The following is a 72,089-nucleotide window of genomic DNA, read 5'->3' as shown; positions in this document are numbered from 1 at the left end:
CAGAGTGGGGAGAGGTCAGGCTTGTCTTCATATGTGAATGTATCTTTTAAACCATGTGAAGGGATGATTGAGGGGGAACCAATTATCTCTTGGCTCCACAATGTCTGTGTGCTAGTCACTCCCTACTTTTCCCATTTGGGGGAAGAGTATGGCAGTGTCTGGAACCATTGTATGTCCCCTCTGATGTTGCCCTTATCTTGACCTAGAGGCTCACTCTCCTCTCCGTGAGCTTGTCCAGGAGGGGTTGTATTTGAGATGGGGGTATCTAGAATTGACAATTGATATATGCCATTGGATGAGGTAATGAGATAAGAACTTCGTTTAGGAGACCAAACTGACCGATAATTTATAGCTAATGCTGTCTGGCTATGAGATACTCCTCTCTCAAGTAAAAGTCTTCCTTTGTGCAGTTTTCCTAAGACCTGTGCTTCGTCATTGTGAGTTGGGAGGGGTGGATCTTTGCTATAAAAGATCTCAGTTGCCATTATGTTGACACTCTCAGAATTAATTTATAGACACCGAATTGATCTGAGAATCAAAGGGCTATGGTAATGCTCATATTATTAAAATATGAAGTTTGAAGTATAACTGACTTGTATGTGGTTGGTAATCTCTCCTTTCACTTAGTAACACAGGAAATTACCATGACACTTCTGAAGGTAATTTATTGCACAAAATCTTATTTAGGGGCTTCATAGCGAAGGGGGTGAATACATATGCACACACCACCTTTCCGTTTTGTTTTTAAAATGTATTTCGAAGTAATTTTTTTCATTTCACTTCACCAATTTGGCCTATTATGTGTTTGTCCATTACATGAAATCCAAATAAAAATCCATTTAAATTACAGGTTGTAATGCAATAAAATAGGAAAAATGCCAAGGTGGTATGAATACTTTTGCAAGGCACTGAAGCTAGCTTGCTATTGCTGTTGCTAGTTTCTAATGATCTCTCCTTCAGTAGTAGTCTTCTTCTTCACTTCAAGGTGCATTACCACCATGAACTGGACTGGAGTGTGGACCTCAATTCATCTTTCAATCAACCAGGTGGATATATGCTCCTAAAAACCAATGAGGAGATGGGAGAGGCGGGAGTGTCAAGCATCAATAACAGAACCAAGTTCTATTTTAGCGCCTGGCTACGCAGACACTCACAAGCAGTTTAGATTAAATGATTGACTAACATGTAGGTGTAGATTTATTTTTCAGAGAGAGCGGTGTGGTGTGGTCAGCATGTAAGCATCAATGTTCTTTAGTTTTTAGTTTAGAAGGTTATTAATAAGGTCAGTGCTCAGGTATTTGCATTGCAATCATCACTCTGTTTATTCTTGAATTAAAACCCTGTGTACCTGTGGCTACAACATAATTATGGTGCAGTCATAACAGGGAATGAATAAATGAAATGCTTATTTGGAAATGTTAGAGTGCATATATTATGTACGTGTAGGAATTCATAGACTGTCTCTCTTATACACCTTTGTCATTCACCTGAGTCAGTGTAATAACACTTCAATGACAGGAAATATAGCCTACAGCAGTGCTTCCAAACATTCTCGGGGGTCACCAGGTGTTTCACATATTTGTTGTAGCCCTTAACTGGCACACTTGATTCAATTAGTCAGCGATCACCAAGCCCTTGACTAGTCTGGAGTCCCCAGTTGCAAAAGATTTGTCACGTTCTGACCTTAGTTCTTTTGTTATGTCTTTGTTTTAGTATGGTCAGGACATGAGTTGGGTGGGTTGTCTATGTTAGTTTTTCAATGATTTGCTATTTCTGTGTTTGGCCTGGTATGGTTCTCAATCAGAGGCAGCTGTCAATCGTTGTCCCTGATTGAGAACCATATTTAGGGAGCCTATTTTCTATTGTGTTTCATGGGTGATTGTTTTCTGTTGTGTGTCGGCACCAGCCAGTACTGTTTTCTCTCTTTGGTATTTTTGTTATTTCCGTGTTCATTTGAATAAATATGGACACATACCACGCTGCACCTTGGTCCTCACCTTTTTCCACCAACAACGGCCATTACAGAATCACCCACCACCAAAGGACCAAGCAGCGTGGTAACGGGCAGCAGCAGCAGCAGTGATCTCAGGACTCCTGGACATGGGAGGAGATCCTGGACGGGAAAGGACCCTGGGCACAGGCTGGAGAATATCGCCGCCCCAAGGCAGAGCTGGAGGCAGAGAAAGCTGAGAGGCGGCGGTATGAGGAGGCAGCACGGCAGCGCGGCTGGAAGCCCCAAAAATGTATTGGGAGGGGCACACGGGGAGTGTGGCGAAGTCAGGTAGGAGACCTGCGCCAACTCCCCATGATTACCGTGGAGAGAGAGGGACCGGGCAGGCACCATGTTATGCCGTGAGGCGCACGGTGTCCCCGGTGCGCAGGCATAGCCGGTGCGGTACATAGCAGTGCCTCGTATCGGCCGGGCTAGGTTGGGCATCGAGCCAGGTGCCATGAAGCCGGCTCAGCGCATCTGGTCTCCAGTGAGTCTCCTCGGGCCGGGGTACATGGTACCAGCCCTATGCATGGTGTCCCCGGTTCGCCAGCACAGCCGAGTGCAGGCTATTCCACCTCGCCACACTGGCCTGGCTACGGGGAGCATTCAGCCAGGTAGGGTTGGGCAGGCTCAGTGCTCGAGACCTCCAGTGCGCCTTCACGGTCCGGTCTATCCGGTGCCACCTCCACGCATCAGCTCTCTGGTGGCAGCCCCCTACACCAGGCTGTCTCTCCGTCTCCTCCCTACAGGTGCTCCCGCCTGTCCAGCGCTGCCAGAGTCTCCCTCCAGTCCGGATCTGCCAGAGTCTCCCTCCAGTCCGGATCTGCCAGAGTCTCCCTTCAGTCAGGATCTGCCAGAGACTCCCTCCAGTCCGGATCTGCCAGACCCGCCTGTCTGTCCTGAGCTGCCAAGAGTTGTCCTTCTGTCCTGAGCTGCCAGAGTCGCCCGTCTGTCCTGAGCTGCCAGAGTCGCCCGTCTGTCCTGAGCTGCCAGAGTCACCCGTCAGTCAGGAGCTACCAGAGCCGTCCGTCAGTCAGGAGCTGCCAGAGCCGTCCATCAGTCAGGAGCTGCCAGAGCCGTCCGTCAGTCAGGAGCTGCCAGAGCCGTCGGTCAGCCAGGAGCTCCCAGAGCCGTCCATCAGCCAGGAGCTGCCGGAGCCGTCCGTCAGCCAGGAGCTGCCGGAATCGCCCGTCACGCAGGCGCTGCCGGAATCGTCCTTCTCTCCGGAGCTGCCGGAGTCTCCCGCCTGTCCAGTGCTGCCGGAGTCTCCCGTCCTTCCAGTGCTCCCGTCCGTCAAGCCCTGCCACATCCAACGCAGTGTAGTACGATTCAATCTTAGTCCTGTATTGAAGCTTTGCCTGTTTGATGGTTCGTCGGAGGGCATAGCGGGATTTCTTATAAGCTTCCTGCTTAGCATCTGCTTCATATGACCACTTTTTTATGAATCTAGTCACTGGTGCTTCCTGCTTTAATTTTAGCTTGTAAGCAAGAATCAGGAGGATAGAATTATGGTCAGATTTGCCAAATGGAGAGCGAGCGAGAGCTTTGTATGCGTCTCTGTGTGTGGAGTAATGGTTGTGTAAAGGAGTAAAGGTGGTGGCAACATTATGTACAAAATAAGTTAAGAAATAAGTTACAAACAAAGCAAATAAAATAAGAAAAAAACACAATCGGTTAGGGACACGTAAAACGTCAGCCTTCTTCTCTAGCGCCATTTTAAGTCCCAACAAGAATAATAAACAAACAAAAATTTGACCAACTGGGGACATTTCGTTAGTCTCCACAAGGTCAAATGATTTTTCTAGGGGTTTAGTGTTAAGGTTAAAATTTGTTTTAGTGTTAAAATTAGGCTTAAGGATAGGGTTAGGAGCTAAGTTTAGGTTTAAGGTTGAGGTTAGGTTTTGGGGTTAAGGTTAGGGGTTAGGGAAAATAGGATTTTGAACGGGACAGAATTGTGTGTCCCCACAAGGTTAGTTATACAAGATTAAGTCTGTGTGTATGTGTGTGTGTGTGTGTGTGTGTGTGTGTGTGTGTGTGTGTGTGTGTGTGTGTGTGTGTGTGTGTGTGTGTGTGTGTGTGTGTGTGTGTGTGTGTGTGTGTGTGTGTGTTTGTTTGCGTGCGTGTGTGTGTGTGTCTGGGGTGTGTGCGGCTGACGAACATAGAGGTGCAGGGCTGTAAATTGTAAGCCTTCCATGATTGATCACATGATGATCAAATCAATTGACCCTTAGAGAAAATGGCTCTCTGATGATGACACACACACGCACACACACACAAACAGACCAGCACACAAACACTGAGGTTGGGTGTGTTTCACCTTATTGGAGCTGAAGGGTAAATGCAGTAGGGTAAAGCCAGATTGCATTGGATTTCCATTTCCATCCCCTGTCAACATCTCATTATGAACCTTTGAACCAGAACAGAAAATCAATTCCCTGTTCTACAGCCTTGTACATGTACTGTATAACAGAAGCTGCTAGGATACAGTTTCTCCAACCTGGACTCAGGGGTAGACGTAACATAGTAAATGTAAATCCGTGACACTCCAATTAGTATATGTTACATGTCGTATGATATAATGGCGCCGGAGGGGAGGGCTACCGTTTTTTTCACCTTTTAACCAACCATGCTATTTTGTTAGTTTTTTCACATTGTTCGTAGCTTGTTTGGTACATAATGTTGCTGCTCTTGTCTCTTATGACCGAAAAGAGCTTCTGGACATCAGAACTAGGATTACTCACCTCAAATTGGACGATGACTTCAATGAGTCGAGAGGGATATACTGCTACAGACATCTGACCAGGCCCAGATCCCCGTGATTCACTGGAAAAGGACACTGAGGTTTCGTGGAAGGAGATCAGGGTGCCTTGGGAGGAACGGGTGATGAGTGGCTAATCTGCTCTTGCCTTCCATCCTGCTAGCTAATGTTCAATTGCTGGGAAATAAATCGGACGAACTGAAAGCACGTAAATCCTACCAACAGGACATTAAAAACTGTAATATCTTATGTTTCACCGAGTCGTGGATGAACTACAATATTGGCAGGACAGAACAGTAGCCTCTGGTAAGACACGGCGCGGGGGCCTATGCATATCTGTAAACAATAGCTGGTGCACGATATCTAAGAAAGTCTCAAGGTTTTGCTTGCCTGAGGTAGAGTATCTCATGATAAGCTGTAGACCACACTATCTACCTAGAAAGTTTTCATCTGTATTTTTCATAACTGTCTACATACCACCACAGACAGAGGCTGGCACTAAAACCGCATTCAATGAACTGTATTCCGCCATAAGCAAACAGAAAAATGTTCATCCAGAGGTGGCACTCCTAGTGGCCGGGGACTTTAATGCAGGGAAACTTAAAACCTCTTCGGGCTAGGGGGGGGAATTTTCACGTCCGGATGAAAAGCGTGCCCAAAGTAAACTGCCTGCTACTCAGGCCCAGAAGCTAGGAGGATATGCATATAATTGGTCAACCAATAATTGATCAACCAAACATCAACCAATTTCTAAAGACTGTTGACATCTAGTGGACGCCATGGGAACTGCAACCAGATGCCTCAGAAATCTAAATTCCCATTGAAAACCAATTGAAAACACAGTCACCTCAAAATAAATAATTCCTGGATGATTTGTCCTCAAGGTTTTGCCTGCAAAATAAGTTATGTTATACTCACAGACATCATTTTAACAGTTTTATAAACTTTAGAGTGTTTTCATCCAAATCTATCAATTATATGCATATCCTACCTTCTGGGCCTGAGTAGCAGGCAGTTTACTTTGGGCACGCTTTTCATCCGGACGTGAAAATACCGCCCCCTATCCCAAACAGGTTCAACATTCACAAGCCCGCAGGGCCAGACGGATTACCAGGACGTGTACTCTGAGCATGCGCTGACCAACTGGCAAGTATCTTCACTGATATTTTCAACCTCTCCCAAAATGAACACCTATGTGAGAATGTTATTCATTGACTACAGCTCAGCGTTCAAAACCACAGTCCCCTCAAAGATCATCACTAAGCTAAGGACCCTGGGAAAAAACACCTCCCTCTGCAACTGGATCCTGGACTTACTGACAGGCCGCCTCCAGGTGGTAAGGGTTGGTAACAACACATCCGCAATGCTGATCCTCAACACGGGGGCCCCTCAGGGGTGCGTGCTCAGTCCCCTCCTGTACTCCCTGTTCACTCATGACTGCACGGCCAGGCACGACTCCAACACCATCATTAAGTTTGCTGATGACACAACAGCCTGATCACCGACTACGATGAGACAGCCTATAGGAGGAGTTCAGAGACCTGACCATGTGATGCAAGGACAGCAACCTCTCCCTCAACGTGATCAAGACAAAGGAGATTATTTTAACTACAGGAAAAGGAGGACCGAGCATGCCCTCATTCTCATCGACTGGGCTGTAGCGGAGCAGATTGAGTGCTTCAAGTGCCACAACCAACAACGAACCTGGTCCAAGCACACCAAGACAGTAGTGAAGAAGGCACGACAAAACCTATTCCCCCTCAGGAGACTGGAAAGATTTGGCATGGGTCCTCAGATCCTCAAAAAGTTTTACAGATGCACCATCGAGAGCATCCTGACGGGTTGCATCACAGCCTGGTATGGGTATGGTAGTGCGTATGGAACAGTACATCACCGGGGCCAAGCTTCCTGCCGTCCAGGACCTCTATACCAGGCGGTGTCAGAGGAAGGCCCAAAGATTTTTAAAGTCTCCAGCCACCCTAGCCATAGACTGTTCTCTCTGCTGCCGCACGGCAAGCGGTAGCGGAGCGCCAAGTTGAGGTCCAAGAGCTTCTACCCCCAAGCCATAAGACTCCTGAACCGCTAATCAAATTGCTACAGAGACTATTTGTATATATTTTTTATTTCTATAAATTTTTTAACCCCTTTTCATGGTATCCAATTGTTAGTAGCTACTATCTTGTCTCATCACTACAACTCCCGTACGGGCTCAGGAGAGACGAAGGTTGAAAGTCATGCGTCCTCCAATACACAACCCAACCAAGCCGCACTGCTTCTTAACACAGCGCGCATCCAACCTGGAAGCCAGCCGCACCAATGTGTCAGAGGAAAACACTGTGCACCTGGCAATCTTGGTTAGCGTGCACTGCGCCCGGCCCGCCACAGGAGTCGCTGGTGCGCAATGAGATATCCCTACCGGCCAAGCCCTCCCTAACCCAGATGACGCTATGCCAATTGTGCGTTTCCCCACCGACCTCCCGGTCACAGCCGGTCACAGCCGGTTATGACCATTTACAACAGAGCCTGGGCGCGAACCCAGAGTCTCTGGTGGCACAGCTGGCACCCTTAACCACTGCGCCACCTAGGAGGCCCCAATCATTGTTATTCTTCTCTCTTACTTTTTGTATTTTTATTTAAAAACTGCATGGTTGGTTATGGGATTTTAAGTAAGCATTTCAGTGTAAGGTCTACCTGTTGTATTTGGTGACAAATACTATTTTATTTTATTTGATGTACTGTATTAATTTGTGGGTGTCTATCATCCATTTTATATGATTTGTTACTCATTTCAATTTACTGTGGCTAACGTTAGTTAGGTGGCTAACGTTAACTAGGCTAGAGTTTAGGGTAAACATCCTCTCTCTCAACGTCAGCAAAACAAAGGAGCTGATTGTGGACTTCAGGAGGAACCATGCTGGGCACGTCCCCATCCTCGTCACAACCCTAGAGATGGTCAAAAAGTTCCTGGGTTACAAATGTTCGAGGAGCTGAAATGGTCAAACCACATGGACAACATGGTGAAGAAGGCACAACAGCAATTCCAGAACCTCAGGAGGCCCTCACAGTGTTCTACAGGAGCACCATCAAGAACATACTGTCAGGCTGCATCACAGCTTGGTACGACAACCCCAAAGCTTCTGACCGCAAGGCTCTACAGAGGGTGGTACGCTCAGCCGAACACACCATTGGGTGCACACCGCTTACCCTCAGGACAACACCATGTGTTGACAGGAAGGCCAAGAAGATCATCAAATAACCTCAGCAAACTGAGCCATGGCTGCTGAATAGCCACCACTAGGCAGCTATCTGCTCCCCATGCCCCCCTCCCTGCCCCCCTAAAGTTGTCCATAATTAGATTTGAACAGGTAACCTTTGGGTTGCTAGACATTTGTGCTGTAGGTCCAAAAAACCACCCTTATGCCTTGAGTTACTTTCTGTCTTATGTAACCAAACCAAATTAAACATATACTAATTTGAGTGTCCCAGATATACCGTACATTTACTGTGTTGCATCTACTATGATATGCCTAGTCTATGAAACCAGACTGGTTTCTCAGCTCTAATACATCTCTATGTAGGACAGGCAGTCCTAACACATAACTACAGAGCTTACACTTCTGCAATTCTGCAGATACTACTTCTGTAGGGAAAGAGCTAGGCATAAGGAGGTGGAGAAAGAGAGGGAAGGGAGAGAGGTGTAGAGGATTTACAGTGAAAGCCAGCAGCAGGTCTAAATATAGCTTGTCAGTGATATGCGTCTTAATGTGTGTGTGTGTGTGTGTGTGTGTGTGTGTGTGTGTGTGTGTGTGTGTGTGTGTGTGTGTGTGTGTGTGTGTGTGTGTGTGTGTGTGTGTGTGTGTGTGTGTGCGTGTGTGTGTGTGTGTGTGTTTGTGTGTGCCACAGGCAAAGTTGATTGATGAGGTTTTATTCACAGTGGGCAGTCTCCCAATATGAATCACACGGTTAAACAACTCAAGCTCTCAATAGATATAGATAGATATAAAGAGAGAGGAAGGGAGAGCGAAAGAAAGACAGAGCTCATCTATCGTCTGGGAAAACAACTCATCTCTGCAAGAGTAGCCTCAGTATATTTGTTGTTGTAGTTGGTATAGTCTGGCTAGGGCAATTCTAGTTAAGTGCTGTCTCTCTACCTAGTACCCTATTTAATCATTGCTTTGAACTGCTGAATGCTCAGTACTTGTGACTGTGAAGTGTTGGAACATTGACTTGGACTGGTTTCAGGTCAATTTGTGATAGCTTTCTGATAATTGGTGGTGGTGTCTGTTGGAGGAGGTATTTTTCTTAACCTCTGCTAGGCAATCAGCAATTAGTGTTAGTACTTCAGTTTTTTCACAATCCATGAGGAATTCCTAGTCTCCGGCAGCCTTTGAAGCTGCCAATCGGCAGTCATCTCTTTTTCGCCCTAAAGTCCTTCGACTTTTTGGCCCTGACGGAGACATGGATTACCCCAGAGAACATTGCTACTCCGGCTGCTCTCTCATCATCTGATTATGTGTTCTCTCATAGTCTCAGAGCATCTGGTCATCGGGGTGGTGGCACAGGGATACTCATTCATCCTAAATAGAGATTCTCTTTTCCCCCTCCTAATCTCCTAATTTGAATTCCATGTTCCCACTGTCACTTGTCCACCCAAGTGTAACATTATTGTCATCTATTGCCCACCAGGTGCCTCAATCTCCAAATCTACTCAATGAGCTTGACACCTTAATAAGCGAATTTCTCAACGATGGCTCACCACTTATCGCACTGGGCGACTTCAACCTCCCAACCCCTGACTTCGACTCATTTCTTTCCACCTTTTTTTCCCCCTCCTTGCTACTTTTCCCACTCACAGGGCAGGCAATACGCTTGACCTGATCTTTACTAGAGGCTGTTCGCCTACTATTCTCACTGCAACCCCCCTCTAGGTCTCTGATCATTTTGTAGATTTCTTCTCCCTCTCTCCTCCAAACTACCTACTCACCCCCTACCCAGATGGTCTTGTGCCGTCACAATCTTTGCTCTCTCCTCTTCTATCCTATCCTCTCTTCCTTCTGCTAAATTCTTCTCCCTCCTGTCTCCTCAAATCTTCTAATGTCAAAAACTACAGACTGGTAACCCTTGCCTTTTTTTCAAAACACGTGAGTGTTCTCTCTTGTTATCTCTCTCAGAATGATCTTCTTGACCCTAAGTGGTCAGGCTTCAAGATGGGTAACTCAACTTAAACTGCTCTGCTGTGTCACAGAGGCTCTCTGCTCTAACCTAAATGACTATATATCCTCTGTTCTCATTCCTCAAGATGTATCTGCTGCCTGAGACACCGTAAACCATCAGATCCTCCTCTCCACCCTTTCAGGGCTGGGTGTCTCAGGCTCTGCACACTCATGTATTGCATCCTACCTGGCAAGTCTCTCCTTCCAGGTGGTGTGGAGAGGATCTGTGTCTGCACCACCTGCTCTCACTACTGGTGTCCCCCAGGGCTCGGTTCTAGGCCCTCTTCTATTTTCTCTATACACCAAGTCACTCAGCTTTGTCATATCCTCTCATGGTCTCTCCTATTATTGCTATGCAGATGACACTCAACTACTTTTCTCATTCCTCCTTCTCATACCCAGGTGGCGACACGCATATCTGCGGGCCTGGAAGATATCTCAGCTTGGATGTCGGCCCACCACCTCAAGCTCAATGTCCAGCCCTGAGAGGGTGGAGAGGAGGATCTGATGTTTCGCTGTGTCGAAGACAGCAGATAGATCTAGGAGGATGAGAACAGAGGAGAGAGAATCAGCTTTGGCAGTGTGGAGAGCCTCCATGACACAGAGAAGAGCAGTGTCGGTTGATTGACCCATCTTGAAGCCTGACCGGTTAGGATCAAGAAGATCGTTCGGAGAGAGATAACGAGAGAGTTGGTCAGAGACGGCATGCTCAAGTGTTTTGCAAAGAAACTGTCAGAGGGTGAGCCACTACCGTCCTGCCTTACCTCTAAAGCGTAATTCAGAGTCAGGTATTGTGACATAGCCATGCAACTCTGAGACCACCATCTGTGGGGGACTGCACAGCCCGCCCGCGCACCTCCCCAAAATTCACAACCAACGCTCTGCATACGTGTCTCCTATTCAATTGAATTGGGTAATGGTTGGAGAAATTGTTTGAGCCGTGCTGAGAACACACACACACGCACCCTACAATGGAATGTCACAGTTGATAGCCAGGGTGAAAGGCATGCCAAGGTTGAGTGAAGTCAATATGTTGCCATTAGTAACGTCATATAGGGAAAAATGTGTGCTTAATAAGAAATATATTTGTGTGTGTGGAAATGACTGCTTAATAATAGATACAGGTTTATGTCTCCTTACATCACTACTACAATACATCATACACAGCTCACGCACGCACGCACACACACACGCACACACAGTCTCTTGTCAGGATCTCCTGAGATGTATTGCATAAGAGGGAGGTCACTTAGACTGAAAACCACATTTACCTAAACACCTCAACACCATTTCTCCTCCCTTCCCAGCTAACAATTCTAGGGAGAGAGAATGTTGTTGTAACGTTACCTGGTAATGTTTCCCTTTTAGTTTGAGTGTCCAGTTTTCCGTTAGTTATGGGAACACTCCATCGTAGCAAAAACATTCTGAGAAACGTATTAGCATGATTAAAAACAGGAGAACATTCCCTTAAAGGCGCACTATGCAGAAATCGCCATTTACTGGTTGTTAAAATTCTAATAGTTTGCCTAATTTCAGTTTATGTGACAAAACAGACAAGTATAGTGTAGATATTCATTTTACCATCTAAACCGCTGTGAAATATGTTTTCCAGAACCAAAAATATTTTATTTTCAGCTGTTTGATGTTGGTGTGCAAAACCGAAAGTAAACTAAAACTAAACTAAAGAACGGGAAGCATAGAAGTAGTGCACATAGAACAGCTCTATCGCTTATTAGACGTGCTTTCAATGACAATGGCTGATCTATAACACACATTTTTATGTGAATTTGGTCGGACCACCCAAAAAGTTACCTATTGCAGCTTTAATGTCAAGCAGAATTGATCTAGAATGTGTTTACAATGTTCTCAGAATATAAACATTAATGTTCAATATGTTTTTTATGGAACGTTGCAAGAACATTCATGTGTCCAATTTTATGAGGGTTAGGAGAATATTCCATCAACGTCCCACCAAACATACACAGGACATGGTTGCCATGTTCTCACAATATTAGATGTTAATGTTCTAGACACGTTTCATGGGAACGTTGCAAGAACATTCCTGTGTCCAGTTTTCTGAGGCTTAGGAGAATATTCCATCAACGTCACATCAAACATACACACAAAAGCCTTTTCTGAACTAACACACACTTGACTTTTTTCCCTCTTACAAGCTCTGACTTTGCTGATAGCTACTTTATTGAATAAAATGGAATTACAATGACTGAGATATGTGGTTGTCCCACATAGCCATCTTAAGATGAATGCACTAACTGTAAGTCGCTCTGGATACGAGTGTCTGCTAAATTACAAAAATGTCAAATTTAAACATGGTAGCCATGTTCTCAGAACATAAGATATTAATGTGACGTAGGGTCCAGCCAGGAGTTGATGGACAGTCAGAAAAGTGAATGAAATGTTAGGAGGGACATTCCAGCATCGAGTGGTGTCAGATTCCAAATCCCGCTTCAAACAGTCAAAAGAGATATGCTCCTGTGCCTGTGAGAATCAGGGCTTCCTCTCAATGCAAGTCATTTCGTTCTCCACAGATCGATTTATAAGCGAAAATGTTAGTCGGAACCCGTACCAGAAGCATGCAGGTCTCCTAAAAGGGTGACTACTTTGAAGAGGTTTGAATGATACTCCTGAATCACTATGATCAATAAAAGTGTTTCTTGAGTGTCCTCTTAACAGAGCTGAGACCTACTTCAAAGTGCATTAATCCTATTGCTTACAGCCTTACACCTATCAAGTTGTTTAACATTTGTTTTGATTTGATTTGTTTCAGATCTTCAGAAGTGTTTAGGGAGGAGGGGTAGGGTTTCTTCTGGACAGTACAGAGTCTAACTACACTGGCCCAATAAGCACATGTCATAGGGACAGTCTTTAGGGAGTTCGTCATTAGTGCTGGTGGCCAAGGTTCGAGACCTGCTAGGGGAATCACCCCACCCTCACATGCTTAGCAAAATATGTTAATGTCATTCTTTAGCAACAGTTACAACACACCTATCTGATATAATTAAAATGATTTTCTGTTTGAAAGATGGGAATCTGTAGGATTTCCCCTTGAGCACAAATTCTGAAAACATTTCCACTACCTCATAAATGATCAGTATTTATTAATTCTATACAGCTGAGCATCTCAAAGAGAACTCTATTGTCTTTAAAAAAAATCTACACCACAAACACAATGTAGAACAAATGTGTCATTGTCATTTTAATGAGATCAGATAGGTCTTTCGTAACTGTGCCAAATAATTGCATAAACATACTGTATATAGTACATTCAGAAAGTATTCAGCCTGAATTTAAAATGTATTAAATTGAGATTTTATGTCACTGGCCTACACAATACCCGATAATGTCAAGGTGGAAGGATACCACTCAGAGAGGAAGGAAACTGCTCAGGGTTTTCACCATGAGGCCAATGGTGGCTTTAAAACAGATAAGAGTTTAATAGCTGTGATTGGAGAAAACTGAGGATGGATTTACAACATCGTAGTTACTCCATAATGCTAAAATAAATAACAGAGTGAAATACAAATGTTCAAAAAAAAGTGCTGTTTGTAATAAGACACTAAAGTAAAACTGCAACAAATGTGGCAAAGAAATGAACTTTATTAACTGAATACAAGGTGTTATGTTTTGGGCAAACCAAAACACAACACGTCACTGAGTACCACTCTTCATGTTTTCAAGCAGGGTGGTGGCTGCATCACGATATGGGTATGCTTGTCATTGGCAACGACTAGGTCTTTTTATTTATAAAAAGAAACAGAATAGAGCTAAGCACAGGAAAAACCAGAGAGGAAAACCTGGCTCAGTCAGCTATCAGCAGGACAATAACCTAAAACACAAGGTTAAATATACACTATAGTTGCCTAGTTACAGTTTTGACATAAATTGGCTTGAAAATCTATGACAAAACTAGAAAATATGTGTATGAATACTTACAGAAATGTGGTCAGTAACAAGTTTGGGAAACACTGCCCTAGCAGGTCTCAAACCCAGGTTACCAGCACCAATGTCAACCACCCTAACCACTGCCCCAATAAGGGATGTCTCTAGAACAGCTACTTATTTGGCCAGTATAGTTAGGCCCTGCCCAGAAGAAACCCTAACCCCTCCTCCCTGGGCACTTATGTAGATGGTACAACTTGATAGGTGTAAGCAATTGGGTGAATGCACTATGAAGTAAATCTAAAGTACAAGAAAAAGTATTTTACTGACCATAGTGATTCAGGATTATCATTACAACAGGTTAACATGCTCCACCAACATTAGATAACTATATAGAAATACCTTAAATTGCTGAAATAAGTCAACCAAATGAATGATGAGAATAGTCAAATGAATTGACACCTAACACATACAGTGTGGCATAGCTTGGAGATAGTAATACTGTGAACAAAGAGGTTGTGAGTTCAAATCCCAGGTGAGGACATTAATAAATACTGTATAAATGAACATAATTGAAATGTGTATAAACCAAAAACACTCTGTGAGTGTATCCTTGCCATCAGACAAAGAGCTATGAATAGATCAGCAGTTCACCAATTAGGACCTTGATTGGCACAGTAACAAGATGTGATGTATAAAGAGTTCATCTTCAGACACATTATTATCTTACGTTATGGCAACCATGTTCTGTGTATGTTTGGTGGGACGTTGATGGAATATTCTCCTTATCCACAGAAAACTGGACGCATTCGGAAAGTATTCAGACCCCTTGACTTTTCCCTTATTTTCTTATGTACAGCCTTACTCTGAAATTGATTAAAATTGTATTTTTCCCTCATCAATCAATAAACAATACCCCATAATGACAAGGCAAAAACAGGTTATTAGACATTTTGGAACATCTATTAAAAATATTTACCTGAAATATCACATTTACATAAGAATTCAGACCCTTTACTCAGTACTATGTTGAAGCAGCATTGGCAGTGACTACAGCCTCGAGTTTTCTTAGGCATAACTCTACAAGATTGACACACCTGATTTGGGGAGTTTCTCCCATTGTTCTCTGCAGATCCTTTCAAGCTATGTCAGGTTGGATGGGAAGCGTCGCTGCACAGCTATTTTCAGGTCTCTCCAGAGATGTTAGATCGAGTTCAAGTCTGTGCTCTGGCTGGGCCACTCAAGGACATTCAGAGACTTGTCCCGAAGCCACTCCTGCGTTCAATCTTGGTTTCATCAGACCAGAGAATCTTGTTTCTCATGGTCTGAGAGTCCTTTAGCTTCTTATGGCTGGGGGCAGTATTGAGTAGCTTGGATGAATAATGTGCCCAGAGGTGCCCAGAGCAAACTGCCTGCTCCTCAGTCCCAGTTGCTAATATATTCATGTTATTAGTATATGTGGATATAAAACACTCTGAAGTTTCTAAAACTGTTTGAATGATGTCTGTGAGTATAACATAACTCATATGGCAGGCAAAAACCTGAGATGAATCCAACCAGGAAGTGGGAAATCTGAGGTTGGTCGATTTTCAACTCATTCCCTATTGAAGATACAGTGGGATATTGATCATGTTGCACTTCCTAAGGCTTCCACTAGATGTCAACTGTCTTTCGAAACTTGTTTGAGGCTTCTACTGTAAAGGAGGGGCTCATAAGGACTCTTTGAGTCAGTGGTCTGGCAGATTGCCACGAGCTGGTCATGCGCATTCACATGAAAGGTACCTCGTGCTCCATTGCTTTTCTACAGACAAAGGAATTCTCCGGTTGGAACATTATTGAAGTTTTATGTTAAAAACATCTTAAAGATTGATTCTATACATCGTTTGACATGTTTCTACGGACTGTAACGGAACTTTTTTCATTTCGTCTGCTCCTAGTGAACGTGCTTCGTGACTGGGTTTGTTTACAAAACGCACTAACAAAAGTAGCTATTTGGACATAAATGATGGACATTATCGAACAAATCAAACATTTATTGTGGAACTGGGATTCCTAAGAGTGTGCATTCTGATGAAGATCATCAAAGGTAAGTGAATATTTATAATGTTATTTATGACTTCTGTTGACTGCACAATATGGCGGATATCGTTTTGGCTTGTTGGGTCTCTGAGCGCCATACTCAGATTATTGCATGGTGTGCTTTTTCCGTAAAGCTTTTTTGAAATCTGACACAGCGGTTGCATTAAGGAGAAGTGTATCTAAAGTTCCACGCATGACACTTGTATTTTCATCAACATTTATAATGAGTATTTCTGTAAACTGATGTGGCTCTCTACAAAATCACCTGATGTTTTTGGAACTACTGAACATAACGCGCCAATGTATACTGAGATTTTTTTATATAAATATGAACTTTATCGAACAAAACATACATGTATTGTGTAACATGAAGTCTTATGAGTGTCATCTAATGAAGATCATCGAAGGTTAGTGATTCATTCTATCTCTATTTCTGATTTCTGTGACCACTCTTTGGCTGGAAAAATGGCTGTGTTTTTCTGTGACTTGGCTCTGACCTAACATAATCGTTTGTGGTGCTTTCGCTGTAAAGCCTATTTGAAATCGGACACTGTGGTGGGATTAACAACAAGATTACCTTTAAAATTGTATAAGATACTTGTATGTTTGAGGAATTTTAATTATGAGATTTCTGTTGTTTTGAATTTGGCGCCCTGCATTTTCACTGGCTGTTGTCATATCGATCCCGTTAACGGGATCTCAGCCCTAAGAAGCTTTAGGCGCCTTTTGGCAAACTCAGAGGGGGCTGTCATGTGCCTTTAATTGAGAAGTGGCTTCCGTCTGGCCACTCTACCACAAAGGCCTGATTGATGGAGTGCTGTAGAGATGGTTGCCCTTCTGGAAGGTTCTCCCATCTCCACAGATGAACTCTGGAGCTCTTTCAGAGGGACCATTGGGTTCTTGGTCACCGTCCTGACCATGGACCTTCTCCCTCGTCTTGGTGGTTCCAAATTTCTTCAATTTAAGAAGGAGGGAGGCCCCTGTGTTCTTTAGGACCTTCAATGCTGCAGACATTTTTTGGTACCCTTCCACAGACACAATCCTGTGGCTCGACACAATCCTGTCTCGGGGGTGTACGGACAATTACTTTGACCTCATGGCTTGGTTATTACTCTGACATGCACTGTCAACTGCGATATTAAAGATTGATCAGGCTGTGCCCAAGCAAAACTGAAACCCACAATGCCCAAGCCAAATCAAAACCGTCATGAAGGTAACAGCGCTCACTGTTGCCCCAGTGGCCGGTTTCCATGTCATCTCCCGATGTCCTCATTCAAATAATGACTTGTTTCACGGGTGACCTGGATGATGTACACAGGCATATCTGTTTGTGTGTGTGTGTGTGTGTGTTGTTTGCATGTGTGTGTGTGTGTGTGTGTGTGTGTGTGTGTGTGTGTGTGTGTGTGTGTGTGTGTGTGTGTGTGTGTGTGTGTGTGTGTGTGTGTGTGAGTATATTGTCCTCATATAATGAAAAGCTACCTCCTGTGTTGTGTTATTCATCAGCGTGAGAACAACATCTGGTAATTCCAGGAACTGCTGTTTTTTTCAAGTCTGCTACATTAGTAGAAACAAACCTTCCTGTCAGAACATAATGGAACAAAGAACATTGATATTAGAACAGCGTTTCAGAGTATTCATTTTACAGTAAAATGGAACATCACAACACACTGGTACAACATATCAGAACATTGAAGTTAGACCATTTATGCAACAACAACAAAATCTTCTGTTAAAAGTCAGATATCTCTGTGTGATTTTACATCCTATGAAATTCCCACCTGAACAAAAGGAACACCTATGTGAGAATACTATTTGTTGACTACAGCTCAGCATTCAACACCATAGTGCCCTCAAAGCTCATCAATAAGCTGGGACTAAACACCTCCCTCTGCAACTGGATCCTGGACTTCCTGACTGGACGCTACCCTGGGTTGTAAGGGTAGGTAACAACACATCCGACTCGTTGATCCTCAACAACTGGGCCCTTCAGGGGTGCATGCTCAGTCACCTCCTGTACTCCCTGTTCACTCATGACTGCCAGGCACGACTCCAACACCATCATTAAGTTTGCTGATGACAACATTGATCAGCCTGATCACCGACAACGACAAGACCTGGCCGTGTGGTGCCAGGACAACAACCTCTCAGTCAGTGTGATCTAGACAAAGGAGATGGTTGTGGACTACAGGAAAAAAAATGACCGAGCACGGCCCCATTGTCATCGACGGGGCTGTAGTGGAGCAGGTTGAGAGCTTCAAGTTCCTTCGAGTCCACATCACCAACAAACGAACATGGTCCAAGCACACAAAGACAGTCGTGAAGAGGACATGACAAAACCTTTCCCCCTCAGAAGACTGAAAAGATTTGGCATGGGTCCTCAGATCCTCAAAAGGTTCTACAGCTGCACCATCGAGAACATCAACATGACTGGTTGCATCACTGCCTGGTACGGCAACTGCTCGACCTCTGACCGCAAGGCACTACAGAGGGTAGTGCGAAAGGCCCAGTACATCACTGGTGCCAAGCTTCCTGCCATCCAGGACCTCCATACTAGGCGGTGTCAGAGAAAGGCCCTAAAAATGGTCATAGACTCCAGCCACCCTAGTCATAGACTGTTCTCCTTGCTATGGCACGACAAGCGGCATCGGAGCGCCAATCCAACCAGTCTAGGTCCAAGACGCTTCTAAACAGCTTCTTCCCCCAAGCCATAACAGTACTGAACACCGAATCAAACGGTTACCCAGACTGCTTGCATTGCCCCCCCCCTTTACACCGCTCCACTGCTACTCTCTGTTGTTATTATCTATGCATAGTCACTTTACATGTACATATTACCTCAACTAACCGGTGCACAGCATTGTTGGTTAGGGGATTCTAAGTAAGCATTTCACTGTAAGGTCTACACCTGTTGTATTCAGCGCATGTCAAATCAGATCAAATTTATTTCTAAAGCCCTTCTTACATCAGCTGATATCTCAAAGTGCTATGCAGAAACCCAGCCTAAAACCCCAAACAGCTAGCAATGCAGATGTAGGAGCATGGTGGCTAGGAAAAACTCCCTAGAAAAGCCAGAACCTAGGAAGAAACCTAGAGAGGAACCAGGCTATGAGGGGTGGCCAGTCCTCTTCTGGCTGTGCGGGGTGGAGATTATAACAGAACATGGCCAAGATGTTCAAATCTTCATATATGACCAGCAGGGTCAAATAATAATAATCACAGTGGTTGTCAAGGGTGCAACAGGTCAGCACCTCAGGAGCAAATGTCATTCAGAGTATCTCTACCGCTCCTGCTGTCTCAAGAGAGTTGAAAACAGCAGGTCTGGGACAGGTAGTACGTCCGGTGAATAGGTCAGGGTTCCATAGCCGCAGGCAGAACAGTTGAAACTTGAGCAGCAGCACTGGGGACAGCAAAGCGTCATCAGGCCAGGTAGTCCTGAGGCATGGTCCAAGGGCTCAGGTCCTCCGAGAGAGCGAAATTTGGATTGGATTGTTCTTATTTTCCTCAATTAAGTTGGAAGAATAGGATGATCGAGCAGTAGTGAGGGCTCTTCGATACTGCACGGTACTATCTTTCCAAGCTAGTCGGAAGACTTCCAGTTTGGTGTGGCGCCATTTCGTTCCAATTTTCTGGACGCTTGTTTCAGAGCTCAGGTATTTTCTGTATACCAGGGAGCTAGTTTCTTATGACAATTGCTTTTGGTTTTTAGGGGTGCGACTACATCTAGGGTATTGCACAAGGTTAAATTGAGTTCCTCAGTTAGGTGGTTAACTGATTTTTGTACTCTGACGTCCTTGGGTAGGTGGAGGGAGTCTGGAAGGGCATCTAGAAATCTTTGGGATTTCCGAGAATTTATAGCATGACTTTTGATGATCCTTGGTTGGGCTCTGAGCAGATTATTTGTTGCGATTGCAAACGTAATAAAATGGTGGTTCGATTGTCCAGGATTATGAGGAAAAACATTAAGATCCACAACATTTATTCCACGGGACAAAACTAGGTCCAGAGTATGACTGTGGCAGTGAGTAGGTCCGGAGGCATGTTGGACAAAACCCACTGAGTTGATGATGTCTCCGAAAGCCTTTTGGAGTGGGTCTGTGGACTTTTCCATGTGAATATTAAAGTCACCAAAAATTTGAATATTATCTGCCATGACTACAATGTCCAATAGGAATTCAGGGAACTCAATGAGGAACACTGTATATGGCCCAGGAGGCCTGTAAACAGTAGCTATAAAAAGTTATTGAGTAGGCTGCATAGATTTCATGACTAGAAGCTCACGAAAACATAGTTGTTGTTTTTTTGTCAATTGAAATTTGCTATCATAAATGTTAGCAACACCTCTGCCTTTGTGGTATGCGCGGGGGATATGGTCACTAGTATAACCAGAAGGTGAGGCCTCATTTAACACAGTAAATTCATCAGGCTTAAGCCATGTTTCAGTCATGCCAATCACATCAAGATTATGATCAGTTCATTGACTATAACTGCCTTGGAAGTGAGGGATCTAACATTAAGTCGCCCTATTTTGAGATGTGAGGTATCACAATCTCTTTCAATAATGGCAGGAATGTAGGAGGTCTTGATCCCAGTGAGATTACTAAGGCGAACAACGCCATGTTTTGTTTTGCCCAACCTAGGTCGAGGCACAGACATGGTCTCAATGGGGATAGCTCAGCTGTCTACACTGACTGTGCTAGTGGCAGACTCCACTAAGCTGGCAGACTGGCTAACAGCCTGCTGCCTGGCTGTGGATCTAGGTGAGTTAGAGCCCTGTCTATGTTCATAGATAAGATGAGAGCACCCCTCCAGCTAGGATGGAGTCCGTCACTCCTCAACAGGCCAGGCTTGGTCCTGTTTGTGGTTTAGTCCCAGAAAGAGTGCCAATTATCTACAAATTCTATCTTTTGAGAGGGGCTGTAAACAGTTTTCAACCAGCGACTGAGTTGTGAGACTCTGCTGTAGACCTCGCTAACTGGGAGGGGGCCAGAGACAATTACTCGATGCCGACACATCTGTCTACCTGATTTCCACGCTGAAGCTATGTTGCGCTTGGTGACCTCTGACTGTTTCATCCTAACATCGTTGGTGCCGACGTGGATAACAATATCCCTATACTCTCTACACACCAGTTTTAGCTTTTGCCAGCACCATCTTCAGATTGGCCTTAATGTCGGTAGCCCTGACCCCTGGTAAACAGTGTATGATTGCTGGATGATTCGTTTTAAGTCTAATACTACGGGTAATGGAGTCGCCAGTGAATAGGGTTTTCAATTTGTCAGAGCTAATGGTGGGAGGCTTCGGCATCTCAGACCCCGAGAAGGCTCGGCCTCTGACTCCGACTCACTGCTTAATGGAGAGAACCGGCTGAATGAGCGACCCATGTTGAGCATCGAGAAGCCATGAGAATGTTGTCCGGCTGCGGGGACTTTGCGAGGGGAGTTATACTACACTCTGTACTTACTGGTGGTACAGACGCTGTTTCATCCTTTTCCTACACTGAAATTACTCTTGCCTAATGATTGCATCTGAAGCTGGGCTTGCAGAACAGCTATCCTCGCGATTGTTCTCCTGTATATTATGAGTACAGCGACTGCAATTAGAAGGCATCATGTTAATGTTACTACTTAGTTCCGGCTGGTGGAGGTCCTGACGAACCACGTCCAGATAAAGCGTCCGTAGTGAAAAATGAATGAAAAAAAGTCAAGCGAGGGAAAAATATATATATAAACGGTAATTAAAAAGTAAAAAACATCAAGTTGTCAGGTAACAAAGGTTAGCAACAAAACGCACAGCAGCACATAAACAAGTCTGCAAGTTGGCATCTTTGATAGCATGTGTACATCTTTTATCCCCAGAGAGCCCACTGCATGTGTAAAACACATTTACTATATCAACAAAAAACATTTCTAATCATCTGCCAGCCATTGTAATACAGTATGCTGCCCCTGAAGAATTGCCATACCCACTCCTACACCTCACTCCTCTTTACAAACACACACTCTGCATGTGACTAATACAATTTGCTTTGATGTTATTTTGTTTAACCATGCGTATGTGACAAATAAAATTTGATTTGATTTGACCTGGTGAACAAGCGGAGGAGGATTCCATGCTCGATGGGTCCTCCAGCCAGGACTAATTGGGGCTGATTGAGGCTGTTGAGTTTCAAGGGGCTGATTGCTCACCATCTGTACGGGGCCAATAAAGCTGCCAGGAGGGCAGCACACAGGGGTGTTGGAGGTACTGAGAGGTTGCTACCGGATTGCTACCGGATAGTCCTCATAGTCTGCTAGATCCGAGGTGCTCGGTGTTCTACCTCAGAGGAGACAGCAGCTCAGAAGGCGGTAACCCAGAATCGGTCTCCTAGAGGAGACCTATTCCTTTCTTTTTCTTTTTAAAGGGGTGGATCAGCTCAATATTGATTTGCGTATCAATTCATAAACCATGTGCCATGGAATGGGTACATCGAAAATCTCTTCCCAACAAATTTGCAATTTATATGGAACAGCTTTAAGTTTTTTGGTCCTTAAATTGGTATATGTTTTTATTCATTACACTTTTCTTGAACCATTTATGTTCTTTAATACAGGGCCGACATACAAGTTCCTTACTTTTTCCCCTTCTACTTGCCTCTTCCATTTTTGTGGTAATGCTGCAATTAATTGGTTGTAATTTTGGGTAGAGCAGACATTTCCATATGTCTGTGTTAGCTGCATGTGTGACATAACTCCACCAGTCCTATTTATGATATCATTCACAAAAATTATATCTTTTTAAAAATTTCTTCAAAAAATACAGTTATTTTAATCAATTAGTATATTTGAATTTAAGCACAATATTTGTTGTATTATTTGTTCTGTCTTTTCAGGTGGATTAAACTGAAAATGCAACCAACTTTCAAAGGCTTGTTTAAAAAATAAAGATATTTTGGAGATTATTTCCTTTTCAAACAACCGAAAGTGGGCCGGTGAAATCTGAATAAAGGGAAAAAGGCCCTTCTTGAACATAGGGTGTGTCACGGCCGTCGACTGAAGAGGACCAAAGCGCAGCGTGGTTAGTGTGCATATTCCCTTTATTAGAAATGACACCGACCAAAACAATAAACAATACAAAACAATTGTGAAGCTTACAGTGCACAATGCCTCAAACAAAGTTAACTTCCCACACTGAAAGGAGGGAAAGGGCTACCTAAGTATCGTTCCCAATCAGAGACAACGATAGACAGCTGTCCCTGATTGAGAACCATACCCGGCCAAAACATAGAAATACAAAATCATAGAAAACGAAAACATAGAATCTGGCTTGCCGTTCCAAATAAAATTGAATATTTTATGTTCATATATTTTAAAAAGCAGGTCACTAGGTGTAGGCAAGACCATAAGCAAATAGGTAAACTGTGATATGACTAAAGAGTTAATCAGGGTGATTTTTCCACATATAGACAGGTATTTTCCTTTCCATGGTAGCAAGATCTTATCTGTTTTTGCTAACTTTCTATAAAAATATGTTGGAGTGAGATCATTTCATTTTTTGGGATTTGTATATTGAGTATGTCCACATCTCCGTCAGACCATTTTATTGGTAAACTACATGTTTTTTTTGGTGATCCAATACGTAATATAGTACACTTTAATCCAGAGAGGATAGTAAAAGTATCAAGATCCTCTATGAGGCCGTGGAGAGATTCTAATTGTGGTTTTAAAAGAAAACATGAATCATCAGCGTACAATGACACCTTAGTTTTTAAGCCACGGATTTCTAATCACTTAATATTATTGTTTGATCTAATCTTAACAGCTAACATTTCGACAGCAATAATAAATAGATATGCCCATAGTAGACAACGTTGTTTTACTCCTCTAGAGAGTTTTAAACTTTCTGAGGTGTAGCCATTATTTACTATTTTACACCTAGGGTTACTATACATAACTTTAACCCATTTTATAAGAGATTCCCCAAAATTTAAATATTCTAGGCATTTATATATAAACTCCAGTCATACTTTATCAAAAGCCTTTTCAAAATCATCTATGAAAACCAGGCCTGGTATCCCCATATTTCATAGTATTCTATTGTTTCCAGTACTTGTCTTATATTATCTCCAATGTATCGTCCATGTAAAAAACCTGTCTGATTAGGATGAATAATATCTGATAATACTTTTTTAATTCTATGCGCCAAGCATTTTGTTAGGATTTTTGCATCACAACACTGAAGTGTAAGAGGTCTCTAATGTTTTAAAAGGACTGGATCTTTATATATACCACTTGGGTCCTGTTTCATTAATAATGATATCAGACCTTCTTGTTGCGTGTCTGATAATCTACCATTTATATAGGACTGGTTAAAACATGCTAATAATGGTCCTCTGAGTATATCAAAAAATGTTTTGTATACTTCCACTGGTATACCATCCAGCCCTGGAGTTTTCCCAGCCTTAATACTTCTACAGGTATGCCATCCAGCCCTGGAGTTTTCCCAGCCTTAATACTTCTACAGGTATGTCATCCAGCCCTGGAGTTTTCCCAGCCTTAATACTTCTACAGGTATACCATCCAGCCCTGGAGTTTTCCCAGCCTTAATACTTCTACAGGTATGCCATCCAGCCCTGGAGTTTTCCCAGCCTTAATACTTCTACAGGTATGCCATCCAGCCCTGGAGTTTTCCCAGCCTTAATACCTCTACAGGTATGCCATCCAGCCCTGGAGTTTTCCCAGCCTTAATACTTCTACAGGTATGCCATCCAGCCCTGGAGTTTTCCCAGCCTTAATACTTCCACTGGTATACCATCCAGCCCTGGAGTTTTCCCAGCCTTAATACTTCTACAGGTATACCATCCAGCCGTGGAGTTTTCCCAGCCTTAATACTTCTACAGGTATGCCATCCAGCCCTGGAGTTTTCCCAGCCTTAATACTTCTACAGGTATGCCATCCAGCCCTGGAGTTTTCCCAACATTAAAGGCTTTAATTGCATCAAGAAGTTCCTCCTCTGTAATTTGGCCTTCACATGAGTCTTTCTGTTCCTCCTCTGTAATTTGGCCTTCACATGAGTCTTTCTGTTCCTCCTCTGTAATTTGGCCTTCACATGAGTCTTTCTGTACAGATGTTAATTTTACAATATTATTAGGAAAAAAATCTATATAATTAGTTTCAGTTAGAGATGGAGATGGAGGAGCCTGAAATGAAAACATATTCTTAAAGTACTTCCTTTACTTCCTCTTTACTTCCTCTTTCAAAATATAATTTAATGAATCATGCGTGACTCCATCATGTTTTAATACATTTTCTTTGGTAGCATTTGGTGCATTTTTCCCCATATTCCATCCAGTTCGCTTTATTTTTTATAATCTATTACACTGGATCTTTCTTGAATAAGTTCTTCCATTTCTTTTTGTTTTCCCTCTAACTTATTCTGTGCCTCTATGGTACCTTTTCTTTTTCTTTGTTTTCAATAAACACACTTTGAATTGAGGTTTCACACTCCGTGTCTGATCTGTATAATCATCTAGATCAAACCCTCTGGTCTGCCACAACCTCTATAACACCAATTAAGCTGTTTACATGACCTAATAATTCAAAAGATTGCTCTGAAAATCAGGTGTTTCAATCGACGTATGCTTACTTCAATTATGACCTTACACCGATTAAGATAAGCAGAGTAAGGTGTTTACATGACTAATGCTGAAATCCACCTTCTGCCATAATCAGTTTAATATCAAATTATTAGTGGGCATGTAAACATACTCACACATTTACACACATTCTGTACCGGGAGGCTGTGGTGTTGATTTAAGACTTCAGAGGATCAGAGGATAACTTTTTTTGTTTTTTGTTCTTTCTCCCTGTGTTTCTCTCTCTCTCTCTCTCTCTCTCTCTCTCTCAATCTCTCTCTCTCTCTCTCTCTCAATCTCTCTCTCTCTCAATATCTCTCTCTCTCTCTCTCAATCTCTCTCTCTCTCAATATCTCTCTCTCTCTCTCTCAATATCTCTCTCTCTCTCTCTCTCTCTCTCAATCTCTCTCTCTCTCTCTCTCAATCTCTCTCTCTCTCTCTCTCTCTCTCAATCTCTCTCTATCTCAATATCTCTCTCTCTCTCTCTCAATATCTCTCTCTCTCTCTCTCTCTCTCTCTCTCTCAATCTCTCCCTCTCAATCTCTCAATCTCTCTCTCTCTCAATCTCTCTCTCTCTCTCTCTCAATCTCTCTCTCTCTCAATATCTCTCTCTCTCTCTCTAAATCTCTCGCTCTCTCTCTCTCTCAATCTCTCTCTCTCTCTCTCTCTCAATCTCTCCCTCTCTCTCTCTCTCTCAATCTCTCTCTCCCTCTCTCAAACTCTCTCGCAATCTCTCTCTCTCTCTCTCTCTCTCTCTCTCGCAATCTCTCTCAATCTCTCTCAATCTCTCAATCTCTCTCTCTCTCTCTCTCTCTCTCTCTCTCTCTCTCGCAATCTCTCTCAATCTCTCTCAATCTCTCAATCTCTCTCTCTCTCAATCTCTCTCAATCTCTCAATCTCTCCCTCAATCTCTCTCTCTCTCTCAATCTCTCAATCTCTCTCCATCCCTCCCTCCCTCCCTCTCTGGAGGGTTGTTCTTCTCTTCTGTCTGTTATGTAAGATGCCAATTTGAGTCTCCTTGCTCCTCAGCACCCAAATGTCAAAAGGGTAATAACAGAGGTATGAAAAAGGAAAAGAGAGAGAAAAAGAGGTGGGGGCAGGGGGGGGGGGGGGGCAGCAGCATTCATATGGGATGTATTCAGCTCAGTGCTCAGTTCCACTTCTTGGCCACCTGGGGACTAATTAACTACTATATGATGCAAACATGTGCAGAGTAGACACACACACACACACACACATGCACACCGCCATACACAGATCCCTGAATAGTGGGAAGCTGCTACAGGCATCTTTGATAGCATGTGTACATCTTTTATCCCCAGACAGCCCTCTGCCTGTGTAAAACACATTTACTATGTCAATAAAAAACATTTCTAATCATCTGCCAGCCATTGTAATACAGTATGCTGCCCCAGGTACTGTGGCTGAAGAATTGCCATATACACTCCAACACCTCACTCCTCTTTACAAACACACACTGGCACACACTGTTTCTCTATCTTGTTATTCCACGAGATTCCATATCGACTTCTTCCCACCTATCATGGGGAGACTACCCCACATTATTCTCACTCTCTGTCTCTCAACGGCCCCTATTGTCACATTCGTCATAGTGATGAGACCAAGGCGCAGCGTGAGTAGAGTTCCACATAATTTTAATAAACTGAAACTCACCTAACAAAACAACAACCAAACGAACTGTGCCGCTACTTATGTGCACCAAGGCAACTATATATAGACAAGATCCCACAACACTAATGAGGAAAATGGCTACCTAAATACGATCCCCAATCATCACCTAACAAAACAACAACCAAACGAACTGTGCCGCTACTTATGTGCACCAAGGCAACTATATATAGACAAGATCCCACAACACTAATGAGGAAAATCGCTACCTAAATACGATCCCCAATCAGAGACAACAATAAACAGCTGTCTCTGATTGGGAACCATATCAGGCCAACATAGACATACAAAAACTAGAGTACCCACCCTAGTCACACCCTGACCTAACCAACATATATAGAAAAACAGAGATATCTAAGTCAGGGTGTGACACCTATTCACTCCATACCCCTTCCCTTGGCCCATCAACGCATAAGGAACATAGTGAAATACATTTGGGTTTTGACACTTTCACCTAACCATATCCAGCATTCTAAATCCATCAAAGTTGTATCCTAATGTTCGTCATACACACCGTCATTACAATGTCAAGCCGTCACACCGTTCGCCATGGGACCTGTCATTAAGCTCAATCTTAGTAATTTATTTCCTTTTATCAAACCATGATTTGAATTATTTTTGATCTGTGAAAATTATCCCCATTTCCTGCAGAGCCCTGTGGAGGAAGTCAGAGCCTCTGTGATCCTCAGCAGAGAGAGAGAGAGAGAGAGAGAGAGAGAGAGAGAGAGAGAGAGAGAGAGAGAGTTGAAGTGAAAGAGAAAGACATCACACTGCTGACCATGCAGACATACACTCTCAAAGGGTAAATGTCATGGGTGCAGAAGAAGTGTACATGACACCACTGCATCTCAGTGCAAGAGGCATCCCTACAGTCCCTGGTTAGATTCCAGGCTGTATCACAACCGGCCGTGATTGGGAGTCCCATAGGGTCTGTTGGCCCAGCGTCGTCCTGGTTTGGCCGGAGTAGGCCATAATTGTAAATAATAATTTGTTCTTAACCGACTTGCCTAGTTAAAATAAAGGTACAAATAAAATCAGAAACATACAAATTAAACTATTCGCAAATGTTTCATCAGCAATGCCTCTGAGGCACAGTAAAATTACTGACGAAATCTGCATGTAATGACATGCATGGCACAATATGTCATAGTAAGGGTCAAATTGGTCATCAATGCAATTAGCCATAACTGTGGAGAGATCCAGGTCAGAACAGCTCCACTACACTACAACGCTAGATTCAGATCATTACCAGCCTGTATCCTACTCCAGAGGGAAAATTACAGCTGACAAATAATTAGTTAGCGATCAATAGGCCTACAGGCCTATGGGACTGGTTATGTATGGACATCTGTGATTGGCTACTGGATGGCCTGATTTTGCTGGCCTACATCTGATGTGTTATATAGTCCCCAACACAGATAAACCTAATGGTCGGATGAATTAGTCTTTAACAGACTCATCCAGGCCAACAGTAAAACAGATACACTTTTTGCAAAAAGGACAAGCAATTCATACAAATATTCTCAATACGTTTATGTAACAATGTGCATCACAATGTGATCTATATCGTACCATACTATCTCAAGCAACCTCCATATTAGATCATTTCCTAGACCTGCATGGAGGAGCTTTTCACCAGACAGGAGAATATCTCCCTATGGTATTTTCCCATTCATTTCTCTGCTATTGACTGCTCCTGATATTCCCTGATATCGACAGGCTGTGCACTGAATGAACTGTAACAGCCTAGTTATTAAAATCAATAGCAATAACTCCAATCCCTCATACTGAGAGTGGCTTTCAGCCCAATCAATGGGGATCAGATTACTCTGTCTGTTTGGGGCCTAATACCCCTTTGAATGACAACACACAAACACGCACAAACACACACACACGCACACATACACACCTCTTTGAATGACCTGGACAGCATGATAGGATCATAGCACAGCTCAATGAAGTATGTTTTTCATAATGCACTCACTCATAGAGATATAACACAACAGCAGAAGGAATGTACCATCCATAACACATCTATGGTCGCTGTCCGTACACTGGAGTTAGGGTACATTTTCTGCACAGCTCAGGATAGGGGTGCTGGAAATGTGTGGAAATGTATCATACTAGTGGTGTTACAGTGTGGATGTGTTTGTGTGTGTGTGTGTGTGTGTGGGGGGGGGGGGGGGGGGTATTAATCATTGTGTCATATAGTCAATGTCAGCCAATGTCAATCTTTGTCCATCATCAAGACAAAGCATTGCCTGTTGCTTGGCAGGGGTGAAATGATATGATCAGGTCTGGACACACAGGAGACACATGCACACACAGAGTAGTTAGTATGATAGAGCTGTAATGAGGTGTGTGTAGTAAATTATGCATGATTGCGATAGAAACCCAGGTTGCTACAGTGAGGTCTGGTGACAGATACAGTTAGAGGACCGCATCAGAGTTATAACTTACTCAGATGGAAACAGTTTTTAACTAGCGAATTAACATCCTACAGCTCTACACTCACAGACAGAACAGACACACAGTATCTTACTACATTATAATACTGTCAGGGTAGGTTATTTTCGAAATGTAACCCTTTACAGTTAATGGTTACTTGACCAAAACTTTTATCAGTAATGTCATTTTTGGATTACCCAAACTAAGTAATGTAATCTGATTACTCTCAGTTACTTTCGGATTACCTTACTCTCAAGAGCATTGGCGTGTTTGGATGCCAAGGGAAGCCAGGCTTCCCCAAAACTTGTACCAAATGTTTTTGTTGTTGTTGTATATAATAGTTTACCTTTTGTCTCTCTGTGTTTCATAGTTTTCCTTTAATCTGGAAGTGGCTGAATGTATCTCACTGGAGAAAGCATCCGAGCATCCGACTTTCACGGACAGCCACATGATATTGAGCTTACATTGATTGAACTAAATTGTAGTTGGTATCTTTAAGTTGTTTCTAAGCAGAGGAGATTTGATGATTTTGAAATGTTTAAATTTAAATGGTGCTGGAATAGCGGAGGCAGTTCCTGATTTCTTTGCGACTTGCGGTAACTGTCTGTGGTTCTAATAGTTTTTAAGGAGTCGTAAAAGGACGGAAACATAAACTTGCTTATAGAACAAACAATGCAATTATCACAACATAGGTTGTAAAATGGCTTTTTTCATGGCTTGGCTTCCCCAGTGATTTTACCCACTTCCCCAGTGATTTTACCCACTTCCTCAGTGATTTTACCCACTTCCCCAGTGATTTTACCCACTTCCCCAGTGATTTTACCCACTTCCCCAGTGATTTTACCCACTTCCTCAGTGATTTTACCCACTTCCCCAGTGATTTTACCCACTTCCCCAGTGATTTTACCCACTTCCCCAGTGATTTTACCCACTTCCCCAGTGATTTTACCCACGCACCGCTACTGCTTAAGAGGCATTAGAAGAAGACAAAAAGGATCCTGTCACGACTTCCGCCGAAGTCGGTTCCTCTCCTTGTTCAGGCGGCGCTCGCCGATCCACTTTTCATTTTCCATTTGTTTTGTCTTTGTTTCCCACACACCTGGTTGTCATTTACCAATTACTGGTCATGTATTTAACCCTCTTTTTCCCCCCATGTCTTTGTGTGTGAATGTTTGTTGTTCAGGTCGGTATGTTTCCGGCTGTTTTCACCCGTGCTTTGTAGCAACTGTTATTGTTCGCACTTTGGTATTGTTACTTTGTGCTATTTCTTAAGTAAATTGTGTTGTTCACTCATCTCTGCTCTCCTGCTCCTGACTTCATGCACCAGCTACACCCACCACCTGACAAATCCATCAAACGCATTTGGTGCGTCATCATAGTGGTCTCTGACTTGTGGTCAGACTTTCTCAGGTGGAACAAACTTAAACGTGCCCCTATTTTTCAATGTTGAATTTAATGTCATTGAGAAAACAGAAAAGTGTCATAATAAAAAAAATCTGTAAACATAATTTCTGAATTTAAAAGTAATCCAATAAGTAATAATCTAGTTTTTCAAAAGTATCTGTAATCTGATTATAATATTTTTCCTGGGTTACATAACTGATTACAGTTACATGTAATGTAATCAGTTACATGTAATCAGTTACTCCCCAACCCTGAATGCTATGCTTTACATATACTATGTATGTGTGTTCAGTGCAAATAGGACATATACAATTTTATGTGCAGATAATTTTCTACAATATTCATTTGAATACCAGAGATGACAACCACGAGAACATGTCAACATCATGACAATACTGACTACAGTACAGCAGACCTGAGCTCTTCCTCTGACGTAAATCAAGCAGTGACCTGCCGGGTGTGGGCCCACAGCCTTGGACTTGGCTGAGCAGCACATGGCACCTCACACCATCCAATGCTGCCCACTGAGAGAGAGAGAGAGAGAGAGAGAGAGAGAGAGAGAGAGAGAGAGAGAGAGATGTCATGTGATTTCCTTTGTGTCAGCTACACTAAAAAGGGTTCCAAAAAGGTTATTCTGCTGTCCCCATAGGATAACCAGGTATAACCCTTTCCATGTAGAAAGGGTTATACCTGGAAAGGGCTCTACCTCGAACCAAAAAGGCTTCTTCAATGGGTTCTCCTATAGAAGACTTGTAGTTGCATCACAAATCACCTAGCAACTGCACCAGGTGCCATGTTGGAAGAACAAAGTCAGTTTGTTGGAAGTCCTCCAATCATCCACACGGCTGGCTGCCTTTTGCTACCATTGGAAACTTCCGGAAGATTGCCCATTATTTCGTTTTTCTAACGATATAGGTACATTGATTATTTTCAAATTACATTTACTTACTTGAATAGGTTCTCCCACTGTCTCCATTTTATCTAGCTAGCTTTCTATAGCAACTTAGTGTGAAGGCTAACTCAATTGAGCTGCTATAGTAATGTTCACTAGTTAGCTAACTTTACATTCTGTAGCGAGCTAAGTGAATTAAATATCACCAGCTTGCTAACTTCATATTGACTAGTTAGATACCTATCTTCATGTATTTATCTTTGTACTGTAACTCTAAATGCATTTGTTGCTAGGTAACATTAGCTAATTAACAGCCAATGAAAGAGGGTGAAAGGATTAGCTAGCAATTCCAGCTGTCAAAGAAGGGAGAGTATGCTACTCTCTATAAGGCAGGTACATTATTTTTGTGGGGGGACATTATGAAAGTTTCCTCCAGTTCCAGTCTCTAGTGAGAAAAACTGAGGACAGAGAGCTACTGTATAGTAATATACAGTGCTGTGTAATTTGAGTATAATGCGGTCTGTTTCTTTTGTGATGTTTTGTGTCCTCAGATACAGAGAGCTGTAAAACCTTGTCGGTACTGTAGATGAAGAGGTCCCATGAGAATAAGTGTACATCCTTGTATACCATGGATTATATGTGTACTTATGTTAGCACATTTTGGGAACAAAAATATAGTTTAAAAGGCACACAAAACATATAAACATATTAAAACTGGAGCAGGCCAACTCTGCTGGGTGTGCAGGCTTCTGTTCCAGCCCAGCACTAGCACACTTGATTCAATGTATCAAACCAAATTAGTTGGTAATCAAGTGTGCCACTTATCAGGGATAAGTGGAGCGATGTTGTTCACCTGAAATGATACTTTAGTAATAATAGCCTACTTGTTGTCTGACCTTTACAGATACGTTAGCTTACTTGAACACAATGTTACGAAATAGTGTTGATTCTTTGAAGTTAAGTGTTTAAACGTTTTTAATTGTTAACTTAACTATTATTCAAGATGAACTAATGTCGATGATGATTAATCACAGATCACAATCCTGCAATAAAGAGTGGACGGGAATCTCTATCAGTTTGTCTGTTTCTGTGTATTCTCAATTTAACATGACCTTTTTGTCAAGTCAAAAGCTCTCCAATGAGTTTTATTTGACTGTCACATTTCTTTCAGGATATCAGCGGGTCCCAACTCCAGTCCTTGAGTACCCCCAACAGCACACATGTTTGTTGTAGTCCCAGACAAACATAACTGATTTTACTCAGAGGGCCTGATGATTAGTTGACAAGTTGAATCAGGTGTGTTTGTCCGTTGCTACAATAAACTGGGGGTACTCGAGAACCGGAGTTGGGAACCATTGGCCTAAAGTGGTTCCCAAATGCCTTATGGGCATTTACAATGCATCCCTTGACATTGTGCATCTGAAGCAGAGTATAGCTTAACTCACACATTGTTTACATATTGTCCAGCTATATGTTCTCAATTTAAAAACGATACCAGTAGACAATAAGAGGCTAATCATTATACTGGATGTTGTACATGCCATGTGTTGACATGAAATGGTTCAGTGTAAATCCAACCCCTGTAATGTATACAGTACCAGTCAAAGATTTGTACACCTACTGTACTCATTCCAGGATCTTTCTTTCTTTTTACTATTTTCTACATTGTAGAATAATAGTGAAGACTTCAAAACTATGAAATAACACATATGGAATCTTGTAGTAACCAAAAAAGTGTTAAACAAATCAAAATATATTTTATATTTGAGATTCTTCAAAGTAGCCACCCTTTGTCTTAATGACAGCTTTGCACACTATTGGCATTCTCTCAATTATCATTGGGTTATTACGTATATGAACACATAATAAACACTGGAGTTTTTTGGGCAATAATGTCCTCCAGGCTCTATGGACGTCATATCGTACAACTTGCGTCACCCAATTTTATGATCATGGTTAGAAGGGATCCATCTTTTGTCAAATTAAGTCATATTTGACATTTAGTAGCAGATTAAGAGAGTTTACGCAGAAAGTTAGGGTAAACAACGTAGCAGGTTAGGAGAATTAGGTTAAGGTTAGAAATAGGGTGAGGGTTAGCTACAATACCAACAAAATGTACTTTTGATGTTCATTTGATAAATGCTCAATCCCTTTTAGCCAGTACCCCTTTTCGGCCTAAATTACATGGTTGCATTCAAGACAAGGTTGTTTTTATTGATAAATTGTGGTGAAAAAATAGCTTCCCCAAAATGTGAAACTCCGAGACACATGCTAAGACTACTAGCTATCTAGCTAGCTAATTTTGGCTAACTTGTTGTGGTGCTGGTTAGCATAACAGCTAAATTAAACTTGAAATCGATCAGACATGACTGACCAGTGATGAAATGATCGTAGCAGACCCTATACTGACAGCTGTCTGACTTTAGGTCTTTACGGGCGAAAAGGTTTTTTCGTTTTTTTGCCAGTTCTGGTGTTTCATGATTGAGGTGAATCCTGTTGTCTTTCCTGCCTTGTTATCGCAGCCAAATAGTCCACATAAAATGACTGTGGAGATGAATCAACTAGTTTTAGGCACTGTTATCATGCAGTTTAGGGTAGTCACTCGGCTGTTGTCAACAGAATAATTCATGCAGTGTTCTTTCAAGATGGACGCCAGGAGGTGTCGTACGTCAACTGCAAGCCCTCTTTTAGGTTGTAGATAGCACTTTTTTCCCCCTAAGAGTTACATAGAGGTAAATGATGTTAGTCAACAATGTATGCGTGTGTGCATGCACATTTGCATTTGTTTGTGTCTGTGTGGTTATGATCAGTTTATTTATTTACCTTTCTTAAACAAGGCAAGTCAGTTAAGAACAAATTCTTATTTTCAATCACAGCCTAGAAACAGTAGGTTAACTGCCTGTTCAGGGGCAGAATGACAGTTTTGTACCTTGTCAGCTCGGGGATTTGAACTTGCAAACTTTTGGTGACTAGCCCAACGCTCTAACCACTAGGCTACCCTGCCACCCATCAGTACAGTATTTCTATTTCTGAGTAGATGTTGTTGAGTTTTTCTGCCTGTTCTGCAATACTCTAGCCACTTTAGTTACTAACTGGTAAAAAACATATCAGTATCACCATAACACAATGTTCAAGAGCTACAGTATATGCCACTTCCTGTAGTGTACAAGTCAAGCCTTTAATAAGTGAGGGTATTATTATCATACATATAGTCAAGTGTCTCACTGTTGAACAGTATACAGTTCAGGGTTTATTGCAGTTATACTCTTCCTATCTCCATAAAGGCTAATTGTTCTAATCTGCAGGGTAATTTATGGGCCTGTGAGTGTGAGTGTGTCTGTGTGAGTGTGTGTCTGTGTGTGTGTGTGTATGTTTGCAGGCTTTCCCTCTCCAGTCTCTCCATTCAGTAATCCTGGTTTAAAACAGAAGCAACATATGAGCAGGTTTATAGTCCAGACCTGGTTTAAGAGAAACACTCTGCTCTTCTAATTCCTCTGTTTATATTTATGTTGCCCTCCCCTCCTTTTGTTTTGCTGTTCTCTTTCAAATACTTGTTTCGATATATATTACAATGGGATTCACTGGAGGCAGATCACTAACAGGAAGGGCCAATCACAAAACTTCAGTCGGAGACAGACAGGTCAAATGGCGAATGAGGTGAGCCCCTCTCTCTTTACAAGAGCCACATGTCCTGCTATCTGGTCATTGTCGCTCTCTTCCTTGCAAAGATAACTACAATAACCTGAAGCTCTCCTCAGCACGACTTGATCCCTGTCTTCCTGCTTAACTGTTCACAGGCAAACAGTGTAGGTTAATGCTGCCAAATGCAGGGCCTCAGCGCTCGTCTTTTGTGTTGAAAGCAAAGTTTTTGCTTCTTGTAGAATCATCTCTGTTGCTTTTTCTATTCACTGGGTCTCCTGTGGTAGTAAGCGTCACACGGCTACTGAGACTTGGCAAGATCACACTGCAAGGCCAGCTATACCAAACTAGCTTTTCTTCCATGGCCAGATGGTAGAATTGCTAGCTCTCCTCTCTCATTTAGTTCAACACGCATCCTTTCGTGTCATGTTGTCTAGACTGACCATCCTAGCTTCACAGTTCGGTAGTCGAGAGACATGCTTTGTTGGTCGAAAGACTAAGAAAGCACATGCTATCTCAGGCTATTAGCCCACGAGGCAAACGCTAGCTTACTCATTGCCCTTAGGAATACTATTCTCATAGCCTTGGAGCATGCTTCCCCTGCACAGGAAGAACTGAGCATGGCTACTGCCCCAGCACCGGAAAGGATACACATCGCCTGCTTGGTGTTTGAGCACACTAAGTTAGCACTCGCTAACCCCTATTCCTGCCTGCACAGTAGGGCATTACCAACGACCTCCTCACAGCCTTCGGGAGAGGAGGCTACCCCACAAGCAATGTTCCCTCTAAGCTGCGAGCATGTGCGGGCATGCAGCTCCACTCGGACTGCCACATATCAGCTCCCACAGAGAAGTACGAGATTGAACTTCACTTAACTTTTTACAGTTTTCCCCTTTAGTTAACACTATCAATCTTTTGCTCTACGTTGGGAATTGTGCTCGAATCAATGCAATAGTAGTAACTTTCAATGGAACATACCGAAACAAAACAAACTATGCAAGACTTAGTATGCACAACTAACAGTACAAGAGATTTTCTTGTAGGCAGAGAGCATTGAAGTAGGATTGTATTTCAATGACATGCACGACGACAGGCCCATACTCTACACAGACCGGTGTGCCACATCATGTACAATATCCAGAGGGAAACAGGGCCAAATCTACACTGGAGTTGCTTACCAAGAACACAGTGAACGTTCCTGTGTCCGAGTTACAGTTTTGACTCAAATCTACTTGAAAATCTGTGGTTAGAACTGAAAATTGTTTATCTAACAATGATCAACAACCAATTTGACAGAGCTTGAAGAACCTTGAAAAGAATAATGGGCAAATGTTGCACAATCCAGGTAGGTAAAGCTCTTAGAGACCCAGAATGACATAGCTGTAATCGCAGACAAAGGTGCTTCTACAAAGTATTGACTCAAGGGTGTGAATACTTATGTATATTAGATATTTCTCTTTCTAATTTTCAATATTTTTTTTATTTTTTTTACTTTGTCATTATGGGGTATTATATTTGTAGATGGATTAGAGAAAACAGATATTTAGTTAATTTTGAATTCAGGCTATAACACAATAAAATATGAAATAAGTCAATGTGTATGAATACTTGTTTTTTAAAACTTGAACACCTATTTCTCCCCAATTGGTAGTTACTATCTTGTCTCATCTCTGCAACTCCTCTACGGACTAGGGAGAGGCAACTCTCGAGAGCCATGCATCCTCCGAAGCCAACCCTGCCATGCTGCACTGCTCCTTGACACACAGCTTGCTTAACCCAGAAGCCAGCCACACCAACGTGTCAGAGGAAACACTGTCCAACTGTACCCTGATTTGGACCCTTTTCACCCAGTGCCAGGCTCGGTATTGAGTGGCCGGCATCCGTGGGGGGTGGTAGTGCCGAAATGGACTGGTTTGATGGGAGGAGACTCCCTTCTCGCACCGTCCCTGGAAAGCAACTCCACCCAAGAGTCTCAGCCAAATGCAAAATGTCCAAACCAGACATTTAGTGTACATGGACGTTGAGGACATGGAGGAGCTGGGCCTCGGCATGTCTGTCGGCCAACCACCTCAACCCCAGTGCCTCTTCACTGACCGGAACTACTGTCCCTGGGAAGATTCATCGCTTTTCGGCATCCATCTTCCAGAAGGTCTACATTTCTGTGGCAAGTTCAGTACAGACGTTGAACATAACATCCCTACTGTTGGCTTACCAGGCCAATTTGTTGCTGGAGATGGACAATTTCCTAGCCATGGGAATAGCCAACCAGGATCTTCAGTATGGGAGGAGATCTGTGTAATTGCAAATCTTAACCTCTGAGACTTCAGAGGCGCCATTCAAAGCTGTGGTCGAGCCATGAGCCTTGCTGTGGTTGGAGAGAGAGCCCTGTGGCTCAACCTATCCAGGCTCTTGCACAAAGAGAAAGCAGATTTCCTTGGTGCTCCGGTCAAGCTGAGAGAATTGTTTGGTACGAACTCCACAAGAACAAATGTGAAGCCTTCAACTTCTGCCTACCCTACAGACCCAGGTGGTGTGGCAACCCGTCTGCCCCTCCAGACTTTGTGGTAGCGAAAGGGCAACACACCGGTACCAGAGTTTTCCGCAATGCGGAAACTCACAGAGAAGAGGCAGGGTGCTCAACCCATAAGTGCCCTCCATGCCACTGCTGTCCCCTCTTTTTCAAGTAGCCGAGGCAGGAATAGAAATTGTCAGTCATCACCAAGCACTGTCCAGGAAGCACAGTGTTTTGACATTACCCATTTCAATCAAAAAAAGTATCTCTCGCATCCCAGCGTGTTGCAAAAGTTACAGAGCAAAAATACAACAAAAGGGCAATGCACTGTCCAGCCTTGAAGCTTGTCCACAGTTACATAGACTGCAGTTTGATAGGAAGCCACCCATTTTCAATGGAATCCTAGCTTCACTAGCTTGCATACTAGAACAGGAAAGTTCCTCTCTTATAGTGCTGTCTTGCTCTATTCGTTGAGGCGACTGGTTCACTTGAGTCGACCAACATAACGCATATTTTCTTTACAGAAACATTCTGCCAGCACACAGGAGGTTTCTTACGTTTGCCTTTCAACGCACAGGCTAAGAATACTTCACTATCCCCTTCGGGCTAGGACTAGCTCCCAGAACATTCAGCAAATGTGTGGAAGCAACTCCAGCACCCCTGAGAACCAAGGGTATAAGAGTCTCCACATAAATAGACAATTACCTGATTTGCTTCCCTACACAGGAGCAAGCAGTGCGAGACACGGCTTCCCTTGTAAGCCACCTCACTGTGTTAAGGTTCAAGATCAACCTGAAAAAGAGCTGTTTGGTGCCAACACAGAGAATAGAATATCTAGGCATCAAGCTGGATTCTCTCTCTTGTCGGGCTAAACTATAGGACGACCGCATCATGTCTTTCCGACAGCACTTCCCTGTTCCACATGTACTCCAAGTGCTGGGGTTGATGGTGTCAACCATCTCAGTTGTACCACTGGGACAACTGAGAATGGTAGACTTCCAACACTGGGTATCTGCCCAACGTCTGTGCACACAAAGTCACCTCAATCTAAAGATAAATGTGACCTCAGAATGCCTCTTGGCTCTCCATCACTGGAATAGCCCCTCTATCTTCATTTCTGCAACTCCCCTAGACACATCACTCACAGGTTGGGGCGCAGTCTACGAGGAAGAAACAACGAACAGAGTGTGGTCGCAACAACTCCGCCTCGTTCATATAAACTACCTTCTGACAGTGTTCCTTTCCTTGAAACACTTTTTGCCCTTCCTTCAGAATTGTGACATCCTGGTCTGAACAGATAATAGGACTGTGGTGGCATATATCAACTGCCAAGGTGGCACTCGCTCTCTGCATCTACACAGACTTGCTGTCTATTCTGTGGACCAGAGCACACCTACTCTCACTACGCACAATAAATTGAGATGGAATAGTTGTAGATGACTTTTTCTTAATAAACATTTGATTGATGATTTTCGAAGTTGACTTTATATTATTGACGGATTCTTGGAATTTGTTAGTCAAATATATTTTTGGGGATATCCGTAGTAGGTAAGTAAATTTGTTCTCATAATTTGTGTAATTTGCAGAATAGGGAAAGGATTTGTGAGAAACATTTTGTACAACTAGTTTTTTTTTTACGAAGGATTTTTGGAGACCGGTTGTAAAAACAAGGTTTCCAGAACCCTTCTCCTGCTCTCTTACGTGGTTTAACTAAGGGAAAACAGTGGTGAAATACAGAATTGAAAGACGTGCAAAAAGTCTGGGAAGCAGACTCCGCATCGGCCTGAATACACATTTTCCAATGAAATATCATCAATAAACATCTTAAAGGGCTCACAATTACCTTTGTTAAATATTTTACATTTTAAGCTATTCATCTGTTCATTTCCAGCTGCCAAAGAGAAGTGAAACATTGGAAAGTGGTCAGAAATGTTAGTCTAAAGTATACCTATGTTAGCAACAATATTCAAATAATACAAAATATTATCAATAAGGGTTGCAGATGAAACGGTCATAGATGAGGCTATAAAGATACTGGAGTATAAAGTATTCAAAACAAATCTGATGTCAGTGAGTGATTCTCACTGTTACATACATGAATGTTGTATGTACCCAATAGAAAACACATTTTATCGTCATTATTAATCAAATCCAAAGTTGATGCAAGGATATCAATAAAACTACCAATGTCAGAATTGGGTGGCCGATAGATGCATCCAATTACCACTTTTTAACCACCAAAAAACAAATAGCAGAGAATTTCTATGAAAAGAGATTCAACATCAATGTTATGAGATTTAAGTGCGAGATCCTCTCTTACAAAGAATTGAAAAAGTTTACGAACAAAAATGGACACCTCCCATTGTTGATGTTCTGCAGTGGTGAATAGTATTATAAGGAGACATCATGAAGCATTGTTGTTTCTTCAGTCAACCATGTTTCTGAAAGGGCAACAACGGAAATGACTGAGAGAAGACAGATAATGAACAAGGTGGTCATGATTTATAGGAAGACTGGGAACGTTCAAATTAAATGAGGGTATATTAGCTTGTCTTGAAATGAAATAAACTGTCGTACAGGTTATTACATTGCTTAGCCTTATAGTAATCACAAGTGCTAGACTTATTTCTAGGAAATTTCAGGAAATTTGAATCTCGACCAACACAATCATTATACTTATCATTCACTTAATTCAAATCTAACGGGTTAAAGACCATGTTCTCAAGGTTGATATCCTGCCCAACTACGAGAGATACAGTCAGAATCATCTAGAGAATGGAACGGAAACATGGAAGAGCATGCCTTACATGTCCAATACAACCAGACACTTGTGTTAGTTTTATCACTAGGGGTGCACTTCCTGTGGAATGCCGGTTGACACAGTCCACATAACACCACTGAAGACTTCAGAGGGTTAGGACATTTAGAGCATTGTGTGTCTTTGGTCATGAGGTTGTTGTATGACAAAACTGCACATTTTAGATCTGAACAGTAGTTTTAATTGTTCTAATTCTTCCACTGGTTAATCAAGATGGGTACATTATGAGCACATTGTTGTTTTGCTGTTCTCATTTGTTGCTCATATGGAAAGTACGTATTTATTGAATGAGAAATATAAGGAGTGCTTTTACTACCGCCAGTACAGGCATTGTGAAAAACACAATGAATTGCGTGGTAGGCCTATTCGTTGGCGGTCCCATTCCCTAGCGTTATTTTTTTCCTCCCTACCACCAGTTGCTTCATTTTCAAGTGCCACTCCACCACCGAGGGACACTTGAAAACGAGGGGGAGGGAAAACAGCAAGTATTGAAAGGAGCCTCTCAGAGTCACTCTCCCAGAGATGTTTTTAGCTGCCCTTAGCGACCTCTGTAAATTAATTGCTTTGTGATATTGACTCCAGTCTAGAAAATGCTGCTTAACACTATTCCTCACTGCAACACTGAGGCACCTGGGAAATACAAAGTCTTTCCGCTACAGGAAACATATTAGTGAGGGGTACGCACACACAGACACACGCACAGACGCACGCACAGACGTGCGTGGACACACACACACACAGACACACACACACACACGCATTCACACACTGCTGGTGTTTCACCCTTTCCAAACATAAAAGATCATTCCCAGTTCAATAGAATTGATGGTCCCCTGCTGCCCAAATCAACATCTCTTCATGAGATACACACACAGACACAGACACACACACACACACACACACACACACACACACACACACACACACACACACACACACACACACACACACACACACACACACACACACACACACACACAACCACACACATATATTGCCCATCATCTACCCATCCTCTGGCTGTGGTTCAAGTGGAGTAGTAGGCCTACTGAAGCAGGACTTTAATTCCATAATAGCAGTTTGACGTGTAACGAATGAATACAATTTTATGTTCGTGTCAAATCGCCAATTGGCAACCCCTCCCTTATGGTTTCAATTGACACATAAACAAACATTACAATAATTTGCTATGGTAATTAATGAATTATTTTTCCAGTGTTCTCTGCATTGCGTATCACATAAAGAGTTAAAAAAATAACATAAATACATAATAGCAAATAAGGTTATCCAAACAATAATTACATCCCTAGAGCTGTAAAATAATATACATACCTATACACATACATACATACATACATACATACATACATACATACATACATACATACATACATACATACATACATACATACATACATACATACATACATACATACATACATACATACATACATACATACATACATACATACATACATACATACATACATACACATACATACATACATACATACATACATACATACATACATACATACATACACACACACACACACACACACACACACACATACATACATACACACACACACATACATACATACATACATACATACATACATACATACATACATACATACATACATACATACATACATACATACATACATACATACATACATACATACATACATACATACATACATACATACATACATACATACACACACACACACATACATACATACAGACAGACAGACAGACAGACAGACAGACAGACAGACAGACAGACAGACAGACAGACAGACAGACATACATACATACAGACAGACAGACAGACAGACAGACAGACAGACAGACAGACACACAGACAGACAGACAGACAGACAGACAGACAGACAGACAGACAGACAGACAGACAGACAGACAGACAGACAGACAGACAGACAGACAGACAGACAGACAGACAGACAGACAGACAGACAGACAGACAGACAGACAGATACAGAAAAAAGAAACAGATGTATCTTGAACCCAGTCTGACACAAAGAGAAGATTCATATGGTAGACAAGCCTATACACAATACATATACACACGCCATTAACCACATAGAAGCTAAATATTTGTACTATTTAATTATAGGTAGCCCCTTTTCTTTTACTCAAGGCTTTATCTAAATATTCCGCAAACGGAAATACACAATGGACAAAAAAACATATACATTTCTCCCGATCACTCAGCCACATAATGCAAGGCTTATATCGTGGTAGAAAGTGCAATAGAGGATAAAATGAGTTTCATTCTCTACTTCTTCGAGGTCACAATAATTACATTTCACCACAATACTGACCTGTTTCAATACGCAGAGGCAATATCCCTGATCTTACCTGTGCACATAGCGATCACTTGTTTTTAGGTAGGTCATACTTAATATATCTCTCACACACAAATTCACCCTTAATCAAACAAAAGGTTTATGGGTTTATGATTCATCTCCTCCACCCATTTTTTTCATATTGCATCAACAGTTGTTTTTTAATCATATCTATGTCTCCCTTAATTTGGTTTTCATACAGATGTTCATACAATTAATGATTAACCAGTGGAAGTATTTGAACAGTTCAAACAAATGAATTCTGAACTAATATTTATAGCAAACATTTTATGGTCCATACACAGATCAGCTGTGTTTCTTTTAGATTTTAAAGTGCTGGTCCCATGTTTCATGAGATAAAATAAAATATCACAGAAATGTTTCACACGCACAAAAGGCTTATTTCTCTCAAAGTCTGTGCTCAGATTTGTTTACATCCCTGTTAGTGAGCATTTCACATGACAGGTGTGGCATATCAAGAAGCTGATTAAACAGCATTATCATTACATAGGTGCACCTTGTGCTGGGGACAATAAAAGGCCAATCTATTGGTTTAACCTTTTCCCCCTCAGGAGACTGAAAAGATTTGGCATGGGTCTCCAGATCCTCAAAAAGTTATACAACTGCACCATCGAGAGCATCCTGACCAGTTGCATCACCGCCTGGTATGGCAACTGCTCGGCATCTGACCATAAGGCTCTACAGAGGGTAATGTGTATGACCCAGTACATCAGTGGCCAAGCCAAGCTTCCTGACATCCAGGACCTATATACTAGGCGGTTTCAGAGGAAGGCCCATAAAATTGTCAAAGACTCCAGTCACCCAAGTCATAGACTGTTCTCTCTGCTACCGCACGTCAAGCTGCACCGGAGTGCCAAGTCTAGGACCAAAAGGCTCCTTAACAGCTTCTACCCCCAAGCCATAAGTTTGCTGAACAATGAATGGCCACCCCAACTATTTACATTGACCCCCCCCCCCCCCTCTGTTTTAACACTGCTGCTACTCACTGTTTACTATCTATGCATAGTCACTTTACAAATGACCTCGACTAATCTGTACCCAGCACATTGACTCTGTACCGGTACCCCCTGTATATAGCCTCGTTATTGTTATGTAATTTTCTTGTGTTACTTTTAGATTTTATTGTATTTTTTTACTTTAGTTTATTTGGGAAATATATTCTTTACTCTATTTTTTTAACTGCATTGTTGGTTAAGGGCTTGGAAGTAAGAATTTCACGGTAAGGTCTATACCTGTTGCATTCGGCGCATGTGACAAAGAGAATTGGATTTCATTTCATTTGACACACACATATACACACTCACACACAGCATCTCTTTACGAGACATCAAACATTGACAAAGTCCCTTTTTAGTGCTGCCTGTTGGCACGGTAACATCAGACTAATGAAGTCGCACGCTGACAGAATATTAATAACAACGAGCCAATCACATGGCTCTGGGGAACGGTTCATTTGCATATGAGAGGTGGGTGAGCCTTCCCTACAGAGCCCCACACACTGGTTTCATACATCACCGGACACAGTGGTGTGTGTGTGTGTGTGTGTGTGTGTGTGTGTGTGTCTGAGAGAGAGTTGTCAAACCACTGCCTGACTGGATATGACTCAAATAATCTCATGCAAATTCATCCCTGCTCATTAACAGTAACATTAAAACATAAACCTCTTAATGAATGACAGTGTTTCATTAGTACTTCACTTCATATCACAACATTCATACATGGCTGCCTAGAACCATACTGCATGGTACAGTGAACTATGAAGAGCCTGTACCATGTTGTCCTTTCTCTCCTCTCCTCTCTCCTCTCCTCTCCTCTCCTCTCCTCTCCTCTCCTCTCCTCTCCTCTCCTCTCCTCTCCTCTCCTCTCCTCTCCTCTCCTCTCCTCTCCTCTCCTCTCCTCTCCTCTCCTCTCCTCTCCTCTCCTCTCCTCTCCTCTCCTCTCCTCTCCTCTCCTCTCCTCTCCTCTCCTCTCCTCTCCTCTCCTCTCCTCTCCTCTCCTCTCCTCTCCTCTCCTCTCCTCTCTCCTCTCCTTTCCTTTCCTTTCCTCTGTGTAGTTAATCAGTGTACTATCTCTCAGGTAATCACTGATGTAGATAATTACTGGAGTGTTCTGTGGTTAGCTCCATCACCGCCAAACTCACAAACACTTGATCATATACTGTACATTAGACAGGGCAGGTAAACTGGGCACACACATACAGTGAAGTGTGTAATGAAGGTCATTAGTCTGTAAACAATAAACTGCAGGCCCATTCAGGCTCAATCACAGGAAGCAGGGATGGGCACGTTTCTTTTTTTCTACAGCCACACTCAATCAATCAGTGCACTAATAGGAAACACAAATATACAGTAATTAACTGTCTTTGGCCAGTCAGATGTGACGACAGACATAGATAAATAGAACAACCTGTTGAGTGGAGTCAGTAAACACCATTGAGTTGTATTGTTGCTGTTGAGAGAAACAAGTTGTGACTGGCTGTATAGATCTACAGACCACAGGGGAGTCAATCCGGTGTGTGTGTGGTTGTGTGTGTGTGTGGTTGTGTGTGTGTGTGTGTGTGTGTGTGTGTGTGTGTGTGTGTGTGTGTGTGTGTGTGTGTGTGTGTGTGTGTGTGTGTGTGTGTGTGTGTGTGTGTGTGGTTGGTATACCCTCTAGCAGGCTGCTCAGGGATTCAACATACAACGGTACACATCACTTGAGAATCAGCCTTGATTCACTCCACTGACACAAAACACTTGACACAGTACCCTATGCTTCCAAATTAGTTCGATTCAGCCAATGTACCTCCTGTGATTCAGACTCACCTGTGCATTTGAGGTGGAATCACTGCTGTGATTTAGTTGATTCTCTGCACTGTGTGTGGGCAGTTGTGAGTAGATTCTTCTGACTGTGCTTATGGTGACTGAGCCAGAACAACTGATGAATGGAGGGGGGTGTAGTCAGGGAGGGGAGCCATGAGCGAGGGTTAATAAATACAGGTCACATCGATCTTCCTCTACACACACACACACACACACACACACACACACACACACACACACACACACACACACACACTCTGCTCCGGGAGAGACCAACTGCAACTCCAGCACATTGGACCTGCCACACTAAGATAGACCATGAGACCATCCTCTCTACCTGACTGTCCATGCTAAACAGAGTGCCAGTACTGGCATTGACATTAGGCAACAAGACAGATACCACAATAGGAATAGTGAATAGTTGTTAGCAGGAAAGCACAATAATTATCTCGAGGGGCTAACAGAAGTCTCTAGGTCTCAGTCAAGGTTATTAATTACTGATGTGTAATTACGCTAACAGTCTCAGTACACTAACAGTGTTATGCTAACAGTGTAGCAGTACCTCCACAGAATCTGTGTTGTCAGTGTGTAGCATCAGTGCTAGCTGTAGATAGGATCACAGAAGCATCAGCATCAGTAGATCTTTGTAGCGGTAGCATTAGTCTAGTCTGTTGGCACAGCCATGCAAGCCTTTCTCCTGCCTCACACTCACACTTTGACCGCTAAAAACACACACACACACACGCGCACGCACGCACACACACACACACACACACACACACACACACACACACACACACACACACACACACACACACACACACACACACACACACACACACACACACACACACACACACACACACACACACACACACAGTAACTGGGTCACACTTGTGCAAACGCACACTCTCCAGCCTCATCCGTTGCCTGAAACTTTTAATTCCCACCCAACCCTCCACCCGGGCATACAGGGAAGGGTGACAGACGCTCAGTATTGACACAGCCCCTCCCCATCAAACATACACCCCTCACACACAATAGCCTACAAAGGTCCATCATCCCCTTCCCCTCCCTCTTCTCTACCATTGACTCCCCCACACCCCTCATTAAATTCTACCTCTCCAACCCAAATCACAAACCTCAGTCCACCAAGCTTTATCATGTCAGCTCTATTGATGAGAGATCTGCTGTCTCTCACTTTGTTGTCATCCTCAGTGATTTTGTGTTATATTTGTTATAAAACTGTCAAATAAACTAAACTAAATCCCAAACGTGACCCAATAAGGGCCATGTGATCCATACCCCCCCCCCTCCAGTGAGGAGAGAGAGAATATAGAGGACACTGCACTCCCAGCTGATCTATCAGGATGGCCCATTGGCCCTTATTTAGCTACTTACAGCACGCAACACATACTCTGGCCCATTACACTACACAAGCATTGGTCCAACTCACTGGGTCAGACACTAACGACCTAGCATTGCCCCACAGAGTGGACCACTGTCAGCCACCAAGGGATTTGAACCTGTAACCTTTCTGACCTCTGGGATACCTGCTTATCCCAAACCTCCCCACAACCTCCCCACAACCACGCTTGTCTCTAAGCCTACAGTATAATAAATCATAAAAGTCTACTCTGTACATTCCCTCCTGTAGGTGATAAATGTTTGTCCCATGTCTTACTTAACACAGTGAACAGAAACCAGTTAACTCAACATCACTACAAAGAAAGGCCCTTGTCTTCCCCTTTTCAACTTACCCCTCACCTACACTGGCTTAGGGAGTGCTGATGCATGGAACACAGAGGACGGAGAGAGGGAGAAGGAGAGGGAGAGTGTGTGAGACAGAGGGTGAGGGATGTCATATATTCAGTGTGCTAAGTGACCTTTCCATGTTCATGACCCCTGTAATGTTATTAACACTGCAGCTACAACCTCAGCCATGGCCATCAATTAGAGCCACTCTCTGCTGCCTGCCTGTCTGCGTGCCTGCCTTGCTTCTGCCTGCACAAACACTGCCTCACCTCAGAGGAGCTCTCTTTCTCTCTTTCTCTTGTTCTCTCTCCATTTCTCCCTCTCTCTCCCTCTCTCTCTCCCCCATCTCTTCAGAACTCCTTCTCCCCCTCTCTCCTGTACCTAACAGATTTAACATACTTCAGCATGTTCTAGTATTTTATGTGAAACCATTGTATCACACAATTATAACACCATCATTGATATACTTTAATTACAATACCATTATAGGACATATTATAATTACAATACCATTATTTAGTAGCCTATAGTAGCAAAACCATTATTCATTACAGAATTACAATATATTGGAATTAGTGTCCACATGAGTAGGGAGAGAATGAGTGTGTAGGAATACCAACACTGCTGAGTTGAGCCACATTGTAACGTTCGTCGTTAAGGGTAGACCAAGGCGCAGCGGGATTTGAGTTCATCATATTTGATTGAAATGTGAACCAGAAAAAACAAAACAATACAACGAATGAAAAGCTTCGTTGTGCAAAAATACATGCAACCAAACAAAGACAAGATCCCACAACTGAAGGTGGGAAAAAGGGCTGCCTAAGTATGATCCCCAATCAGAGACAACGATAGACAACTCTGATTGGGAACCATACTAGGCCAACAAAGAAAAAGAAAACATAGCTATACAAAAACTAGAGTACCCACCCTAGTCACACCGTGACCTAACCAAAATATAGAGAATAAACAAGGATCTCTAAGGTCAGGGCGTGACACACAAATCAACCCAGTGTGTTAGTGTCCTACTTTAGAATGTTCAATACCCCTGCTTCCAGTCCAGCTCTATTCGATTTAAAACCCAGTAAATTTAGGAAGCAGATTGGACATGGAACGTGGGTTTTTACAATACCTTCTTCACATGATGGCATTTTCAATTCAAATCATGTCAAATTCATTTCCTAAATTGAGTTGAATTAAAATGGAATTGACAAAGCGGTCTATATGATTGGCTATATGTACTGTATTCTTAAATGAGGCAGCAGTGCTGCTCTGGTGTGAAATGAACAGCTCTTTACTACACCCCAAGAAGCTAGTCTGAACGAAAGAGAGGAGCGAGAGATGGAGCGAGAGAGAGAGATGAAGCGCGAGGGAAAGATGGAGAGAGAGAGTTGACCATTAACTAAAGGCAGAGAGGGGGGAGACTCCTCTTCTTGCATTCAAATTACACTTAATCCAGCGCTATCAGCTCTGCTCTCCCTCATCCCTCCATCTCTTCCCTCTCTTTTTCCTCATTCCTTCTCACTGAGAATGTTGTGCATTAGCCTCCCTCATATATCTCCCTCCCTCTTCCTCTCTAGTTTTATCTGGGAGAGGAGGGAAGGTGGAAAGGAAAGGAGTAGAGGAGAGGAGAAGATTGTCCAGCAAAGAGAGAGGAGCCGAGTCAGCACAGCTCTATCCTCAATGATGTCAGAGATCCCCCACCACACACACACACACACACACACACACACACACACACACACACACACACACACACACACACACACACACACACACACACACACACACACACACACACACACACACACACACACACACACACACACACACAGCACCTCATTAACAATATCATATTTTACAGTCTTTTGGTCATCATGCATGTGATAATTTTTGGGGGGCATAAAGGAAAAATAGACTGGTACACACAGTACACTGTATCTGTTCAGCAGCATTGCTGACTGTGCTTTGTGCTCTGGGAAGAAGAACGGATGGGGAAGAAACACACAGAAACACTCTGAGGGTTAGAGTTGACAGAGATATTAAACCTCTTGTCTTCCCCCTCTACACCCCTTTCTCTCTCTCTCTGAGATGCAGGACAGAGATCTCATTTTGATTTTGAGAAGAGAGAGAGGAGGGTGTTGCATGTATTAATACAGAGGAACACTGCATCAAACCAATGCACTGCACTAATGCTCTGTGTGTGTGTGTGTTCGTTCGTTCGTGCGCAAGTGGCTGTGTGAGCCACGGCTGACAGGGAGAGGAGTACGTCAGCATTACATTCACGTTCCCACTGAAGGACAAAGGGAGGGGGGATAGAGAGTCTTAGCTCCCCGCAACACCCCCCCCCCCCCCCCCACACACACACACACATATAAACACACACACACACACACACACACACACACACACACACACACACACACACACACACACACACATATACACACACACACACACACACACACACACACACACACACACACACACACACACACACACACACACACACACACACACACACACACACATACATACACACACACACACACACATACACATACACATACACATACACATACACATACACATACACATACACATACACATACACATACACATACACATACACATACACATACACATACATAGGGAAAAAAGAGAAAGACTGTACAACAAAAAACAAGAAGAGAAGAGAAGAGGAGAGGGGGATTGGAATGCTGCTGTGACGGTGTGATGCTTGTTTGCCGCCTCTCTTCTGCTCTCTCACTCTACCTTTTGCTCTCTCCCCTCTTACCCTCTAGCTTGTCCCCCTCTCTCTCCTGGCTCCACCGTGGTTACTGCAGTAGTCCAGCAGCCAGTCGGGAGCCACAGAGCAACTGCCACAACTTACTACCTCATCCTTACTGTCCCCAGCCTTGAGCTCAAGCACGGGGATCAACTAGTAGGCAACCAGGACAGACAGAGAGACACACCTCGGGAGAGAGTACCAGGCCAGGAACTTTCCATACTTGCCTCTGTTTACGGATACCGGTTACAGATACCGTGCACAGCCACCATCGCATCGACACAGCAGGAGTCTACCCCTCTCTCTCTCTCTCTCTCTCTCTCACACACACACACTTCTCTCTCTCTCTCTCTCTATTTTTCCCTCACTGATACTAAGGAAAGGACAAAAACACTCTCTCTCCTTTGACTGCTTTTTACTCTCCCTCTCTGCTTCTCTTTCTCTAAAGCGTAGCTCCGGCAGCACTGCGCTCCCTCTCCTCCTCCTCCCCTCTCTCTAACCAGCACCCCCATCTCTCCACCTCCCCCCCACCCCCTCAGGAAGAATACTGCTAACTGTGCTGCACGCGGCAGGCTGCAGCTGCTATAGCCACGGCCAGGCAAACCATCGCAGGGAGAGGACCAGAAGAGAAGAGAGAAAAAGAGAGGACAGTGGGATGACTGCGTCAGGAGTCCTTTAGCTTTTTTCTCTCTCTCTTTCTCCATCCATCAGAGCGGGGCGAATCAGGCACCAGCTAGCCTTCGGCAAAGTCACCGAGACGGAGGGCTCTCAGCCGACATACACACAGAAACACAGAAACACACACACACTCACGAGGACCTGCCAGACCGGTGGATAAAAAAAAAAAATGTATTGTCATTTTTTTCCTTTCTGCTCGGTGTGTCTGGCTTTTACTGCTTGATGGAGCAGTGTGATTCGTCAACAGAGGGGCCGTGTGTCTGCGGCTGCAGGCAGGGAGAGGGGGAGAGGAGGAGGGCTGGGGGACGCCAGTCACCTGCTTAGCTTAACCCACACGGCCTGTCTTTTCCCACCGAGCCTCTAGTCTCTACACACTGCTCTGCTCCACTCTCACCACCGGCTAACAGGAGACATTTTGTTCCATTAGTTAACACAGGGACATTACCACCACTTTCCAGATGAAGAAGAAGAACTGAATATAAATACACTTTTCACATTTCTGTTTTTCCATGGAAAGGGAAATATACATGACTCTGGTTCCTGATTGTTTTTTGTGATATTCAGAAAGGAAGAAATAAGGGACCGTTTTATGAACTAATGAGGTAGGTGATCACTGCAAATTCTTTCCTTTGCTGCTGCTCTGCCTTCACATAATCTCTCTCTGCCTCCCTCTCTTCCCCCTCTCTCCCTCTTTCACTCTCTCTCTTCCTCTCGCCCCCTATCACTCTCCATCTCTCTTTCTCGCTTCCTCTCTCCGTCTCCCTTTTTCTATTTTCTCTTTCTCTCTGTGTCTATTTCTGCATAGCGTCACCCAGAGTCGTCGATGGCGTGGCGAATCCTGTCCTTGCTCCAGCCAGGGTAGGAGGGTGGTGCGTCCTCCTCTAGTGTCCGTCTCGCCCCAACATGCTGAACAATGAGCCCTCCGCAACATGAGTACTGTGGGCCGGGTTTCTCTGCAGCCCACCTGGAACGCAGCCCTGCTCGCCCTGCTAGCCCTCACCATGGTGCCAGCTCTCAGTGTGTGCCAGCCTGCCGGCCTGGGTCCTCCCCCCAACCCCCAGAACTGTCCGGTGGTGTGCTCCTGCACCAACCAGATCGGTAAGGTGGTGTGTACACGCCGTGGCCTGGTCAGGGTGCCCCCCGGGATCCCCACCAACACCAGATACCTCAACCTGATGGAGAACAGCATCGAGACCATCCAGGCTGACACCTTCAGACAGCTACACCATCTGGAGGTGCTGCAGCTGGGCAGGAACGCCATCAGGCAGATTGAGGTGGGGGCCTTCAACGGCCTGACCAGCCTCAACACCCTGGAGCTGTTTGACAACAGACTGACGGGGATCCCCAGCGGGGCTTTTGAGTACCTGTCCAAGCTGAGGGAGCTGTGGCTGAGGAACAACCCCATCGAGAGCATCCCATCCTATGCCTTCAACAGGGTGCCCTCTCTGATGAGGCTGGACCTAGGGGAGCTCAGGAGGCTAGAGTACATTTCTGACGGGGCCTTTGAGGGCCTGCAGAACCTCAAGTACCTGAACCTAGGGATGTGTAACCTCAGGGAGATGCCTGTCCTGTCTCCCCTGACTGGCCTGGAAGAGCTGGAGATGTCTGAGAACACTTTCCCTGAGATGAAGCCTGGCTCTTTCCGCGGCCTGCGCTCGCTACAGAAACTCTGGATTATGAACTCTGGGATCACCGTGATCGAGAGGAACGCCTTCGATGACATCACGGCGCTGGTGGAGCTGAATCTAGCCCATAATAACCTGTCATCTCTCCCCCATGACCTCTTTGCCCCGCTGCAGTACCTAGTGGAGCTCCATCTCCACCACAACCCCTGGAGGTGTGACTGTGACGTGGTCTGGCTGTCCTGGTGGCTCAGGGAGTACATCCCCACTAACTCCACCTGCTGCGGCCGCTGCCACTCCCCTGCCCACATGAGAGGAAGATACCTGGTGGAGGTGGACCAGACCACATTCCAGTGCTCTGCTCCCTTCATCCTGGATGCTCCAAGGGACCTCAACATCTCTGCAGAGAGAGTTGCAGAGCTCAAGTGTCTTACGGCCGCCATGTCATCGGTCCGATGGCTGCTTCCTAACGGGACCGTTCTGACCCACGGCTCGTCTCACCCTCGGATCTCTGTCCTCAATGATGGAACGCTCAACTTCTCCAACGTTTTGCCGTCGGACAAGGGTGTCTATACTTGCATGGTGACTAACATGGCAGGTAACTCCAACGCCTCAGCCTACCTGAATGTCAGCAATGCCGAGCTCAACACCTCCAACCTGTCCTATTTCACTACAGTGACTGTGGAGGTGCTGGAGCCCACCGTAGAAGAGACCCCCAAACCCAAACCCACAGTCCCAGCTTCGCCCTCAGTGTTCCAGCCCGTCTTCATCTCCACGCCCACCATGCTGCTCCAGAGCACCCAGACCCCCCGCCAGGTGTCTCTCCCCACAGCCCGTGGCCCCACCCACCCCTCCGCCAGCCTGGACGAGGTCGTGAAGACAACCAAGATCATCATTGGCTGCTTCGTTGCCGTGACGCTCCTTGCCGCTGCCATGTTGATCGCCTTCTACAAGCTGCGTAAGCGGCACCAGCAGCGGAGCACGGTGGCAGTGGCGCGGACCATCGAGATCATCCAAATGGATGAGGAGGTTCCCGAGGTTCCACCGGCCAGGTCAGGTTCTAGCGAGTCTGAGGAGATGGGACTGGCTCTGCCCACCATCTTAAAAGCAAGATACATCTCATCATCCTCATCGTCGTCCCACAGAGACAGAGACAGAGACAAAGACAGAGATAGAGACAGGGACAGAGCTGCCTACGGGGCTCACTGGACCCATAACAACCTGGGAAACTCCCTGCACCGTTCCTCCAGCCGCCAGCATCATCAGCAGCACCACCACAGCCTCATCAGCACCATCGCAGAGCCCTACGTCATTAAGACCACTCACACCAAGGAGAAGGTCCAGGAGACCCAGATCTAAGGGACTCATGCTGGCCTTACTGTGGATCTAACTGTGTGGATCTAACTGTGTGGATCTAACTGTGGATCTAACTTGGTGGATCTAACTGGGTGGATTTCTATATGGATCTGACTCTACTCCCTCCTCTCTTCCTCTCCTCACTGCTCACCAGTCCATGCAATAGAATGCACAAAGAAGACGGTAACTTTCTTTTGTACAGAGTGCAAAATGGAGACAGTTTTATCTATCTTGTACATGCTTATACATAAATATAGAAATGTAAAAAATATACATCTATATAACTTAATCTAATATGGGGACGGTGTTGGGATTATGTATCAAAGAAGAAAGTAAAATTTAAACTATTTTCTAATAACTTGTAAGTTCTATTTAAAAGCGAGAGATGTTGAGGTCTCGATGATGGTATGTTTGATTGATTGAGGGAGGAGCTGTCTTGAGGGAAACCGTTCTTTTTGTCATTTAGACCATTTAGGATGTAGTAAAAGCCCTTTATACCCACAGCAGTTTATAAAACAACAAGCCCTAACATCAGATCAGGCTTCGCAGGTTCATCTTATAAAAGCGGCAGTTTGTACTGTGCCAAACGTTACAAATACAATAAAGGACTCTGGAAGATTATGAAAACCAACAGCCACATCCAAGCAAAATCTAGACAGAAAGACAGAGAGTAATTTGTCGAGGGAGAGAGGTAGAGAGAAGAGCATAGATTTTGCTGTTCAGTAGCTATCAGCCAAATGGTTTTAGACTGCAGTGAATTTCTGCAGCTAAGGTTTAACCCTTTGTTTTCCGGAGCAAAGCTACACATCTATCTAAAAACAGCTCTTTATGTTACTGAATCTAAACCCGTTTAGTACGGTTGTATTTGATTTATCCCAGGTCCCCTTGGCTAAGATGAAGGACAGGCTATTATGAACAGAGATTTGGTGTGGTTTCTTCATGCAGATTTAGGTTGCATAAGGTATTGTTCTTTTTTATTTTTGTCTTGGGTTGTGACATGCTTCTTAATGGCATGTGTAGTGTTTAGGGTTAATGTAGTGCTGCATTACAGTGGTTCTCTGTCTGCTCTCTGTAAGGGCTCGTTCTAATGGTAATCCCTCACAGTTACAGACGTGGTGCAGAGAGACTGGGGTTTGCTGACCAATCTGCTTTTGGAAGAAAAAAAGGAGCCGGGCTGAAATTAAATGAATGTCTGGACATTGGGCTTGTTTCTCTATGGACTTCATTGAAACAATGAAAGTGTTTTTTCTTTTCCTTATTTTGGGTATTATTTCGAGCAACACTATTTTTATGGGGTGTCTATAAGGAGGCTACAAAAAATAAAACCTTTGGTTTGTATTTCTCTACTTGGAGACACTTCAACGTACCATTATTTTCCCTGTCCCTCTTGATGACAGTGTGGAGATATTAGCTTGTAAGCCTGGTAGCATGTCAGTCCACAAACACTGAACAGAACGCATTCATAATTCTAAATGAAGCTCTACCCCCTACCCTCCTAGTCACAACTGTAGATCGGAAAAGGATCAGATAAACTTGAGCAATATGGCAATTGCTTCACCTTGCCTTCTGATAGACTTGTGGAATTCTTTGCCATATTGCTTGCACCTATCCAATCCTTTCAGACGTACAGTACATCCGTGCTAAGGTGGTAGGGGGTAAGATGGAGTAAGAATTTGGAGGTCCATGCTATTTCTATGTTAGCTGTGATAAGATATGGTCTACCCTCCTCTTCCCCAGTTATTCCTATGCATTGCATTTACACTGGTCCCTGTCAGTGAATGAGTCTTTAAGTGAGGCTGTGTACAATGCTGCATTATCCTCCCTCCCACACTGGATCTCTATGAGAGGGCCTTCTGATCTCTGCTGCTTCACGTTGCCGAGGGGGTTAGGTAGACACACACACACGCTGAATGCCAAATCAGCCTCCAGCCCCTTCCCCATAGGCACTCCTGTAGAGGTAAATAATAATAGGTACAAGCAATATGGTAGCAGCCCCCTTGTCCTAGGTGGTATTGTCACTATATGCTCACTATGCTCACACACATACAATCCTTTCAGATCTACAGCAGTGCATAGTTGCTAGAGGGGCAGTGCAAGTAATCTGATATGGCTTCCTATCCTTATATATTTTTCTACTATTTTCCTGATGTGAGGGGACTTTACAGGAGAATGAAAAGTATTGGTATTCTTCCACCAATTGCTTTCCTCTTGTCCTGTAGTGTCACAACAGTGCAAATGAAGTAAACAAGGAGAGAAAGCTACTTTAGATCATTGAGATGCAGCCCAAGTGGTAGCCTTAACAAGGCAATACTTTCCAAATGTAGCGGTACAGTGAAATATATAGTACATCATTGAATATTGTTATATTGTTAAAGTAATTTCTGAATGAAAATGAACCACTCCTTTTATCATTAAGTGGATCTGTACTATAAAGGAACCACCAACATAAAGTGCCTCAATAGGGTGTTGGACACCACGAACAAGAACAGCTTCAACACCTTGGCATAGATTCTACAAGTGCCTGGAACTTTATTGGAGGGATGTGACTTCATTCTTCCATGAGAAACTGCATCATTTGGTGTTTTGTTGATGGTGGTGGAAAACGCTGTCTCAGGTACTCCTCCAGAGTCTCCCATAAGTGTTCAACTGGGCTGAGATCTCCACACACGCACACACACGCACACACGCACGCACGCGCGCACACACACACACACACACACACACACACACACACACACACACACACACACACACACACACACACACAGCGGAAGGTCGGAGGGAATTAACATTATTACAAATCATTTGTAGACTGTAAATTGACTGCAAGAAGCCCAAAGAGATATAATATTTGACTAAAACATAATCATTTAAAACCTTGCTTACATTTGTATACGATCACGTGTCTTTCTATTATTCTGTATTATTCTGTATTTCTTCAGAAAATAAAACCGCCAGTTGAGCACTATGCTCCGTAGAAACCCCTCTTTGAAAGTCACTGAGATATCTTCTTCTAGCAATGGTAGCCAAAACAATGGTGGGCGTTTCTAAACATGATCTTAATCATGATGGGATGTGAATTCTTTAATTAACTCAGAAAACCACACTTGTGTGGAAGCACCTGCTTTCAATATACTTTGTATCCTTCATTAACTCACGTGTTTCCTTTATTTTGGCAGTTACCTGTACATCCCTGTGTGGGAGAAGGAGCCTACAGTGTAACTGATATTTAACTACACTGCCACAATTTCACAATGAAAATTAATTATTTATGTTATCACCAGCAATAAGCTTCCACTGTACATTCACAATGTGTGAGTGTTTGATCATGTCTTGTCCTGCACTGATTACGCTTCTGAATCACAATGATGTCACACAGTTGAAAGGTCAATCATCAGAAATGAGTGTTTGTGTTCTGTGGTGACTAGTGCAACATCACTTCGACCTCTCAGCTGCCGCTTCAGATACACTCAGTCACCGTCTCCCCCATTCAGAAGACACACAGACTGCTACTGTTTCCTCAACTCAGCTCAGAAAACCAAATGTCACTCAGGGCCCAGGCGGAACAGGAAGACAGGAATGGAAGCATTGAAAATATTCCTGTTGCTCCAAATGAGACGTTTATCTGTCTATTTCAGTAGAAAAGGGATAAGAATTAAGCCATTCAATAATTACAGAGACATTCTGCTGCCAGGCTTGGAGAGGACTATAAAGGCTGCTTTTAAATCCTACAGGCATCAATTGGACTGGCCTCCGTAGGCAGAGGCTACAGATACACTGCCCCCTCTTCCTTGTCCTCTTTTTCATTACCTCCTCCTCCCACTCCTAATCCTCTTCCCTTCCTACTCTCCACTTGTCTCTATAAATGCCTAAATCTACTAGATATGATACATTCATAACGCATTTCAGACAGCTGGTTCCTAGAGAGTGTTACTGACTGTTTTCTATCCCATCTGCTCCTCAGTGTGTGTGTGTGTGTGTGTTAGAGGACTGTCTACAGGTGTGCTGGTGGGAGCAGATGTGTCCATGTATTACTGGGTCAAGTGGATGTTTTCTGTCGTTTTCTCTGCAGGGTGAATAAGAACATTTTACACCAGAGTCAGACACTCTCCTTTTTCGCTCCTCACATCTGAATGCTTCTGTGATGGGTGTTTTTCCTGCAATACAGCAGCTTCTTATGTGTTCTCTTGAAAGGAAAATATTCTCCACTTTTCTTTCTATGTGAAAGATATGTTACCTTTGAGAGACTATTAGCTCTGTCTGAGGTGGGGAATCATGTGTGGATTAACATGTTGTAGGCCCCAATCAGGGACTTATTCACATTTGGGGCACCAGGCCACTGAACTCTCTGGCCAATCAGTCACAATTATGATCAATGACCAATAAGTGCCAGATAGAGAAGAAAAGCAGGTATTTGAATAGCTCTGCTCTAGGCCCTTGTGAAGATCTTAAAAGATTGGATAGGTGTCAGCAAAATGGGAGAGGTAGTGCTATCATCATATAATGTCATATCTACTGAAGTGTCTTTGTCTATTATATGGGTTAAGGGTTGATTTGTGATTATGCATTAGTCTGCAAACACAAGAGCCCAAACAAAGGCTTGCTGTGAAAACATCCATAGTGCTAATACGAGACAGCTCCTCTCTCTTATCAGTAGCAGTGGAGTCTGTCATGCATTCAGACTGTGCCTGCATGTTGCCTTGTTGCCAAATGAGCTATGAAGATGCCTTGTCATAACTGTTATCAGTCCCTCTCCCTCTCTCCCCTCCTCTTTGTCTGAAGCTAATTGACTTAAATCCAGACTACTCATCCAGTCAGCCCTAGATTAAACTCTCTCTCTCTCTCTCTCTCTCTCTCTCTGTAGACTTTCAGTAGTTTTCCTGATTCAGGGTACAGTATATTGTCATATAAAAGGAATAGAAATACCTGCAATACTCAACTGGAACATTGACATCTATATTTCTATTCCTTTCGTATAGGATATGGAAAATGAGAACCAAATCTCAAAGGTGGACTTTTATTTAAATGTACAGTACGTACACAGACTAATATTCAGTTATTGAAAACAGACTGATGCTATTGTTCTTTCAAAACAGCAAAGGAATGTGATGTGACTGAAGATGAGCATCATGTTTTTCAAAGCCTGTAATCCTGTTGAATCACCGTATGACAACAGCAGCATGTGCTTTGTGTGTGTTTTCATGAGCGCTGTCCTTTGTCCCGGGTCACAGCAATACACCATAACAAACACTTCACAGCAGATCAAAGGGAGAGATACACACACACACACACACACACACACACACACACACACACACACACACACACACACACACACACACACACACACACACATTTGTGGAGCAGTGCCTGTACAATTGGAAACAATAGAAGTGAAGTAAAACATATTGGATTACTGCATGAATATCAATACCGTAATCTGAGTGTAAAGCCTTTGAGTGTAAAGACATTTAGCCTACTCACAAATTTCCTATCTATCACCCCTGACCCAATTCACTCAGAATCCCCCCCCCCCCCCCCCCCCCACACACACACACCACCATGCTGTAGTGGGCCAAAGTAAACTCTCCTGTCAGAGGCAGCTTTGAATTGGAGGTGGAAGCTGCACGTTTTGACTGGTGCTGGTGGTAGTGTGTGTGTATATGTGTATATGTGTGTATGTGTGTGTGCTTGTTCTCATATTTGTGATTTGCTAATATGTGATAGACAGAAATATCTGCAAACACAGAACAATGCAGATCAAAGACATTTCAAAAGTGATGCATCCAACAATATTCCAGGTGATGGGAAAGTCAAAGAAAAATCTGAAGAAGCATTGCAATAGACTTCAGTATATGGGAGCCTGCAGTACGAAAGTGTTAAGATATTTCTATTTGCTTCAGTATCTCAGTGAAAAACAGGAACACTCACCATCAATCCTTCACCTCCTCACCCCAATCTCCCCCTCTCTGAGTAGGATGGATGGTGACTCACCTCCTCATTCTCTCTCTCAAACACACACTCACGCACGCACGCACACACACACACACACACACACACACACACACACACACACACACACACACACACACAGTGAACGTAGACAGCATAGAGTGGCTTGCGAAAGTATTCACCCCCTTGGCATTTGTCCAATTTTGTTGCCTTACAACCTAGAATTAAAATGTTTTTGTTGGGGGGGTTTGTATCATTTAATTTATACAACATGCCTACCACTCTGAAGATGCTAAATATGTTTTAATGTGAAACACTACAAAACAGAAAACTTGAGCGTGCATAACAATTCACCCCCCCAAAGTCAATATTTTGTAGAGCCACCTTTTGCAACAATTACAGCTGCAAGTCTCTTGGGGTATGTCTCTATAAGCTTGGCAAATCTAGCCACTGGGATTCTTGCCCATTCTTCAAGGAAAAACTGCTACAGCTCCTTCAAGTTGGATGGGTTCCGCTGGTGTACAGTAATCTTTAAGTCATACTACAGATTCTCCACTGGATTGAGTTCTGGGCTTTGACTAGGCCATTCCAAGACATTTAAATGTTTCCCCTTAAACCACTTGAGTGTTACTTTAGCAGTATGCTTTGGGTCATTGTCCGGCTGGAAAGTGAACCTCCGTCCCAGTCTCAAATCTCTGGAAGACTGAAACAGGTTTCCCTCAAGAATTTCCCTGTATTTAGAGCCATCAATCATTCCTTCAGTTCTGACCAGTTTGCCAGTCCCTGCCGATGAAAACATCCCGACAGCATGATGCTGGGGATGGTTTTCTCGGGCTGTTGCGAGGTGATGGGTTGCGCCAGACATAGCGTTTTCCTTGATGGCCAAAAAGCTTTCCTTTTTGTCTCTTCTGACCAGAGTACCTTCTTCCATATGTTTGGGGAGTCTCCAACATGCCTTTTGGCAAACACCAAACGTGTTTGCTTATTTTTTTCTTGAAGCAATGGCTTAATGGCCACTGTTCCATAAAGCCCAGCTCTGTGGAGGGTACGGCTTAAAGTGGTCCTATGGACAGATATTCCAATTTCCAAACCCCCCCAACAAAGCTGTGGAGCTTTGCAGCTCCTTTAGTGCTATCTCTGGTCTCTTTGTTGCCTCTCTGATTAATGCCCTCCTTGCATGGTCCATGTGTTTTCGTGGGCGGCCCTCTCTTGGCAGGTTTGTTGTGTTGCCATGTTCTTTCCATTTTTTGAAATAATGGATTTAAAGTTGCTCTGTGGGATGTTCAAAGTTTCAGATATTTTTTTATGAACCAACCCTGATCTGTACTTCTCCACAACTTCGTCCCTGACCTGTTTGGAGAGCTCCTTGGTCTTCATGGTGCCCCTTGCTTTGTGGTGTTGCAGAATCTGGGGCCTTTCAGAACAGGTGGATATATACTGAGATCATGTGACAGATCATGTGACACTTAGATTGCACACAGGTGGACTTTATTTATCTAATTATGTGACTTCTGAAGGTAATTGGTTGCACCAGATCTTAAAGTTTTTTTTGCAATCACTTTGGCACAAATTTCAGAACTCTAGACACAAAACTCAAAACGGTCATCACTTGTAACACAGGCTGTCCAATGTTCAACACATTGCATTGTGCATTCATATCTTTAAAGAAACCTTGCACTTGCAGAATCATTGGTTCAAATAACTCATTTATCATGAAATACCATAGGAACATTCATTTAGATCACCCACACACAAGATACCGATAGTTTCACTGTGTAGTTGTTCGTACAATCATTAAATATTGTGGTACAAAATATGTGACACATGTTTCATTATGCTACTACATGTAAATACATCACTGTAAAAGGACTAGTGGAAGAGAATACTACAGACACAGTGGAATCATTGAACAAAATATGACATTTATTGATGAAATACAATAAAATCACAACATAGGTTTCTACAGTGAAACAGTAAAATGTCAAATGCAGTGTTCCTTACCTGGCTTACTGTAAAAAGCTAAACTAAGGAATGATTACTGTACTTCTATATTTCTCTCATCCCTGTCTTGTGGATTTGGACATAGGTTCTCATCCACATCACAATCTATGTTTTCATTAGCCAAACATCTTGGGAAGAATCTTCGGGCATGGCGAATCCATGCCTGACACTGGTCTGCCGTGATGTCATTGCATGCGTCATCCATGGCCTGGAGAAGGGCGGCTTGATTGTGAGGGCACCTATCATATACCTTCCACCTCCATGTGGAGAAAAATTCCTCAATCGTATTAAGGAAAGGAGAGTATGGGGGTAAGTACAGGGTGGTAAATTGTGGTTGGGCCTGAAACCATGCTTGCACCACTCTGAGCATGGTGGAACATTACATTATCCCACACAATGATATAGGTCATGCCATCAGCTCTACAGACCTGATTTAGCTCATCAATGAAGGTTTTATTCAGACAGCGAATCATGTGGCGGCCTGCAACTGAATATATAGAGTATATAGAGTAGAGAGATTTAGATGTTGTTCGACCAAACATGAGAACGGGCAAGATGAGTAATCTAAGCAACTTTGACCGTGGTATGATTGTTGATGCCACACATGGTGATTCCAGCATCTCAGAAACAGCTGCCCTCCTGGGATTTTTACGCACTACGGCCTCTAGAGTTGACAGAGAATGGTGCGATAAACAAAACACATTCAGTGAGTGGCATTTCTGTGGACAAAAACACCTTGTAAATGAGAGAGGTCAGAGGAGAATGTCCAGACTCATTCAAGCTAACAGAAAGGCCACAAATGCTCAAATAACAGCTGTTTAAAACAGTGGTGTGCAGAATGGCATCTCTTAATGTACAACACCACGAATAATTCAGGCTGTTGTGGAGGCAAAAGGGGGTCCTACACAGTACTAGATAGGTGTACCTAATAAAGTGGCCAGTGACTGTACAGTAATGTCAAATCTGAAAACATGGTCTGAAAAAATGTGGTACACGGGACCATAGAAACGGTGTCTGATAAAGAATGATGATGAAATATTACAGCCATAGATAATGTAGTCCAATTGGTTCATATTCCACGGTAATTGGTGTCAATGGATCTCGTTATCATGAAACTTTCATGATCTAAACATGGAATATTGTTTGTCAGTTTCCATAAAACTATGCATTAAGAGTAATGCAACACTTACTTATCATTTTGAGCAGTTGTATCAATTGATAGTTAGATCATTGTAATGAAATGAATAGACAGTCATTTCAGATGTAATGTGTGAATTGCATTTTGAAATGGTAACATTTTGATGTTAAGTTGTGTCATTTTGAACAAGTGATTTTAGTTCAATGAACAAATGATCTTAGCTTTATGTGTATTGTATCCAAGCAATTGGAAAAAGTGTTAAGAGTTTTGAAAAATGTGCATTTTGATCATTAGTTGTGAGTTTTGTGTCTAGAGTTTTGAAAAATGACATCAAGGTTCTGAAATTAGTGCCAAAGTGATTGTAAAAAACTGTATTTAGGGGCTTCATAGCAAAGGGGGTGAATACATATGCACACACCACTTTTTTAAATTTATTTTTTCATTTCACTTCAACAATTTGGACTATTTGTGTATGTCCATTACATTAAATCCAAATAAAATTCCATTTAAATTACAGGTTGTAAAGCAACAAAATAGGAAAAAACGCCAAGGGGGATGAATACTTTTGCAAGGCACTGTAACTCATACAAACTGACCAGTACAAAGAACCTCTGTAACTGAATTAATCAAAAGGCCAACTCTCTCTCGCTTCCCCTCGCTTTATTTCTCTCTCTCTCTCTCTACATCTCTTCTCTCTCTTTTAAGGTTTATCAACAAGTCACTAACTGTCAAATCTCTGAACAACACAGTTGCAGTTTTGGCAGTTGGTCAGTTTCTCTTTCTTCTCCTTTAAACTTGACTTCCGTCTCGCTCTTTCATTTCTCTGACCCCTGCCAATAACATTCAAGGCTCCTGGGTTGCCATGGTTTCACTGGATCCCCATGTTGTGATTGGTTGTTGAGGGATGTGCTGTCTCTCTCTTTCTCTGTGTGTGTGTTTGTGTGTGTTGGGGGGAAAGGGAGCTGTGGCCAACCCTGACACACACACACACAAACACACACACAGACAAGTAATACATTTTTACTGTGTAATTATCAGAGTGGTCTATTTGTCAGAAGTTTTGAGGCTGTATTGTCCTCTGTTATGTGGTTGGAGAGAAAGAGAGCTGACTCATACCTATCTCTGTATGGGGACTGTTTGTTCAAGGACACTCTTATGTTCCTTTTCAATCACCAGACCATTTAAAAAAAACACTAACTCATGTTTGTTTGTTTGTTTGTTTGTGTGTGTGTGTGTGTGTGTGTGTGTGTGTGTGTGTGTGTGTGTGTGTGTGTGTGTGTGTGTGTGTGTGTGTGTGCATCCGTGCGTGTATGCATGCACATGACTTTCAAGCATACAGGCAAAAAGCCAATCAGTGTCATTAATTGTGTAAACTGCCTTAATTTTTGCTGGACCCCAGGAAGAATACTTGCTGTCTTGGCAGAAGGTAATGAGGATCCATAATAAATGCAAATACAATTGCAAGTACCATACACACTTAACAGAGAAAGGTATTCAACACCACTAACAGGAGTAGCCTATAGAACATGAATAATGTAATGACCATCAATTCATAATCAATTGTGTATGAGTGAGAAGCCACTGACTGCTCCACTGTAGGTCTAAAGGAGTCAATTACTTGTCCTTAGGAGAATTACTCATTTAATACAGAGCGGATTAATGTTGCACGCGTCCTAACCAGCTGCTCACAAACAAACCACTGGTAAACACACAGCGCTCTTAATTTTACTCACACACTAATCCTCTACCCTGTGAATTCCACAGACCATTAACAGAGGTAATGTGTTCCAGTGTGTGTGTGTGTGTGTGTGTGTGTGTGTGCGTGCGTGTGTGTTTGTGTGTATGTGTGCATGCGTGCATGCGTCCATTTGTCTGGAAAATGTTCTAAAACACAAGGCAGTGTCAGTTTTACAAATGGAGGAGTAGAACAGTTTATTCATTCCGAATATGTTACACAGTGAGCCTTATCACTCCACAACATTCTGCCACTGCTCTAGAAATTACAATGAATTGACTGCCTGAGTCTCTCTCGCTCTCCACACAGATGCATTGCTTTCTCTCTCTCTCTATCTATCTCTCGCTCTACATGTCTACCTCTCTGTCTGCATGGAGGGATTGAGCTGTGATAAAGGACCTTCAGGAGAGGTGGATTGGGGACGCCAGACTTCTGTCATCTCAGGCCTGCTGCTGCATCTGGGCTTAGTGGAAATCACAGACAGAGAGAAGGGAAAACAGCCAGCCAAACAGGACAAAGTGTACAATTTGTGTAATTACTACTGTAGTATACTGAATGAATGGATGGGTGAATGAGTGTGAGAGAGAGTTCTGTCTATCTGTAGGGCTGGGAACTGCCAGGGACCTCCCGATATTATCACCATACTTAGGTGCCAATACGATATCCATTGCGATTCTCACGATTGTATTATGTATTGATTCAATACTGCGATTTTTCATTGCGATTTGATGTTACACTGAGTCTACAAAACATTAAGGACACCCGCTCTTTCCATGACAAAGACTGACCAGGTGAACTCTATGATCCCTTATTGGAATCCACATCAATTAGTGTCATTGAAAAAGAAGAGGCAGGTTAAAAAACAGATTTTTAAGTATTAAGGCAATTGAGACATGGATTGTGTATGTGTGCCATTGAATTGCCTTTGAAAGGGGTATGGCAGTAGTTGCCAGGTGTACCGGTTTGTGTTAAGAACTGCAACGCTGCTGGATTTTTCACACTCAAGAATGGTCTGTTCTGAGTGCAAAAGGGTGCAACTTAATTTTAGGAAGGTGTCTTTAATGTATCTCTGCTACAGAGGGACAAGCCAGAGCATGAGAAAGCGATCAGTCAAGGAAATTAGTGCTGAAAACATGTTGGATCACTTTTTAAAAAGAAGGTGGAGAACAAGTTATAGTTTTGGAGCAGTTTTTTGCTAATGTACCCTAACTCCTCCTGTTCCCTCACATCACCTCTGTGACCAGTAAAAACCTGTCTGGGAAGTTGATCACGGTGAAACACCACAGAACACGTACATGATCCTAAACCAAACACATATTCTCTACCTACTGCTTGCAAAAGCTTTTGTAGGAATTGGGTGACGTAATACTGAGTGTGTATGTATGTGTGTGCATGCGTGGGCAGACCTGGGTAGACCCAGTATGGAAGATTTGGGGTTTTGATGTATCCGTGCAGGTAGGGAGAGAGCTAGCACAGATTGCAGCATATGTGTGTGTGTGTGTGTGTGTGTGCATGTGTGCGTGTGTGCGTGCATGCGTGCTTGCGTGTGTGTGTGTGTGTGTTTGACCGTCATAAGCAGGTTAGATCTCTCAATAGCATCAGTGGTGATCTAAAGTGCCATGATCAGGTTTAAGACCAAATTCAACAAATTCAATTTAAACCTGGCCTGGCGGACAACTTGGGCCAGGAGGGCTGTGTGTGTGTGTGTGTGTGTGTGTGTGTGTGCGCGTGTGGCTCAGGAAAGGTGTGTGATTTCCTTTACAAGATAGCACCTTTTAAGCTGCATGGAGCCTGAGGCTGACTCTAGAGCAGGGCTCTCCAACCCTGTCCCTGGAGAGCTACCCTCCTGTATGTTCACTCCAACATTGTTCCTGGAGAGCTACCCTCCTGTAGGTTAACTTCAACCTTGTTCCTGGAGAGCTACCCTCCTGTAGGTTCACTCCAACCCTGTTTGTGGATAACTACCCTCCTGCAGGTTCACTCCAACCTTGTTCCTGGAGAGCAACCCTCCTGTAGGTTCACTCCAACCCTGTTCGTGTATAACCACCCTCCTGTAGGTTCACTCTAACCGTGTTCATGGACAACCACCCTTCTGTAGGTTCTTTCCAACCTTGTTCCTGGAGGGCAACCCTCCTATAGGTTCACTCCAACCCTGTTCGTGGATAACCACCCTCCTGTAGGTTCACTCCAACCCTGTTCATTGATAACCGCCCTCCTGTAGGTTCACTCCACCCTTGTTCCTGGAGAGCAACCCTCCTGTAGGTTCACTTCAACCTTGTTCCTGGAGAGCAACCCTCCTGTAGGTTCACTCCAACCCTGTTCGTGGATAACCACCCTCCTGTAGGTTCACTCCAACCCTGTTCGTGGATAACTGCCCTCCTGTAGGTTCACTCCAACCCTGTTCGCGGATAACCACCCTCCTGTAGGTTCACTCCAACTTTGTTCCTGGAGAGCAACCCTCCTGTAGGTTCACTTCAACCCTGTTCGTGGATAACCACTCTCCTGTAGGTTTACTCCAACCCTATTCGTGGATAACCACCCTCCTGTAGGTTAACTCCAACCTTGTCCCTGGAGAGCTACCCTCCTGTAGGTTCACTTCAACCCTGTCCCCGGAGAGCTACCCTCCTGTAGGTTAACTCCAACCTTGTTCCTGGAGAGCCACCCCCCTGTAGGTTCATTCCAACCCTGTTCGTGGAAAACCACCCTCCCGTAGGTTCACTCCAACCTTGTTCCTGGAGAGCTACCCTCCTGTAGGTTCACTCCAACCCTGTTTGTGGATAACTGCCCTCCTGTAGGTTCACTCCAACCCTGTTCGTGGATAACCGCCCTCCTGTAGGTTCACTACAACCTTGTTCCTGGAGAGCAACCCTCCTGTAGGTTCACTTCGACCCTGTTCATGGATAACCACCCTCCTGTAGGTTCACTCCTTGTTCCTGGAGAGCAACCCTCCTGTAGGTTCACTCCAACCCTGTTCGTGGTTAACCACCCTCCTGTAGGTTCACTCCAACCCTGTTTGTGGATAACCACCCTCCTGTAGGTTCACTCCAACCTTGTTCCTGGAGAGCAACCCTCCTGTAGGTTCACTCCAACCCTGTTCCTGGAGAGCCACCCTCCTGTAGGTTCACTCCAACCTTGTCCCTGGAGAGCTACCCTCCCGTAGGTTCACTTCAACCCTGTCCCCGGAGAGCTACCCTCCTGTAGGTTAACTCCCACCTTGTTCCTGGAGAGCTACCCTCCTGTAGGTTCACTCTAACCCTGTTCGTGGATAACCTCCCTCCTGTAGTTTCACTCCAACCTTGTTTCTGGAGAGCAACCCTCCTGTAGGTTCACTTCAACCCTGTCCCCGGAGAGCTACCCTCCTGTAGGTTAACTCCAACCTTGTTCCTGGAGAGCCACCCTCCTGTATGTTCATTCCAACCCTGTTCGTGGAAAACCACCCTCCTGTAGGTTCACTCCAACCTTGTTCCTGGAGAGCTACCCTACTGTAGGTTCACTCCAACCCTGTTCGTGGATAACCACCCTCCTGTAGGTTCACTCCTTGTTCCTGGAGAGCAACCCTCCTGTAGGTTCACTCCAACCATGTTTGTGGAAAACCACCCTCCTGTAGGTTCACTCCAACCTTGTTCCTGGAGAGCAACCCTCCTGTAGGTTCACTCCAACCTTGTTCCTGGAGAGCTACCCTCCTGTAGGTTCACTCCAACCCTGTTTGTGGATAACTGCCCTCCTGTAGGTTCACTCCAACCCTGTTCGTGGATAACCGCCCTCCTGTAGGTTCACTACGACCTTGTTCCTGGAGAGCAACCCTCCTGTAGGTTCACTTCGACCCTGTTCATGGATAACCACCCTCCTGTAGGTTCACTCCTTGTTCCTGGAGAGCAACCCTCCTGTAGGTTCACTCCAACCCTGTTCGTGGTTAACCACCCTCCTGTAGGTTCACTCCAACCCTGTTTGTGGATAACCACCCTCCTGTAGGTTCACTCCAACCTTGTTCCTGGAGAGCAACCCTCCTGTAGGTTCACTCCAACCCTGTTCCTGGAGAGCCACCCTCCTGTAGGTTCACTCCAACCTTGTCCCTGGAGAGCTACCCTCCCGTAGGTTCACTTCAACCCTGTCCCCGGAGAGCTACCCTCCTGTAGGTTAACTCCCACCTTGTTCCTGGAGAGCTACCCTCCTGTAGGTTCACTCTAACCCTGTTCGTGGATAACCTCCCTCCTGTAGTTTCACTCCAACCTTGTTTCTGGAGAGCAACCCTCCTGTAGGTTCACTTCAACCCTGTCCCCGGAGAGCTACCCTCCTGTAGGTTAACTCCAACCTTGTTCCTGGAGAGCCACCCTCCTGTATGTTCATTCCAACCCTGTTCGTGGAAAACCACCCTCCTGTAGGTTCACTCCAACCTTGTTCCTGGAGAGCTACCCTACTGTAGGTTCACTCCAACCCTGTTCGGGGATAACCACCCTCCTGTAGGTTCACTCCTTGTTCCTGGAGAGCAACCCTCCTGTAGGTTCACTCCAACCATGTTCGTGGAAAACCACCCTCCCATAGGTTCACTCCAACCTTGTTCCTGGAGAGCTACCCTCCTGTAGGTTCACTCCAACCCTGTTTGTGGATAACTGCCCTCCTGTAGGTTCACTCCAACCCTGTTCATGGATAACCGCCCTCCTGTAGGTTCACTACAACCTTGTTCCTGGAGAGCAACCCTCCTGTAGGTTCACTTCGACCCTGTTCATGGATAACCACCCTCCTGTAGGTTCACTCCTTGTTCCTGGAGAGCAACCCTCCTGTAGGTTCACTCCAACCCTGTTCGTGGTTAACCACCCTCCTGTAGGTTCACTCCAACCCTGTTTGTGGATAACCACCCTCCTGTAGGTTCACTCCAACCTTGTTCCTGGAGAGCAACCCTCCTGTAGGTTCACTCCAACCCTGTTCCTGGAGAGCCACCCTCCTGTAGGTTCACTCCAACCTTGTCCCTGGAGAGCTACCCTCCCGTAGGTTCACTTCAACCCTGTCCCCGGAGAGCTACCCTCCTGTAGGTTAACTCCCACCTTGTTCCTGGAGAGCTACCCTCCTGTAGGTTCACTCTAACCCTGTTCGTGGATAACCTCCCTCCTGTAGTTTCACTCCAACCTTGTTTCTGGAGAGCAACCCTCCTGTAGGTTCACTTCAACCCTGTCCCCGGAGAGCTACCCTCCTGTAGGTTAAATCCAACCTTGTTCCTGGAGAGCCACCCTCCTGTAGGTTCATTCCAACCCTGTTCGTGGAAAACCACCCTCCTGTAGGTTCACTCCAAACTTGTCCCTGGAGAGCCACCCTCCCATAGGTTCACTTCGACCCTGTTCCCAGAGAGCTACCCTCCTGTAGGTTAACTCCCACCTTGTTCCTGGAGAGCTACCCTCCTGTAGGTTCACTCTAACCCTGTTCGTGTATAACCTCCCTCCTGTAGTTTCACTCCAACCTTGTTCCTGGAGATCAACCCTCCTGTAGGTTCACTTCAACCCTGTTCGTGGATAACCATCCTCCTGTAGGTTCACTCCAACCTTGTTCCCAGAGAGCAACCCTCCTGTAGGTTCACTACAACCCTGTTCGTGGATAACCACCCTCCTGTAGTTTCACTCCAACCTTGTTCCTGGAGAGCAACCCTCGTGTAGGTTCACTCCAATCCTGTTCGTGGATAACCATCCTCCTGTAGGTTCACTCCAACCCTGCTTGTGGATAACCGCCCTTCTGTAGGTTCACTCCAACCCTGTTCGTGGATAACCGCCCTCCTGTAGGTTCACTTCAACTCCAGTTGTAGTAACTAATCTGATTCATCTTGTAAACCAGCTATTTATTACAATCAGCTGTGCTAGATTAGGTTTGAAGTGAAAACCTAAAGGAAGTTAGCTCTCCAGGAAGAGGGTTGGAGAGCCCTGGTCTAGAGCTTAGTGTCTGGGGCCAGGGACACCCACACCTCAATCACTTCTTGCAACACACAGGAAGTGCAACACACAGGGGGGGTGGGGGGGGGGGCAATGCAAATAGTCTGGGTAGCTATTTGATTAGCTGTTCAGGAGTCTTATGAATTGGTGGTTTAAGCTCTTTAGAAGCCTAATGGACCTAGACTTACCGCTTGCCATATGATAGCAGAGAGAACAGAGTATGACTAGGGTGGCTGGAGTCTTTGACAATTTTTAAGGCCTTCCTCTGACACCGTCTGGTACAGAAATCCTGGACGGCAGGAAGCTTGGCCCCGGTTATGTACTGGGCTATATGCACTACCCTCTGTAGTGCCTTGCTGTCAGAGGCCGAGCAGTTGCCATACCAGGTAGTGGTGCAACCCGTCTGGATGCTGGTGCAGCTAGAAAACCTTTTGAGGTTCTGAGGACCCATGCCACATCTTTCCAGTCTCCTGAGGGGGAATAGGTTTAGTCGTGCCTTCTTCATGACTAGCTTGGTGTGCTTGGACCATGATCATTTCTTGGTGATGTGGCTGCCAAGGAACTCGAATGCTCTCATGATGCTCTCATGATGCTCTCATGATGCTCTCATGCATGTTTCAGTGTTGCTTGCCTCGTTATTTAGTTTGTCTGGTAGGCTCGTGTCACTGGGCAGCTCTCGGCTGTGCTTCCCTTTGTAGTCTGTAATAGTTTGCAAGCCCTGCCACATCCGACGAGTGTCGGAGCCAGTGTAGTACGATTCAATCTTAGTCCTGTATTGACACTTTGCCTGTTTGATGGTTCGTCGGAGGACATAGCAAGATTTCTTAGCCTCCGGGTTAGAGTCCCTCTCCTTGAAAGCGGCAGCTCCACCCTTTAGCTCAGTGCGAATGTTGCCTGTAATCCATGGCTTCTGGTTGGGGTATGTATGTACAGTCACGGTAGTTATGACGTCCTCTATGCACTTTTTGATGAAGCCAGTGACTGATGTAGTGTACTCCTC

The 72,089-nt window shown here is 43.9% G+C and overlaps 1 protein-coding gene across 1 annotated transcript; it reads left to right on the top strand.

Annotated features, from left to right (window-relative positions):
* The first annotated feature begins 50,772 nt into the window (after positions 1–50,772).
* On the top strand, positions 50,773–59,196 carry LOC109866891 (leucine-rich repeat-containing protein 4). The gene is made up of 2 exons (XM_020455777.2): positions 50,773–51,972; positions 52,176–59,196. The coding sequence occupies exon 2, from the start codon at positions 52,300–52,302 to the stop codon at positions 54,349–54,351; it is 2,052 nt and encodes a 683-aa protein (XP_020311366.1). The 5' UTR covers positions 50,773–51,972; positions 52,176–52,299; the 3' UTR covers positions 54,352–59,196.
* The last annotated feature ends 12,893 nt before the right edge of the window (positions 59,197–72,089 follow it).

The sequence above is a fragment of the Oncorhynchus kisutch genome, linkage group LG22, assembly GCF_002021735.2.
Source record: "Oncorhynchus kisutch isolate 150728-3 linkage group LG22, Okis_V2, whole genome shotgun sequence".
NCBI classification, from domain to species: domain Eukaryota; kingdom Metazoa; phylum Chordata; class Actinopteri; order Salmoniformes; family Salmonidae; genus Oncorhynchus; species Oncorhynchus kisutch.
The sequence above is the reverse complement of the archived record's forward strand: the minus strand, read 5'-3'. Positions and strand labels throughout refer to the sequence as shown.

Bases quoted from the DNA above. Each gene is read 5' to 3' on its own strand.
- LOC109866891 (XM_020455777.2), top strand. From the start codon at position 52,300: ATGAGTACTGTGGGCCGGGTTTCTCTGCAGCCCACCTGGAACGCAGCC.